Source organism: Malaclemys terrapin, chromosome 3 (genome assembly GCF_027887155.1).
Source record: "Malaclemys terrapin pileata isolate rMalTer1 chromosome 3, rMalTer1.hap1, whole genome shotgun sequence".
Classification (NCBI taxonomy): Eukaryota; Metazoa; Chordata; order Testudines; family Emydidae; genus Malaclemys; species Malaclemys terrapin.
Genome location: NC_071507.1, coordinates 16,470,906 through 16,531,377, shown reverse-complemented (window position 1 = coordinate 16,531,377; position 60,472 = coordinate 16,470,906). Strand labels below are relative to the sequence as shown.

At 43.5% G+C, this 60,472-nt stretch overlaps 2 protein-coding genes across 4 annotated transcripts in view; one reads left to right on the top strand and one right to left on the bottom strand.

Annotated features, from left to right (window-relative positions):
• RAB1A (RAB1A, member RAS oncogene family) overlaps positions 1-15,209 on the top strand; it is a 23,046-nt gene extending 7,837 nt beyond the window's left edge. The window contains exons 2-6 of the mRNA XM_054023469.1: positions 3,736-3,808; positions 7,447-7,542; positions 11,566-11,661; positions 13,429-13,560; positions 13,899-15,209. Of these exons, the coding sequence (XP_053879444.1) occupies positions 3,736-3,808; positions 7,447-7,542; positions 11,566-11,661; positions 13,429-13,560; positions 13,899-14,096 (595 nt within the window). The 3' untranslated portion in view covers positions 14,097-15,209. The remainder of the gene's footprint in view (positions 1-3,735; positions 3,809-7,446; positions 7,543-11,565; positions 11,662-13,428; positions 13,561-13,898) is intronic.
• Positions 15,210-20,919: 5,710 nt separating this feature from the next.
• Positions 20,920-50,160, bottom strand: CEP68 (centrosomal protein 68). Of its 3 annotated transcripts, none has more exons than XM_054023466.1 (7): positions 49,940-50,160; positions 38,168-38,606; positions 35,666-37,201; positions 33,047-33,169; positions 30,623-30,719; positions 28,446-28,615; positions 20,920-21,355 (listed from the first exon to the last, which is right to left on the bottom strand). In XM_054023466.1, exons 2-7 carry the CDS (start codon positions 38,552-38,554, stop codon positions 21,305-21,307), a joined length of 2,364 nt encoding a protein of 787 aa, XP_053879441.1. In that variant the 5' UTR covers positions 38,555-38,606; positions 49,940-50,160; the 3' UTR covers positions 20,920-21,304. The 3 variants fall into 3 exon arrangements, with proteins under 3 accessions (XP_053879441.1, XP_053879442.1, XP_053879443.1); XM_054023467.1 differs by having other exon boundaries at positions 35,666-37,198; positions 49,940-50,159; XM_054023468.1 differs by lacking the exon at positions 49,940-50,160 and having other exon boundaries at positions 35,666-37,198; positions 38,168-38,291; positions 38,491-38,578.
• Positions 50,161-60,472: the final 10,312 nt, after the last annotated feature.

The following is a 60,472-nucleotide window of genomic DNA, read 5'->3' as shown; positions in this document are numbered from 1 at the left end:
TGGGGATCTTAGTATTTGGATTTTGCCTACTGCTTTTTCCAGATGTTGTGGAGATGGAGGGAATGTTTAAACTTCCTCCAGATAGTTGGTGTCCAGCTGATGAGCAGTGCTAAGATAATTCATATAGGTAATACCAGTCAAGCTAATGGAAAGTTAAGACTGTCCTTGACTTGTCCACTTGAGAAGATTCCAGATGTCATTTCTATATTGTGAAACTCCTGTGGCTAAGTAAATGAGTGGTCAGCTTCAAGTCTGTCTTCCTGTCTCCGGCAGCTTAACTTACAACTTAGCATAGCTAGAGTAATGTCTCCTCAAGTTGATGGCTCTGAAGGTAGGAACTGTCTAACCTTACTAGGATGTGGGGAGCATAACTCAATACTTGCCTTTTTTGTCTAGAACAGGCTTACTCTATGCTGCAGGATCATTCTAGAGTAGTTGCAGTCTACAGTAGGTAATCTAATAGGCAGTTTCAGTTAAAGGGCTATTTGATTCACTTGTAAATACTGAAGGAATCCATCTCATGTTATTCTTAGCTTGTTGCTCAGCCCTGAGATTAGGGTCCCATTGTGTTAGAGGCTTTATGGACTTGTAAGCTTTTGGGGAAGAGAGATGATTACTATCTAACTAGACAAGACAGTCGGTGGGAGGTCAAGTGTCTGATCTTGGAATAGAACCCAGGTCTTCGGAGTCTGTCCATGCCCTTTCTACTAAACCATGCTGGAGTGGTGGAGGTAGTAAGAGAATACCTTTGTCTCCCATTGATCAGGCTGGAATACAAACTTCAAAGCATAATGACATTTTAAATCTAATAACTTTCTTGCTGCTTCTCCATTTCATCTGCTGAATGGATGTGGGGTGGCAATACAGCTCAAAGATGGGGGAATCTGGGGATACTGCAAGGAAAGAAATGCAGAGGGAAGGTAGACCAATGAGGAAAGTGGGCAGAAATAGTGGTGCATCTGTTTTAAGCATGATGTTTGGAAGGCTGTAATCTTTTTAAACGAATGTTTGGCTTCTACTGAAGTTGATGGCATTTCCCCCTCAGTGGTCAGGAATATCTTCTGGGCAAGTGGATTGTTCAAACGGTGATGTGAAGATTCTCACTAAGCTAAATGTCCATGCAACTTAAAATATTGCAGTATAGATACTATCTGGTTCTTTGCAACTTATTAACTATAGTTTAGGCCAGTTCTCAACCAGGGTACCTCTGGTAGTACACAGAGGTCTTCCATGGGGTACGTCAACTCAGGAAGATTTGCCTACTTTTATAACAGGCTACATAAAAAGCGCTAGTGAAGTCAGTACAAATTAAAATTTCATACCCACAATGACCTGTTAAAACTGCTATATATACCATACACTGAAATGAAAGTACAATATTTATATTTAAATTTTTTTTATAACTGTATGGTAAATGAAAGTAAGCAATTTTTCAGTAAGTGTGACACTTCCGTATTTTTATGTCTGACTCTGTAAAGCAAGTCGATTTTAAGTGAGTCATAACTTGGCAGTCCACAAGAGAAATCAGTCTCCTGAAAGTGGTACAGTAGTCTGGAAAGGTTGAGAGCCACTGGTTTAGGCTGCTATAATACAGTTTGCTTCATATTGCCATGATGTATCATTTATTAAGTTTAGTATCTTGATGTTGAACAGTTTTCTTATGTAGATGTTCCAGATTTTAACTTCGTTATGCTGTTTGCTGTAGTGATTAACTTTAGTACAAATTTCCTTACACCAGCATCAGATCTGTATAGCTGAGAAATTTTAATGTTTTAAGCAGTTGATAAAGATGTTAATGAGTATAATTGTCATAAGGTCTCACATAATTATATTTCCCTACACTGCTATAGTATCATTAAAAGTAGTCAAATGACTTACAAAAACCGTCTCAAATGGCACCTTCATGTGTCTGGAAAAAAGTATCTCCCTGCCAGACTATAAGAATGACCAATGTACAGTTCCAGATGTACCGGAGATGAGCAGGATGTCTTTCCGTGTCTTATTATGCTATCAAACATTTAATCACATAAATAGATATTTGAAAATCACTGACAAATGTGGCCCAAACTATAGTTCTATATTTCAGGGGTGGCTTAATGCCACTGCCCTATAATCTTCATGATTGATAACTCCCTATTTTAAACCTACAATGTGGACTGATGTTCAGGAGAGAACAAAACGCTACTCTTCAGTACAGTGCATGTCTCCTGAAGAAGCTTTGATCTTTTAGTATTACACGGTCCTATTTGTCTTGAATTATGACTGACTTGTCTTTGGTTCAATAGACTTAGGCTGCTAGTACTAATGAAATAGAATCTTCATTTCTCTAAGTTGAAGCTTATTTAAATTCTTTGCCAAAGGGAGGAATCCCAGAACTTGAGGCTTTAACTTTCTTAGTTGAATACCAGACAGCTGCCATTTACAATCAATCTTCAGTATAGTAATATTGGCATCATCAATACTGAAGTATTAAATCACTATCTTTTTAAAATGTACAAGTTGTAGTTAACTTCGTTTCTCAGTCTTGAATCCTTTAATATTGCTGATTTCAAAAGTACAAATGCCTTGGAGCAGTATTAATTCTGCATTCCATGTTTGTCATTCTGGTGGTTGGGATCTTTAGCTAATAAATGGTCAGTTCTGACCTAATACACTTAGCTAACAACGGGCAGAGTAAAGAGTTCATAGTTGATTACTCTGTGGAGCTGCCTAGAACTAATGTCACATTGGACACCTTTTGGAGCATGAAAATCTCTGTTCTGGTTTGCCAGTCGCAAACGTACTGTCTCTAAACTAGAAGGCAACATGAGTGGAATGGAATAGATGATTTTCTGTCATCTTTAGCTCTTACTCAGTCAAGACTATCAAATACTCTTGTCTTCATTAAGATACTGATAATACGATCACTTACATTTCAATGATGGCTATAGCAAATTTTTGTGTTGCACGCTACGCTGTTAGCCTTCCTTCTGATGCTTAAAGACAAACTTCAGCCAGTTTTAAAAAAATCCATTAAGATATTTGATGGACAACGTTCAATTTTTGAGGAACAAGGGTGTAATTTAGAAGGCACAAATCCTGTTTTGGTACTGAGAAGGTAAATTGTACTGATTCCAAAAAAGGAGGTGGAATCAAACTTTAGTCTTTTTTTTTCTAAATTAAAAAAAAAAAAAAACTGTTCTGCTGTGACCAGGTATTGTGGTGTACATGCTTGAGTTGGCTCTCAGATCTTAGCAGCAACTGTTAATAATAATCTTTATTTTTTGCTAGTTGACTCAGCCTTAGTACAGTTAGTACTTGGATAATAAATCCTTACTTCTGAGAATTTATGCTATTTAGAAACATATGAGTATACTGACAATTGTGACAGTAATGTATTTGACTTGAGTGCACAAAGGAGAACAAGGTCTAGTTAAAACAAATAGTGTTTCTGGTACATGACAAAAAGTTACATGAGTACTGCATGTGTGAAGAACATACTTCAGACACTGAATCTTCCATTCCAGCATGTCAGTTTTTACTTCTATTTAAATAAAGTATACTGTAAAGACTGAATAGTAATCTTGTGAGGGAGGAAAAAGTACTCTTGTTTCCTGACAGTAACGGTAGCAAATTACAATTTCAAAGAAATAGCATTATACCAAAGTGTATGGTCTGAGTAACTCAAGTTCTTCAAATATCAGATTTAAATTTCAGTGGTATATAAATACTAACATAATATCTTTCTCTTTGCAGTGACTATTTATTCAAGCTACTTCTGATTGGAGACTCTGGTGTTGGGAAGTCTTGCCTTCTACTTAGGTTTGCAGTAAGTTCAGTTATGCTTTCAAAGCTATTTTGTCAATTATATAAGAAGTTGTATTCACGCAATTGTAAGTGAGGAGATGTTTCCATTTGAGGAGACTGATACTTGACTTTCCAGGAGTTGGTATGCCAAGGGAAGATCGGTGGGTCGAAGAGGGTACTTCGCTTATTCTCTTCTTCCCATATTTTACTGATACAGCTAATTGGATTATTCTGTCACAATGATTTATGAATGGGTAAGAACTGAATAAATCAAAATTGCCACTACAAGCAGTTATTTCCTTGATTAACTTAATCTGTTCTACTTTAGAAAACAAGGTATTTAGTCTGCCAGACACAGTTCTTGTGTTAAGGTTGCATTCACAAAGGAAATAATAGTGAACAACTATTAGAAATCAAGGAAAATGCCAGTAAAAGCAATAGTATCACAGCAATCTAAGGTCACGCTTTCTTATTTGTATGGCAATACAAATACATTTGAACACTTAACCTTCAGATTACTTTTCATGTTCAACGTACAGCCGCCTACAAACACATCCAGTTAATCTAAACTGTATGCTTTGGGAAGACTAAGTGTTTTAAAATGTTCTTTCAGCTCTTACTAATACCTACGAGAATAGCATAGCTGAAGTTGCGTATCTTAGATCGACTTACCTCCCGTCCTCACGGCGCAGGATCAACAGCCGCGGCTCCCCTGTCAACTCCACTTCCGCCTCTTGCCCTGGTGGAGTTCCGGAGTTGACGGGGAGAGTGTTTGGGGATCAATTTTTATCTCCTCTCGTCTAGACGCGATAAATCGATCGCTATCCGGTGGGTAGTGTGGACATACCCTTAGTCTGTCACTGTCTAATTCAAATGTGCAAAAGCCTATCCGTAAGGGTTCCATGTCACTGACAAATTAGTAGTTCTCCAGCAGTTCTCCATAGCTCAAGTCCACTTATGGGCATAAAGCTAGAGTTCATGGTAAGGAGGCCTATTCAAGCAAAATACATAATAAAATACTGAACCACAACAGAAAATGAAGGTATGCTGCAACAAATTCCTGTTGGAGTAATCTGTCTAGCTTCTCACTGTAAGTTTCCACTTGATATTTATCCTTGATTTTTTTTTAACTTCTTAATGTATATTTTTAATTTCAAAATGGAAGAACGTACCATATGTACTCGTTCATAAGTCCCTGGGGGGGAGGGGAGGGGCGAAAGGGAAGCACCAGAGACAGGGGTCAGCTTATGAATGGGTATAGAGGGAGAGGTGGGACACAGCCCCTCCCCCCCTAAGAGGGAGCAAGGAGAGGCAGCAGAGACAGAAGGGAAGAGGCAGGGCCAGAGTCTCTCCGCTTCTGGCCACGCTGCTCTTCCCCAGCCTCCGAAGCAGCTGCAGCTCTGGGGCTGGCAGGCTGCAGTGCTGTTTGGCCTCGCCCCCCAGAGCAGCCTGTGGCCATGCCACCCAGCCTGCCAGAGCAGCTCCAGCCAGGCCAGAGACATCCTCACCAGATAAGGTGGGAAGGGATGGGATTGGGAGAGTGTGGGGTCACAGGCTAGGGGTGGGGTCATGTGGGGGGTGGTCACAGGGGTTACTCCCCTGGCCCCCAGATTCTCTCGTGCCCCCCCAAATTTCCCCACCAGTTGCTGTCCCAACCCATCAGGGTAAGCAGCTGGCATGCCGGGACACTCTGTTTACTTAGGTTTACCTCAGGGCCTGCGGACGTTTGAGGGAAACAAACTTCTCGGCCCGCCAGCGGCTTATCCTGATGGCCTGGGAGCCAAAGTTTGCTGATCCCTGAATTCTAGGGTCGGCTTATGAATGGGTCATAACAAATTTCCATTTTTACTTATCCATCTGGGGGGGTCGGCTTATAAACAAAACGGCTTATGATTGAGTATATACAGTAATCAAATGGAATCTTTTAAGGCAAAGAGGCCTCTGCAGCAATGTGGTTTGATCCACGGGTTGTGTCAAAGACTGTTTATTGCCTTTACTGATAAGAAATTTAATCCCTCTTAATTGGAGCCAGACATGGCAGTATTAAGAAGTAACTTATTTTAAAGTAACAATCTTTTAAGAGAATCAAGTTTCACATTTCCTGTTTTTCATATGCATGAGTCACTTAACATTGATTTACATAGGCTTCCTTTTCAACTTGTTGGCTAAATGGTCATTCAAAGTCTTTAAACTTGCTGATTACTTTTTGCTTTATTTATGCCACCTAAATGGCCCAGCACCAAGTCTCAAGATGAATTAAATGCAGTATCAAACTTTAAAAAGGGCACCGAGTGGTGGGACTACTTAGTGTGCCTTGCTTGAAGGAAGGGGTTGTGAGCACATTTCTGAATTGATATGCTTTCTCCCTTCATGCATCCCCCAGCTCAAGAGATTCCTAGCTCTCTGGCTCCTTTCCTTCATGATAGCTATTGGTTACTTGGATTTGTATTCTATAGTTGGAGTATTGGTAATCAAGAAACGTGAATTTGTTGCATCCCAACTGTTAAAAATCCTTACTGGGTTTATTGCTGTGACAGCTAAATTTATTACTCTTAACACCTCTTGCAGATTTTCATTTAGAGACCATCTTGCTTGTGCTGAAGGCACAATTCCTCTTCCCTATTTCATCACTTAGGGTCAAACATTTTCACAATATCTTTGCTTTAAGAGTTCATCTTCTCTTTTCCCAAGACACAGTCCTCCATTAATTTAATTCTTTCCACGCCAAAGATCTCTAGTGCAATAGAAGATTTGGATGTCTGGTGTAGAATGTGCAGTAGAAGCTGTCTATAAGTAAACATACCTTGAAAGAAAAACCCTTAACTTCCCATTTCACTTCCTAGTTTGAAAGATGCTAATGTTCTTGTTAGAGTTGTGCCATTTTGCACAAAGCTTCAGCTAAATGTGTTTAGAAAACTTAAATAAAATGAGTCTTATTTCTGAGTAACCTGAAGAGGTGACTCCTAAACAAGAGATGTTAAAAACAAACATCACTATTCAGACAGGGATCCTAATAGAATGGTGTTAAATTGTTTTTAGGATTCCCCATTTCTTAATTAATGAGACCAGGAAAAACTTTCAAAAGTGACTTTGGTACCCAAGTCCCATTGACTTTTAATGAAATCTAGGCTCCCAAATCTGTCAGTGGGACTTAGTTCCATTTTTGGAACTAACTTGAGTACCTGTAGGGGAAAACTTTCAAAACCTCCTATTTATATGCTGGTAGTGTGGAAGGGGCCTTGTTCATGGGCCCCATTGTGCTAGGCACTGTACAAAGACCCCATCCCAATTAACATAATGTAGTACACTGCTACCTGGATATAACGCCACCTGATATAACACTAATTCGGCTATAATGCAGTAAAGCAGTACTGCGGGGAGGAAGGGGGGGGACGGGACTGCACACTCCAGTGGATCAAAGCAAGTTCAGTATAACGCGGCTTCACCTAGAACGTGGCAAGTCTTTTTTTTTTTTTTTTTTTTTTTTTGGGCTCCCGAGGACAGCATTATATCGAGGTAGAGGTGTAGTAGAATGTAGGCATTTTATGAAGCAATATTCAGGGCTTGTTTCTTCACCATGGGTATCTGATATTCCTTCAGGAGAGATTTAAGACTTCATTGGTTTATAATCATTAAATTCATTCTTTTCTCTGGTTCTAGGATGACACGTACACAGAAAGTTACATCAGCACAATTGGTGTGGATTTTAAAATCAGGACTATAGAGTTAGATGGAAAAACCATCAAACTTCAAATAGTAAGTGTCTTAACTCTAATATTCAGAGGCTATTAATAGTAATCATGTAAATTCTGACTAATGTGTAACTTTATTGATCTGGCACAGTGCACTTTTCTGCATGTTTAGTAAAATATTGGGCAGATTTGTCAAATGTTTCAATAAGCAAGTATGAACTATTTTTTGAAAACCAAGTTGTATAGTTATTTGCATGTTGTAAGCAAGCATATGCTTGAGGTACTGCTTTTGACTCTCAATCTTAAGATTTCTCATGCGAATATCTTGCTTAATTCTTGATAGGATTGTCCATTTGCACTTATTACAATGTTTGTAGACAATTTTATAGGATACACAGATGTCTTCGTCTAAGTAGAAAGGTTAAACAGCATCTCAGAGTTGTGAATTGCTTAGATTATGAGCAAAAATTAAGCACAGGGAAAACACTTGGGCTAAATCTAATATCAAGATGGTTAAAGAATAACCAGGACACGTGTCATTTAACAAATGCAGGTTCAGGTACAGATCTCTTAAGACACAAATAGCCTGAAAATCTACCTTGCGTTGCAAGGAATTGCTTTATAGTAACTATCTTTGCTTTCTGTGCAAATGGCAGTAACTTCAAACTATTGAATATAAATTGCCCAATACGTACACATTCTTTGCTGGTACTCTTAAATGCAGCAACCTCAACTTGGTTAGTGTTTGGGTAACTGATCCTTGGCCTTTAGTGTACAACTAGGCCTCATACTGCAAGATGTGAACTGGAAGGTTCAACCTGAACACTTGAGGAAGGTAAACACTCTTAACCTGCATTGCTAAAATTCTTCATACTAAATTCTTTCTGCTAGCAAGAATGTTCGGATTAACCTTACACCTTGAGTTTGCTGAAACGCAGACTTGGGGATGTAGTATTAACACTTAGCCTTTACAGGCTTTATCTTTAGATCTCAAAGCACTGGAAAACTGACACAGGTTACCCACATTGGTATAGTGGAGTTAATGTTTAATTTGCTAAAGTCAAGTAATAAGTAGGTAGACTTCAGTACCTTCTGTTGTCTACCAAAATACAACAATCATAAGTTTGTATATAGCAGCAGCAGACTAAACACACTTGTGTAAAAAGCATTCTTTACTTGGCACGAAGAGCAAAAATGGCCCCTTTGAAGTGTGTGTGTTAGGGCTTTGAAAAAAACAGCTTGCTTAGGAAGAGTAGAAACTGTGCAGAGTAGATTGAGGGAACCGCTATCCACCCTTCCTTGGTGGGAAAGGCAAGGAGAATGGCTCAGATATTACTGATTCTTCAGGAGAAGAGGGGAAGGAAAGCAAAGTGGCCCGTGAGCTGTTTCTCTGTAGAAAGACAGATGCAGAAGGAGGAGTTGAGAGCTCAAGGACCTGCACTTGCTGGGTGTCCTCAGATAAGAGCTGCATAAAGAAGGGGTGGGAACAGAATTTTTGGCAAGAGGTGAAGGGTGTGTGTGTTAGTTACTGGTATCTTTCACCTGGCCTCATCGGCTTAGTCTGTGTGTGAGGAGGTATTAAACACTCTTAAAACCCTGCCTTATATCAAGCAATGTGTGTAAATTACACTTCTTGATTCTGCCAAACTGCAGCTTCTCCACTCTGACTTAGACTTTGCCATAGTTACAGTAATCTAGCTAAGGTGAAACCGTATTACACTCTGCTTAGAACTGAAGGTTCTGGATGTTCCTCAAGGACAGTTGAGTGCAGATGCAGCAGCCTGTCTCAATTGCATTTTGCCCCTATTGGCATATAGAACATGCTTTGTACTAGCCACTTATTTGAGTAGAATGTGAAGAAATTTATCTTTAAATCCCTGAATGGTCTTCAGCTGCCTACCAGGAAACATGACTTTTTCTCCTGTGTTTTTTGCAACACTTACAAGCTGCTTTGGTTTTTGGTTCCTGGAATAGACCCAGTTTTCAACAGAAAGCTCTTACCTACAAGATTTGTTCTCTTGTCCAGTTTAGGACAGGTCTAGGATGACCTGTCTAGCAAGGTATTTAATGGCTACCATAACATGGAGTGCCTGGGTAGGCTAATGAATGGTGGTAACTAATTTATTTTGGATGACTTAAGTATTCTGTGTAATGTAAAGTGCCCAGATTCTATGGGGACAGGAGCCAAAAATACTTAAACTAAAACAGCTGGGTTTGGAATAAGCCTAAAGCAAGCAATAGTCCATGCATTTCAAGCTCTGGACTACCTACAGCATACCTTCCTTGCACTACAGTCTCTGCTCTTAGAGTGCCAATAGACAGGGACAGTGACTTTCCAATCTGAATTAATGTAAGTGCATTGAGCTATACTACTCTGCAATAAAGGAGATACTACTACCATGACATGGGCACTCCTAATATTGTTGTTCTTAAACTTTGAACTGAAGTATTGCATTAGTTCTGAAAAAAATTATGGGGAAAAAGCTTAAATCTAGAAGCAGCTCTTCCAGTGAGAGCAGGAGCCTTTTGGAAACTCATTCTAGCCACTTTAGGTCAGAAGTTGTTTAGAACACTTCAGGCATAGTTGAAAATAGAACTACTATTGTAGGTGGTGGTTTCATAATTTAATTTTCCCATGCTAAATGCACAAAGTTATTTGTAGATGGCTGCCTAAAGTTAGTGACTAATACACTTAGACAAATGGATTTGCTTCTATGAAAACCCTTGTGAGAAAACCAAAAGGTACAATTGTTAAGGCCTCATCTATACTAGTAAAACTGTTGCGGAAAAGGGACCGCTCTTATCCCTGCACTGAGGGGTGTGAGGGCTTACACTTCCCTTTCTTGGGGGCTGGTGCATCCTTCTGTGCAGTTTAGGTCAGGTCTTGCCTTATTGAGGTGCAGGATTGTCTTGGTCCTGTCCCCTCCTTCTCCTGGCCTGATTCTCTCTTCTTCTCTCTGCTCCTGGGACTGGGGGGGAGGGTTGTGGTGCTGGGGCTGCCCTAGGTGGGTGAGCCTCCTGAATCAAGGCTATTACCAGGGAGGTTATGGCTGTCTGGGGGGGCTACTCTTCACCAGCCTAGGTGACACTTAAGCATTGTAGCAGAACAATAAATCTAGCCCAAGGGGTGTCTGTGATAGTTGATATAGTTGAATCATACATTTTGACAACTGCTTCTGAAATGATGCTAAACATAGCTTTTTGGGGTGGGGGGGATTACACCTGCAGTTCAGCTGAAACCGTTGACAATGGTTGTCTTCACTAAATCCTTGTCTACATTAGCAAAGTAGCTTAACATGACTTCAGCTGCCTTCAGCAGTATGCCCGTGACCTATGATAGAAATTGGCTTTAAATTAGTTTCCACCTGCTTTCCAGCCTTGCCTATGCCTCAAAGGCAATCCGTTTTAACACTTGTGTATCTTGCATCTGGGAAACACAAGGCTTGACCAGCCATTTTTGAGTGGGCTGGGATAGGTGTAGTTCTAGCTGGATGTAAGAGTTACTGCTGCAACTGATCTGTGGCCTAAACGCTGGATGCCAGTTGAAGGTGATTGCCTCAGTAGTCTTCCCAGCATTGTGTTGACTTTGGGTGGTGAGTTTCTTTGGCTATCCTACTTTCATTCAGTTTCTTAGGAGGAAAGAGGATGCCTGGTTAGTATTGTCAAACTGTAGGAAGATGAAAGTTTTCGATCTACTTGCAATAGTACTTCTTATGGACTTGCAAGGATCATTTTAGAGTCTTGTTCCTCTGCAGTAATCTTTCTCGTATTGGGGAGGCTGCTTTATCGCATTGAAGTTCTAAAACGTGACCAGACTAGTGTTCAGTGAATAGTTATTGTAAAGCAGTGGTAAGATGACCGACTTGTCTTATTTGAGGGTGTTAAGGGATGTTTATACTCCAACTGATTTGTGTATAATTGGGGAGCTTCATTAGATTGGTTTGTGTGGTGTGTGTGTGGTTTTGTTGTTGTTGTTGTTGTGGTTTTTTTTTTTTTACACAATCCAGTTAAGACTAACTTTAGTCTCTCTGGTACAGTTACACCTTTTGTTTAGACCTCTAACAATCTTAATTCTCACACTTTGCAGTGGGACACAGCAGGCCAAGAGAGATTTCGAACGATCACCTCCAGTTACTACAGAGGAGCCCATGGCATCATAGTTGTGTATGATGTTACAGACCAGGTAAGGTCTAAATTAGACACTCGTGTAGTGCTGAGAAACAACATAGGCCAATAGACAAAGTCAGTTCTTTCAGATGTAGATTTATTTGGGTCTTCAATTATGCTCAGACGCCTTATAGGTTATGAATTGGTACTTCTGAATGCTAAAAATAATCTGGTCACACTTGCTGAATATCTTTAACGGATCAGTTTTCTCCAGACTTGCACCAATATTACACAAACTTAAGTTAGACACAGCTTCAAACTTCTGATTTCTCTGGGCTTCAAGTTGGGGGAGTGGTGTCATGTGGAGATAGAGAAAAATCAACAAAACTTCACAGGCAGCCGAGACCTGGATGCATCAAAATGTACTGGTATTGGCAGCAGGAACAAACAGCACGAAAGGTTAAAACTACTTGTACTTTAAGTTAACTGAAGGAAAACTCCTTCTTTCCAAGGGCAAATGTTCCTGCTTTATTCTATGTGTACTTCAGCTTTGTGGCCTAGAGTCAGAATTGCTGTAGTAGGATTTACTCTAATAATTCCAGGGGGAGAGCTGTCATACTGTTTTATGTTCCTTCTGAAATAAAAGCTAGTTGAGAATCTTTAGTGACATGGGATTTATTGCCATCTCCTAAATTAATAGGAAACATCTTAACGTCAGTAAATTTACTGCCATCACACATGCATGCATTATCTTGGCAAACTATTATAATAGGCTTTCCTGTAGGCTGCTTGTCTTGTGGATTTAATGAGGGCATCTAACACTATAAAAACAAACTTCTGTAATATGCTTGTTGCCCTCCTATTCACTTAATTCTTTTGTATTCAGGTTACTGCTCACTGATGGCTTTTGCAGAATGGGTGGTTCCAGTGGCATGGCTTGTAGGGATTTTTGCTGTGAAGGCAGCTGAAGATGGATTAGGGCCCCTGGATCCCAGTTAACTGAACAGTATAGGATTGGTTGACCACTCCTCAGTACCAAGTACAAAACAGCATTCTGTGAAGCTTGCCCTAAAGGAACAACTCAAAACTCATTTCTCAACGTGTTTGACTTTTTAGTAGTCCAATGTCTGCCTTTGTTTTATGAAAGTGAAAAAAATCCTTTCCTTTAGCTTACACTTGTATCCAGTGGTATTTAGCATATGGCCAGTTTCACTTATGTCCTGTTTTGACAGCTCAAACATGTTTCTGGCTACTTGGAGTCCAGTCTCCTCTGCAGAGCCAGTGGAGGCTCTGGGGCAGGAAGGTCTCATTGGTCCAATAATGGCCTGGAGGAAACATTTGTAATCCCCGGGTCTTTTTAGGGCTGGGGGAAGCACTAGGGCCAGAGGAACCAGCATACACTAGTGCAGGATTGGAAGAACATAAGATACTCGTGAGGAAATTTTGCACCAAAAAATTAAATTCTGCAAATTTTATTTTTCAATTAATAAATGTGGAGGCTCCAGCATGGTGTTGGAACACAGGCCACTGGCTGCACAGAGATGGGAGATCACCCTGCAACCTCCCCCCACCCCAGGAACACTGATTCAGCAGTGAGGCTGCACCCAACCCTGACAGTGCAAAAGCCGGACCTGCCCCAGAAACCCCCTCATTTTTGCTTAACATCAAGGAGATAAATACATGCAAAGCATCTGAAATACAAACTATCACTGGATATGCATATGATGCATTTTATAATAGTGCACTTGCGAAGGCTGTCTCGATTTCTGAATAACAATGAATGGTACTGTAGTGGCACTGGTTTCTTGGAGAGGAATACTTAAAGTAATCTCTTATCTTCTAGGAGTCGTTCAATAATGTAAAACAGTGGCTGCAAGAAATAGACCGTTATGCCAGTGAAAATGTTAACAAGTTGTTGGTAGGGAACAAATGTGACCTGACCACAAAGAAAGTAGTAGACTATACAACAGCAAAGGTATGTCAACTGGCTTATTAATGATCCAATCACATAAATGTGTTACCCAAACTGAACCCACTTGAATGCATCCTATTTAAGTAAATAACTCACTTCTATTAGTCCTCAAATGTGCTGGTGCTAGAAAATGCAAATCCTGGTGTCCCTTCAAGTGTTATGAAGTGCACATGATCAAATTTAGGGGTTGTGCTGGGGAGGGAGGGATGGTGGTTTGAGCCAGTAGCAGTTTTTCCTTTAATGTTCAGAAATCCATTTTTAATTTAAAGTAACTCAGGTGAATCCTGAACTTTCTAGTAGCAAGTATTAAGACTTATTCTTTGCTATTTCTCCATTCACAGGAATTTGCAGATTCCCTTGGAATTCCATTTTTGGAAACCAGTGCAAAGAATGCAACAAATGTAGAACAGTCTTTCATGACCATGGCTGCAGAGATTAAAAAACGAATGGGTCCTGGAGCTACAGCTGGTGGTGCAGAAAAGTCCAATGTTAAAATTCAGAGCACTCCAGTCAAGCAGTCTAGTGGAGGTTGCTGCTAAAATTTGCCTCCCCCTTTTGTCTCACAACAATGAATTTTGCAATCTGAACCCAAGTGAAAAAAATTGCCTGAATTGTACTGTATGTAGCTGCACTACAACAGATTCTTACCGTCTCCACAAAGGTCAGATTGTAAATGGTCAATACTGACTTTTTTTATTCCCTTGACTCAAGACAGCTGACTTCATTTTCAGAACTGTTTTAAACCTGTGTGCTGGTTTATAAATGTGTGTAATCCTTGTTGCTTTTCCTGATACCAGACTGTTTCCCGTGGTTGGTTAGAATATATTTTTTGTTTTGATGTTTATATTGGCATGTTTTGATGTTGGGTTTAGTCTTCTGAAGATGAAGTTCAGCCATTTTGTATCAAACAGCACAACAGTGTCTGTCACTTTCCATGCATAAAGTTTAGTAAGATGTTATATGTAAGATCTGATTTGCTAGTTCTTTCTTGTAGAGTTATAAATGGAAAGATTACACTATCTGATTAATAGTTTCTTCATACTCTGCATATAATTTGTGGCTGCAGAATATTGTAATTTGTTGCACAATATGTAACTAACAACCGAAGAAATGTTTAATAAATATTGTACTTATTGGAAGTAATATCAAACTGTATGGTGATAAATATTGTCTTAATTCTTATGGCTAAGGGGGAAATTAGGCTTGCATTGTGCCCAAAATGTATCATGTGCAGTAATGGCACTTTAGACCCTCTAGTAGACCAAACACCCTTCCCAAAAAATGTAACTAGGAAGTATGGCCTAAAAGACTAAGTTGTCATAGTCCTTCAGGCATATATACTGTACTTGAAAGACACTTTAAGAGACTAATGTTCATGGAAGCATAATGCATTCTGAATGTACAATATTTTTTCCCCATCTTAGTCTATGAACTTTAATTTATTTCTGAAGGACTTCCTTTAGAAATTCTAGTTTACTTTGCTCTGTATTAGAGGTGGAAAACATTTTTCCTAACATGTGAATGACTTAACTAACAACTCAAGGTGATGTAACTCTGCCAGTATGTCATGTCTTTCTATATACTGTTACTTCCATATTCTTTTAATCAAATACTGTTTTGACTTTATTAAATAAACTTAGTGCAACAACTTAGTTACTATTCAATTCTGCACAAGGCATCAGTGGGATGAAACTGTGAAGTGATACTAAAACAGTTGAAAGGTCAGTAAGAAGCCACCAAAAAATTGTACCTTTTTTAAAATAAAGGAACAGATTAAAAAAGACTTCAAAATTAAGTAGCAGCAAAGTAGCTGAGTCAATTAAAACCAAATGCACATGTGATCTGATCTTTGTACAGAAGAACTAATCAAATCATTAGTGCCTGACACAGGAAGCTAGCCTGTAGCACTTCCTATAAAGGTAAAATTGTTCAGCTTTATCTAGAACTGCAATTTTCAGTTTGCTTTGTAAATATCTCATGTTTAAAATGACCATCTAGACATTCATTCCCTCCTGGGTAAAAATACTCATGTGTGGTTGCAAAATATAACTTGGGTATGTTGTGAGATGCAAACTATAAAACAAATTGGTGCAAATCTGCTTTTTGAATATAGGAAACAAATTCTGGAGCAACAGCTCTTTAAAAAAAAAAAAACTTATTACAAACTTTTTTGTGTTCATTTAACAGGCAATCATAATACCTGGTACTAAAATAAGTGTTAATAGTATTGTCATATGATTGAAAGGAGTCAAACTTTCCATCTGAGAAACTGTCAAAGTGGTAAAAAGAACAGGAGTACTTGTGGCACCTTAGACTAACAAATTTATTAGAGCATAAGCTTTCGTGGGTTACTGCTCATGCTCTAATAAATTTTAGTCTCTAAGGTGCCACAAGTACTCCTGTTTTTGCGGATACAGACTAACACGGCTCCTACTCTGAAACCTGTCAGTGGTATACTTTGTATAATAGATGCTTGTTGGATCAATTCAGACTAATGTAAGGTGACCTGCTTTTATAAGCAGGAGTGGTGGTATTTGGGTATTGAGAACTGCTAATGAGATCAGGAAATGGGCAGTATCCTCTGAAAGAGGATGTTCACTGAAGGAGGGGGAAAAAACACTTTCAAATGAGACTGCCACACAAGTGAATTCATTTATTTCTAAATGTCAAGCTGCCTGCTACATGCAATCCAAAACCCTACTGTTCATATATAGTAATAAAAGTCTTGCAAAACCAACTTGGGCTACACCATTAAGTTGTCTTTGGTGTTTTGCTAAATCATGCTGCAGTGAACTTCATGTGGTGGTGCAACTGTGCATGCTAAAGTTTAAGGAAAGATCTGACTAGGGATCTATCTAGGGCAGGGAGAATAGTGAGGAGTGAAGAACAGAACAGTAGACTCAGTTCAAACTCTAGGAGTCTACCATTGCTCAGCAGCAGAGGTAGGAAGCAAGCTTCCTCGAAACCAAAGCTACAACTACGAGTACATTACAGGCCTGCCCTACTGATTTGTTTTTTAAAATGAGTGGTTAAATGGATTCTAACACCATGTAAACTTCAATCTCGTACTGCTTGCACTGCTCCCCTCTTGAAATGCTGGAAGGGATAGAATTCTAATCCCACTACTACCAGATCCAGCTGAATTAGTTTCCTAGCTAGACAAATAGCCTTACAGGTAGCACATACAAGACATTTGAAAGTCTTTATTAATATGGGATATAGTGTGGTGGGAGAAGCTGCCTAATGAGAAACCGACATTCCTAGCTGTTGGACCGTTGAACTTGATTATTTTTATAGGCTTTTGGCAGGCAGTATCTGTTAATGTGATGTATCTGTCTTCTGACCATCTGACTTCTAAATTGAGAAGGTTTTGGAGGCAGGTAATCTCACTGCAATGATCCACAAGGAACAGGGAAACTCTTGTACCACGGGGGATTGACAAAATGAGGGACACTGGCTAAGGCCCTCCTCACAAAAGCAGTGTGAATGGGAGGTGTCAGTGGGATGGAGGGAGATGGAAGATGCCAAATGAGTTTGACTGCCCTCCACATTGTGGTAGGAAATGATTAGGCCCAAAGTCTTATCAAACAGTGCAACAACTGTTCCACTAACTTTCTGGGAAATGATTTGAGATAGGAACATAAGAGCTGAGGTTGTAGAGATCAAATTCCTTCTTGTTTTCCCCAACCCTTAAAATGTCATAGGCAGCCCTTCTCTTCTGCTCCTGTATGGCAGACATCTGAAACGTTCTTCCTTAAACCTTGGAGAGTTGAGCTGTCCCATACAATGGGACTCTGTTCAAGCCTGTAGCTACTGTCACTACAAATCTGACAGTGAAATAATTGACTGGCCTTGTCAGTAACCAACTGTCTTTCAATAGGCAGGCAGTAGATTTTTAGGCAGCTGATAACTTTGTTAAGCAGGAAGTAATTCAAAAAGTCTTTCCAAATCCTACATTGGAGGCCCATGGTGAGACTTCTGGGTGGTACCTACATTTGTAGGTAGAGGATTTGCCCCCTTGTGCTTGTTTTTTTTCCTACTAGAAGCCGGTCTGCCTCTTGCTGCCCCACTGTCTGCACCTTAATTGTAGAAATCTAGGGCTGTAAGTGACTTACAAGTTTAAATGGTCAGCAGTTGCAAGTATCTTATTCTTACTTCATTTCCATTCTGAGCTTTAGTGCTACTTAAGTATAGCTTGTTTCTCTATCCTTCTGTACTAGTGGTGACCCTACACCTCAACAGCTGCACTCCTTCCTCAGCATAAATTGAGGAAAAGCACCTCTAGTGATTAGGACAGCCTAAGGAGGTGGCTACCACACAACTAGAATAGTAGTTGAGACAATAAGCAATAGTGCTGTTTCAGCACTCAGCTGCTCAAACAGCTGTGTTGGTCAACACAATCTTGTTGGCCACTGCACTGCCTCAATTTCATCTTTCTAATTATGAAATGCTTACGCTCTAGATGTTTGCTTGATGAGGAAAATGTTCATGGCTTAATTTCAGATTAAACTGAACAAAACTGGACTTTTCTTCTTCCTTCAAAGCCAGGGCAGTTACCAGCTAACTTTACTAAAAAATAAGTTCCTTTTCCTGAGTGCTCCAATCAGGAGCTCTGCCCCAGTTCTCAGTTTGGAAGAGCTGACTGTAACCTCTAGAGCATAAATTAATAATATACTAACCCACTTCAATATTCACTAAATGCTGTATTTGTCTGGCCCAGGGTAAGCACAGATTGTACAAACATCCTCTGCCTTAACATTTTCACTATCATGTAACAAACACAGGGCTACTGTTTAGGAAACAGGAAATTCTTAGATGTTTTCAAGTATACAGTATTGTTTTCCTCTACCACTACTGTATGAGCCACACAAAACTGAACTTCCATTCTGCATAGTATCTTTACAAGAATGGAGGATGGGGAACTGAAGCAGATTAGCTCTGAAGATGGCTATATAACAGCAGTCAATTTGTTTTAAAGGCAGTTGAATAACATTGTCAGTGGTTAATTGGTTGCAGGCTGCTTAGAACCACTGACTAAAAAAGTTCTGTTTTGGAACAGTATCAACACTTGAAATCCTTCTGGACACCTTACTGCACCTATAAAAGGTTTGTGCAAAAGGAAAGGTTGCTTTTTTAAACATGTTCCCATGCACTAAATTCAGGTTGTCTAGCTTTTCTCAGAGAGATTATCAATAGACCAAATAGGGTCAAAACATCTATAGTATGAAAAAACATGCATTTGAGAAGGGATTTTAGTGTGCTTGAAAAATCTTACCCAAGCACCTGAACAGTTAGTAGAAAAGACCCTTGTGCTCCTTCTGTTAAGGGCTGAGCACTTCTCCAGTTGTCTGGCTTTCAGAGATGTTCTCCCACACCAAGAAGAAAACTAAAGTGATATTTCCAAGACTACAAGAAAAAGAAAAGCCACCTTCTGGGTGGGGGAAGAAGGGAATACCTTTCAGGACTAATTTACTTGTTAGTTTTACACCCTTTTTCATAACACTTTGTTCTTGTGCTGGTCACCTTTGATGTCTCAAAACAGCTCATCAATGTACTTGATCAAGTTAAGGGGATTTGTGTGCTCTTCACCAAAGGTCAAGGATACTTTGTGATGAAGCTCTTTGGGTACCTTTGCTAATTTTGCAGATCTTTAAGGTACTGAAGATTTGTTAAATACAAGACTACACCATGTGTTTTTTGGGGGGCTTCAGTGCTATAAAAGCCTTTTCTGTCTGAGCTGGAGTTACAGACCTTCAGCTTGTGGGACTAACTTTACCATGCCCTTTACCATTCATAGCACAGAAAGTTTTCCAACGGATTATGAAACCTTCACAAAGTCATTGCATTCTTGTGGGGTGCTTCTGGGCCTACCCCATCATACTGCACCAGCTGTTTATCAGGGGCTGCAAGGGGCAGCCATGCTCATAGAGATCAGCATGTAGGCAGCTATAGGGAGAGAGTTATATTTTGAACAGGCCCTGAGGATGCTTTAACTTATGCTGGAGAACCCTAGCCCAGAATCCAGGTAAAGCAAAAGCAGCTTAAATCCACCATCCACCCTCCTTGCTGCTTGGGCTGTGCTTAGGGGGCATAGCACAAACTCTACCCTTTGATGTTTAGTGATCTCTACCTTACATTGGTTTTCTTTCATGTTTTTAAAGTATTCTCCTCTTATAGGGAAACTGAAAAGATCTGTAGTCACATCATTCAATGTAGTCCCCACAAGCCATCCTCTTTACTTCTTCATGCCACGGGCAAGAGTAGCATAAGGATTACTCAATCTTGATGTCTGCACCTGCTTCTTGTCAATTCCATGTTAGCTCAGTAAAGTTGATAAACGGGACTATTTCATGGTACAGTGCACCTAAGGCAGCCTCAGAGAAACATTGTTTTTGAATATACATAGAATCATAGGCTATCAGGGCTGGAAGGGACCTCAGGAGGTCATCTAGTCCAACCCCCTGCTCAAAGCAGGACCAACCCCAACTAAATCATCCCAGCCAGGGCTTCATCAAGCCTGACCTTAAAAACCTCTAAGGAAGGAGCTTCCACCACCACCACCCTAGGTAACCCATTCCAGTGCTTCAGCACCCTCCATCATCCCTCTGGCCTAGCACTCCCAGGCAATCCAGGTCCTTGCTCAGGGTCTCATGATCCCAAGGGCCCTGTCCCCCATGCCATCTGACTCCCTTGCCAGGTTCTCCCTTGCTCTGGACCTCTATTTCCACCCAGTCCAGCTCTACTGCAGGGGTCTTTTGCCCATTGGGGCCTCTCACCATTTGCAGGTAGCTTAGTTCTCAACAGCCAGTTACAGTGGAAGGAGGGGAAAAGCATCTCCATACGATAGTGATGCACTAGAAAAATGTCAATAAGTGTCCTGTAGGGCATACGTTCTCCCCCTGCACTCCCCCTTACTAGATGAGTCAACTTTTTATTTACTTCAATTAACTATCATCAACCATTGCTGCTTTCAAAGAAAAGGAGAGAAAAGCATCATAAATTGCTAAAGGGAAATCAGTGCAATGGTTGGTTAATTAACAGCTATGACACTAGCCCTCTCTGTCATGGTGTTTTATAAACATCAATTTGCATTAAGAAGATTAGCAGATCTGGAAGAACTACTCAAAGCTTTTGGCATATTGAACTAAGTATCACTTAGCAAAGGGCTTTTGACCTTTTTGCATCAGACATAACGCACTTAAACTACATTTGAATGTGCACATAATCTGCTTCAGTGGTTGATGACAGAAATAGGAACTAGAGTGTTTTAGTATGATCCTGAGAGACAGGAGAGCTGAAGAGAGTCCTACTATCAGTAAATCCCAGAGCCAAATTTTAAAGTAAAAAAAAAAAATGCAACAATAAAATAAACCACACAGCTTTACTTGAAATGAAGCATCACAAGTTATGGGGGTTCTGTGTTTGGAATACTCATTTTAAAAGGGTGGTGGTTCCTGACAATTACACACTGTTAAATGGAACAAGCAACTTCTAAAGGGAAAAGCAACTGAAAATATCCGTGAGCGCTTGTTTGAAAAGCGCCTGTATACCTGCTACAACAACAACAACTTAAACTGCAGGACTAGTTTAAATAAAAACACAGTAACTAACAGCTCTTACTTCACAAACTGATGAAAAGCATCCCAGTATTGCCAAGTTGCACTGTACTTAGTAATCAATTTCACTTTGACATTTCTATAAAAGTTGAAAATGTTATTGCTTAGAGTGCCTTGCTGCATCTCATCCTTCATGCCTCCAAAGACTGGCTGACAAGTTCCATCTCTGCTAGAGGTATTACCTGAAATATAAAGAGAGAGCTAATTACCACTGGCTGGCTGCAGTCCAGGTAAAGAAAAGCCATGTTTGTATTGCGTAATAATCTCTGGGTACATCTTTGAAGAATAAAGCGTTATACTTTTATCGCTTGTTCCTTGCTAAGTTCTTGTTCCCTAAAAGCTTTCAAGGAAGCAAGTTCCTGTTTGCAACTAAAGTTGAAAAGGAAACAGCACAAGTAGGTTAGGTTCGATATCTTCTTATAGATTAAAAGCGGAGTTGTCAGTAGCTAAAGAAATGCATCTCTTAGCATGACTGTCACCATACTGTGCTGCAAAGAAAACAGCTTGAAGCATGTCACTGAAGGCAAATGATTCAGAGCCATGTATGTGAAATTCAGGCATCAACTGACTACGACAGTAGTATTACGTGCATCAGAGCAGCACCGAGGGTATGTCCAAAATGCATTGTAAACCCAGATCCGGGACCTGGGCTTGTGGTTCCCAAGCCAGCACTTGAGCATCCGCACTGCATTGTAAACCTTGGTTTTACTATTGCTGGACCCAGACCTTACAGTTGTGCTAACGAGTTCATACTGTCCACACCAACCTTCTGACTCACATCTGCAGCTTGAGCTGTCCCAAACACTGAAGTGAAAGGGCTTGGACCCAAATCTCAGTGGGACTCAGGCCGTGACATACCCTCCCTTAGTAGGGTCCTAGGACTCGGCTCTTGAGTTCTTCCTGACCCGAATCAGACTGATTTGTGTGTAGATGGAAGGGGGCTTGGGCTCAAACCTGAGTTGGAGACCAGGCTTAGTGTGCAGTGTAGACATACCCCAAGTAGTCCCAACTGAAATTGGGGCTCCACTGTGCTAGGCACTGCACAAACACATGGCATGAAACAGTCTCTGCCCCGAAGAGTAGGCAAGATCAAGAACCCTCTTTTACAGATGGGGAACTGTGGCACAGGGCAAGTGCGACTTGCCCAAGATCCTACAAGAAGTCTCAGGCTAGTGCCTTAACCACAAGATCATGCTGACTCGATCCTCTACAGTTTAAGGCTGAGATGTCGATGTACTGAAGAAGCTGGGATTGTTTTAGACAGGTACCACCTACACCCACACAAAGAAGCTACCACGTTTGGAGCCTCATATTTGGAGCCCAATTTATTCTGAGTGTCATTTGGAACAACAACGTTCTGCCAATAAGGGCAGCCTCAACATCCATTCATCTCTCAGTCTCATTTCTGTGCCTTTTGCAAGAAGACCTCCTGACCCCCCTGCTCAGAAATCTGAGATGCTGCTCCCTATTAATTTATATATTTTACTCGGGGGGGGGGAATCCTCCCCCTCCAAAAAAAAAAAAAAAAAAACGATAAGGTGAGAACAGCAGAGAAGAAGAAAAAGAGAACAGTACTGACAGATTACTGGACTGGGTATGTTTTGGCAATCAATCATTTGCATTATAAGCATATGCACATACAGTATATTTCAGCAATGCCACTTCTGTGTCTCAGAGTTGCTCAATAGGTCTAGAAAACTTATTTCCTTCAGTTCACTGTATAGATTCAATCCTCCTGCTCAAAAAACTGATCATAATTTTAGGTCAGTGGCATACACACAGGTCAAATGTTTCGATAGACGTAAAAGCACCAAGAAGAGAGCTAATGAAGGTAAAGAAAAAGAGCAAGCAGGGCAGGAGGATGGAAAAACAAAGGAGAGAAAAGGGGGCAGCGAGGGGAAAGAAGAGCAACATCTCAGTATCTGCCCACTAGGGAGTTATCAAAGATTTCTAGAAAAGTTAGACCAAATCTTTTCATGTTGGTCTGAGGTCCCTCTTCTCCAAAATGTTACTCACTCTTTAGCTGCTAGATCAGCCAAGTCCATGCGTCATGCTTCTATTCCCTAGAGGCAACCTGTTCTTCCACCTAAATCCACGTCTACCCTACAAACATCTGCTGGTATAGATGTGTCAGTCAGGGGTGTGAAGAAGGGGGATCCCTGACTGATAACTGTGCTGGCAAAAGACCCTAAGTGTAAATGCAGATATATCGGCAAAGTGCTCCTAGTGTAGACATGGCCTAAGCAATATCAGCTGTCTGGCTACAAGAACTATCTAAAGAACCACGTTTTCCAGGAGCTGGAGAGTTTCCAGAACATCAGGGTCTATCCCAAAACAGAATCCTGTTATCCACACTGGTGCATACAGCTCTGCCCCCTACAACTGGCTGGGCTAGGCTTCTGGCATCCACCAGAGCTCTCCTTCCAAGCCGCCTTCGCTCAGCTTGTCTTCTGCTACCTTGTGCACCCAGACGACAGGCTCCTCTCTGCCCAGCTAGAAGGCCTGTTCCATGTGGGAGGCACCAGGGCCAAGGCAGTCCAGACACCTGGGGAAGAGTGAGTATTGGGGAGGAGAGAGGGGCAACAGAGTGTCCTTACTCGTCACTTGATTCCCATGTAAGCCGGCTCTGGTCATCAACAATGAGTGTGAGGAGTAACCAGGCCTCCTCCTTCCTCCCCTCCAAACTCCACAGAACAAGGGCCCTGCAGCAGGCTACAGGGATTTCTTTAGGTGGATTAGAGCCCCCTTCCCTCCCCCAGCCATCTCCATCCATCAGAGGCCCACCCTCAGAGCGATATGGGCCAGGTACCCAAAATGAAATGGCCTTTCTCCATCTTTTGTCCCCCATTCCGCCCAGGTTTAGATCAGGCAGACGGAGCCGTCTATTGCCACCTGACACTCCAGGGCTCTGAGAGACTGGGAAGAGGGGGAGCAAGTGCTTTTGATTGGGTTTGAATTTCCTCTTGCTGGGTGAGCAAGATGGTTGTCTAGCCCCAACTATAGCAAACTAGATTGGAATGCCAGCTGTTGCCAAGAGCTTTAAGAAAGCCCTTCTCACCCAGCCCTCTGCCCCAGAACTGCCATCCTCCTCCCAGGGCAGGAGGGAGCAGGTTGCTGAAAAACATTGAACAGGGAAGCCTGCTCAGGATCAGAAAACCAAGTGGAGGAAAGTTTCTCACCGACACCGCACTTCTGCCAGCTCTTTGCTTCCAGCACAGTTCTGCTGTTCACCTCACAAAGTAAACACTGCCCCAAGGGAAAACCTGCATCTCAATTGTCAGTCATCTTAAACCATGTAAATTCTAGATTAGATAAGACACAAAGGTTTGTTCCCTACGCCGCAGCATGGTTAAACTGGACTAGCAACAAATGTGTGTTTGTCTTTCCAGCTCTAGAATGGAAACTGTGTTCATGAATACCTCTTAAAACCCGACTAAAAATTCAATTGTCCATGTACCCTGGGAGAAGAGGTGTGTTTGCTGTCATCACTTTTTACCTCAGAGTCCTAGCACTGACAGACACTGAAACGCTGGATTCCAAGCATTTACTGAAAGTCACCAGAGAAGGATTTAAGTTAAATCTCCTAAGGAGATAATAATATATAATTTTAGGACTCCTAGTGTGAGCACTGCAGGCAATAACCCCACCAGCACACAAAGGGTTTGTTATGCAACATGCAGCAAGCCGCACTTCTAATGCTTCAAGGCTGTTAAAAAGGACACTTGTCAAGTTTTAGGGAAGGGTACAATAATTACCTCCCCCCGCTTCCCCTTTCCCACACACCACAGAGGGGGCAAAATAGGGTTAAACTCTCTCGTAGCCATAGAACTTAGTTTGTGGAAATAGCACATGAACTAAAGCAGAAACAAGCATGGTGTGATGTAGTGGTGGGAGACACCACACTGTTTTGGGGAATACTTGGTTCCTCCCAGCTCCACCCATTGCAGGGTTACCCTCTTACAGCATTTAAGTGCCACTGAAGTCAAGAGAAATGCTCTCCTGAATCAAGGCCACAGAAACTTTTCTCCTAGTGTGGCCCTTTAAATTGGGCAGAGCCACACAAGTGTAGCCCTAACGTCGTCGTCTCTTTACCAGGGGCTGCTGCATCTCCCTTTCTCCCAGCTGGTAAATATTCTCCACTCCTGTTATGCTTCTCCCTTTTTATTCCTGAGGAGATGGCACATCCTCACACAGGAACAGTAGAAGGCCACAAAAATAGCAGGAATTCTGTTCAGACCCACTAGCCTTGTTAACAACCAGGACCAATAACGAGGAGACAATCCCACCAGGCTGCGAGGATGTGGTTAAACAAATGAACTGAATGGCTCTTGGGGTGGGGTGTTTAACACAGTTCTGGCCACACAACAGCAGGAGTCACAAGGCTACACCCCATACGCTGCTGTGAATGTTTATCCCATTCGGTTAGCATAAAGTGGTGATGGAGAAGAAAACACATAGGATGTAGGCAAAGGAAGAGTCCCCTAGAGAAGTTGTGTACCGCTGCCAAGCTAGAGAGCCTATTATCTATTGTTCAAATCCCTCTATGCTAGCCGCTAATGCTTCATTTTTAAACGTCAAGTCATTTGTGCTGGCTTTGGGTTACCGTCTCCTAGGTACAAGCATTGGGCAGCTCCCTCTGGTTCACAGCTTTGGCAGCCCGTGTTATTGTAACAATGAAGTGGCTTAATCCTCTCATTCACTCGGGACCAAATCCTGCAGCCTGACTCAGGCACAGCTCAGTGCGAGTCTTGACTGCAAGATTGGACCAGTTTAATCAATAGTTCTCTGAAATCTTGGGCACTCTTGTCATGCTCCATTACAGTAACACATAGAGGTGCAGCTGGTAAAAGTCAAGATCAGGACATATTGTGCTAGGCAACGTACAAACACCTAGTAAAGCCAGTCCTTATTCCAAAGAGCTAACTAAGGCACAGTGATTTGCCCAAGGTCACACAGCAAGTCATTGTCAGAGCTGGGAATGGAACCAAGCTTTCCTGAGTCCGGGCCAGCAACCTATAAACTGACCCATCCTGTTGACTCATGAAAAAAATGCATCTTCCAGAGGGAAAACCATGATACTTCCCAGGACAAGGAGCCACTGACCAGCATCTCTCGCACGCTGCTAAGACCTCAACCTCCCTGCGCCCGTGACAGGGTTAATTCTATAAAGATAACGATCTGTTGGACACTATATTGGAAGAGGCAAAGAATTTCATAACTACCAGGGAGATGACTGGGAGAAGATACCACGTTCGCTAGCTGTTCCAGAGCATATCTGCATGCTAAAGAGATACTCTGCAGACTCTGAAGCTCAATGCCTATAAGTCGTCACACGTGTTTTTAATGTTTGTGAGGTAAAAGTCTCATGAGTTTAAATTTCAGTGTTCTACCCGCAACTGTCACGGGTAGGGCTTGTTTAAACACCAAGTCCTACAGAACAAGGATAGCTCACAAGTCTTACAGAGAGAACATTATATATATGAATGAATCCAAATCCCTGTAAACTAAACAAAATACTTCTTGATTGTCCAGCGCTGATCTTTTGGCAATACTGCCCACAGCGAAAGACCTCAATGTTTCATAGCATAAGCTGCTTGCTGGTGGTGATGCTTTACTTTGCCACCCCAATAGGAAACAGTAGTTTGAAATCCCTTGAGAATCTAACACATTCTCCCCTCCACCGGTGAGGGCCTGTAGCAGCTGCTCTAACTCGGCACAGTCCAAAACCCATGGTTAAGTCAGGCTTTAAGCCTGTGGAAGTTGGGTAATTCGCAAGGACAAAGCATCTCTCAGGCCCCTCTGCGCCTTCCCCACAAGGAACACAGCTTTCTACGGGCTGTGCCCCCACCGTCTACCCCTGTCGTGCCTGAGCCTTCCCTCCCCAACCTCCAAGGGCTGCAGATGTTGGGAAGGGAGAGCTACTGATCCTGTGACTAGCGCTAACTTCTGCTGTCTTTCCCAGCAGATTTCTGGCCAGGCTTGGGAAGGAGCATGTAGTAGTGGCTTTCCCTCACTACCCAAAACTAAACACATGGTAGCCCCAGGGACGATGCCATGTGGCCCCCACTCATGAAGGCCACATGTAGAAACATAGAAATTGCCCTTCCTGCTCAGACCAGTAACCCATTCTGTCCTATATCATGCCTCTGGCAATGACCACTATCTGGTGCTTCAGAGAAAGGTGCAAGAAACCTTGTGGCAGACAATAACGGAGCAACCTGCCTACAGGTTCCTAGCTCCAATCTGTTAGTTTTTGAATTATGCCTTAAAATGTTGGGCATCTGATCTAATGTAACTGTGGATGTTCTCTTTACCCACACAAATGTCTAATGATTTTTCTGAAGCCTATGATTGGCCTCTATGATATTCTTGTGGCAATGAGTTCCGCAGGTTGGTTATGTGTTGTGTGGAACACTATTTGCTTTTATCACTTTGAAACCTGTCGTTTTTCAAGTTAAGAACAAGAGAACATTTAATTGTCTTATGAGGAAGGGCACACAAGAGCATCTGATTTATTTCTCTAAGCCAATCATTATTTTTGTGCCTCTCTAACACATCCACTTTTACTGGTCCCTTCTCTAAACAAAAACAATCCCAAATCTTCTCCATCTCTTCTCACATAGAAGTCTCTCCATGCTTGTAATCAATATTGTCATTTACCTCTGAACTATTTCTATGTCTGCTGCCAGTATGTTGTTTGAGAAACACAGTGTTCTGGTTTAGGGTGGACCACTAATTTATAGAATGGCATGACAATATTTTCTATCCCATACGTTACACATACTGCCACTGTTTACTTTTTTAACTGTCATTACACATTGAGCAGAGGTTTCATTGAGAGGATGCCAAAGTCTTTTTCCTAAGTGGTTTCATTAGCTTAGCCTCCAGCATACAGATAGCTGACATTACTCCTTCCAGCATGCATCACCTTTCATTCGTCGGCAGTGAACTTCATCTGCGGCATTCTGCTGCCCACTCACCTACTTGTTAAATCTTGATCTTGTGTCAATGGAAAGTTTTGCCACCTTTCCCCTCTCATTTGCTGCATTCCCTTCAGCAAAAGAATGCAGGACCCTTCGTGATTTCGCACTTCGGAGTCCCCTTTGGGGCTGGGTCTAAGGTTTTGGAATTTCCAAAATAATGTGGTCTTTAATCACACAGATAAGTCTGATTTCCAGAATGGGCTAATTCAAATGTTTATCTTGAGTATCACCATGTCAAAAGAACCAATGCAAGAAGGGATATTCTTTCACATTTTAGTCCTTTGCTTACCCACTTGGCTTCTTTTGCCTCAGCAACCGTTGGTTGCGGGTCACTGTCCTTTATCAGGCTGTCACCCCCAATGGTATCCGTAGCTGCCAAAACCGATTCATACAAACGTTCTGCATGGCTTTCAAGTTCTTCGGATTGTTTTGCAATCAATCCAAGGGTGTCCTTTAAAACTAACAAGTAAGAGTATCATTTTTATTACCATGGAACTTCTACATAGTGAAGCCAACACAGAAAGCAGACGGGAGTGTTCCATCTACATTTTATCAGATTTATTTGTAATGCAAATCTAAGCCTGCATTTCTAGAAATGCTGCCTCTAGGGCAGTGGTTCGCCGCCTTTTCAATACCACAATGCAATGTTATAATAGAAAAAAGTTTGGGGACCCCCAAGTTGACACCTCCCCCAGGTCTAGAGATACACATACGGTAACTGTGCATGCAGTCAGATCATTTTAAAAACTTAAATCTCTTTGAACAAAGTTCCAGCTAGATTTCATTCCCCCTGGCAGTGGAGGATTTTTCAAAGATCTATTCACATACATGTCTGTGGGCACAGCTGATGGCGCTCTACTCAGTGCACCCCCCCATATTAAAGTTTTAAAAGTGCAAAGTTTTACAAAAACAAACCAATAGAAAATAGAATCCCAAACCAAAGTTCCTGAAGGCTTACACACCCTGACTTCTATTCCACAGGAAAGTGGATGATGCAGCGGCTACTAGATCCTCCTTATAGCAACCAAGTAGCCCCCTTCTCTCCCCCCAGCCTTTGTCTGGAGCCAAGATAGCTCCAACACAAGTTGACTTTAAAAACCAACTAGTCTCTCTCTCTCTCTGCATATCTAATCAACGTGCGATCAAAGAAAAGGGTCCTGATCTGGCCCCTGACAGCTCCGGCAGCTTAAAGAGTGTGACCTCAGGTGTGTCTCCCCACCAGGGAAATCCACCTGACACAGGGGTGTTCTCCTGCCACCACAGCCACTAGGCTGCCCTCGTGCACAGCCCCTAGGGGCATGCTCCAGCTATTCTATGCTGCTGGAGTGGCCCACAGGTGTCTATTCAAACAAGTCCTTACTTAACACAGACTCAGGTGCTGTAGCTCTAAGGTGCACCAGGGGCCACGTTTAGAATTCGAAGGGTGCAATGGAGGCTTAAAGCCATCTCTGTCTCCTCCTATTCGTGTTAAATGGTCCCTTCCCAGCACAAGATTTACACCCCAATCCACGGGGAGTTTGCCACATCAGGGTTATCAAATCCTTAATACAAAAACCGAAGCATTGAAATGGAAACGGAGGCAAAACCAAAACTACGATGTCTCCTGCTGCTGCTATCTTGCATTAGGGGAAGGGCAAAGAGCACTCCATGCCTGGAGCAGCTCGGCTGCACTACCTGCCAATGCTATTAGAGGAGAGGAAGGCGCAGAAGCAGTCTAGAGAAGGGAAAAGAGAGCGGCCAACCCTGTGACCTTATCATTACAGAAGAAATCAAGCTCTGCTACTGTCTGTTACCAGCAAACTTCAAGACAGGAAGGGGCGTTGCTGTGCGGTAACTTCTCCAACTGAATAACGGCTGGAGGCGAAGTTGGCAAGTAGCGTGTTCGAGAGACAACTATACAGAGGTACAGGAGAGAAGCATAAATACGTGGCTCTCCCATTAAATATCCAAGACATATCTTTTGACAAATGCCTTCTGATTTGAGGTGGAGCAGAGGTGGCATGGGGAGGTTTTGACACTAGTTCAAAAAACTGTCAGCTCTAAACTAGCCTGTAAGTGATGGCTTAAATGGAGACAAATAACTAGAATAGTCTTACATTAATTGGAGTCTGAACTGCAGTTGAGGGGCCAAACGCAGCTCTCAGATTGACTTGCCATGGATTTCACCAGCACTTACACCTTCACCTTAGACCTGCATCTTCAAGGGCAGACTTTAGTCCCCAGACTAAGTAAAAAGCTCTTATTACCCTCCCACTAGAGCTCGCTGATAAACAGCCCTGTTCCAAGTTATTATCAGCCACTTCTCTTCAAAGCTCCCACTAATTTTGACAAGATTGCCGAATCTCTCCCCCACACAAAGCGTAGCTCAGGACATGAATCTCAAGCTGGATGTTGACCTCTTGCAGGTTTTGTCGTCTCACGCAAAGAGACGTTCTCCACATCCCGTCCAAAAGAAAGTCCCCTTACCTGGTGAATTCGACACCATGCATTTCAGGAGGGTTTCACCCCTTTGTAACACACTCTCTGTCAGCGTCTGGTGATCAGCTACATCTTTCTTGAATTGCTGTGAAGAAAACAGGTTTTGTTTTACAAGTGTTTTGGGGACCGTATACCAGGACAGAAATGTACCACTAGCTGCTTGCATCATGCTGCCTGGAGGAAGAACTATGATCGAAAGGACCTCAATATTCCTGATCTCCTGGCCTGTGGGAAGCAGCCATTTTGGAGGTGTGATATGCTTGGTGTTTTGGGTAGAGATGGGCCCAAAGGTGTCCCCTGGATATGCATTTTCCCTTAGTTTTTGGGGGTGGTTGGATCTTGTGGTTTGACTCTGGATCAGACAGAGAAGCCTAAGACAGAAGGCTCTGACTTGGACCTACTCATCCCAGGAAATCTACTCACACAATTTCCATTGCAAAGGGTACATGCAGCCTTATAGATCAGCCCTGCGCATCACTCTTGCTGAGCTATAGGGTACCTTCCACGTTCCAAGCACTTTAGGCCCCACTGTAATCTTCACAGTCACCCTTGGGAGGTAGACGGGTAAGTATTATCCTCCCCACTTTAGAGAGGGAAGAACAGACGGAGCTCAGGTGATGTGCCCCAAGGCCACACAGCGATTCCTTGGCAGAGCAGAACTAGACTCGAGTTCTGCCACCACCCTGAGAGCTACGCGCTAAACCTGGGAGCGCAGAGTCCTGGGCACCTCCCCTGGGGAGGAGAAAATGAACAAGTCCCTCCACAGGTAACCAAAGGTAACTAAAAAGGATTATGACTAGTAACGGTCCGTTCATTCTACCGCTCTGATGTCTCATCACATGCCAACACAAGTGGAATATTGCGTGTAGCATGTGCTCACTGCCCTAAAAAGATACAAAGAAAAAAGTTATACTAACTTCTAACTCGTAGAATACCTCAGTCCCTCTCTGGTTGCTAGAGAGTGGAGGAAAAGCCTTGAGCAGCAGAGGTACAATGAGCCCGGGCGGGGCTGCAGGAAGGCCAAGGAAGGCAGAAGTCCAGGAAGGCAGTGAGGCAGCAGTGGAACCCAGAGAGATGCCTTGTTCCCTGACCAGCCTCAGGGATGGGTGGTATGGAAACACCCTGACACAAGGGGGAGGAGGACTACTGAATGTGGAACTGGGACAACCAGGAGAAAGCCCTGGGAGGCATCACTCTGCATGTTAGGAGGACGACAGCCTTGCAGAGCCCAGAAAGGGGCAAAGAGCCTGCAGCGGAATACGGAAAGTTATGTTTATTTGAGTTTAGTTTATTGGACGCTTTGTTTACCCTGGAAGGGGCAGGGAGGGACCTAAACGTGGCCTGGCTGGAGGGACATGTCCTGAGGAGAGGCAGAGCACTGCAGGGCTGGAAGGGCTCAGCTGTCATCAGGAGGTGCTAGAGGAGAAGAGCCCGAGATGTCATACCCAGCCATGGGGGAGCACACCAGTGGCGAGTCTAATCTGACACTTGGCTTATTCAGAAGGGGTAAAATGGCCTATGCACACTTAACACCCTCAAACGGACTCTAGATGAGCTGTGGGGCTGACCCCACGCCCGGGATGGATATTCTAGGGCTTTGAGTACAGCACATCTCTGAGAGGAGAACAGAATGGTAGTGCAGATACTGTCCCCAAATGGCCAGGGATCACCTCTTTGTGCAGTAAGATACAGCAAGTAACTAAAGAACATATTAAGGAGAAGTAATAGAGGATGTTAATAAAATACAACAATGGAAAATAAGGTTCCTTCCCCCAACCACATAGAGAAAGTCTAAATAAAAAAAGAGTTAGAGCTGCGTGACGCTCTCACACTGACCAAGATAACCTCCCGCCCTTGTTTCAGAACACACTCTACTGAAGTATGCGGAGTGCTCCCAGCACTGGCCTAACTCTTCTCCCACTGAAATCAATAGGAGCAGCCATCTATCTTAGGTACTTACATGGCCTCCATTAGTGTAGTACCTGAGCATCTCCAATCTTTCATATATTTATCCTCAGAACAGCCCTGTGAGGTGGGGCAGTGGTATTATCCTTATCTGACAGATGAGGAACTGAGGTACAAAAAGGCTGAGTGACTTGCCCAAGGTCACCTAGGAAGTCTGTGACAGAGCACAAACTGAACACAGGTCTCCCAGACTAACACCCAACAACTGACCCAAGGCCAACCCTGAGTCTTCCCCCCCACCCCACCCCCAAAACACCACATCCCTTAAAAAGAACAGGAGACTAACAAATGTTAGTCTCTAAGGTGCCACAAGTACTCCTGTTCTTTTTGCGGATACAGACTAACACGGCTGCTACTCTGAAACACACCCCTTAAAAGTTTTATGCGATATTTCCTACTAAAATACTTGTCTAGGGAGAAAAGAAAAAGATCAGCAAATATAGTTACCAGGTAACGATGTAGGGAGGTCTTCACACTTTCAACGTCTGGTTCGGGTGGAATCCAGTTGTCTGTAACTTCTGCTACTTTATATAGCCAATGAATTAGCTCTTCTAGCTGACAGCAAAATATCTACTTCGATGAATCACAATAAAAGGCATTACTTTTCTATTTTTCCGTAACAAAGATATGACGACATTAATACGTGGCCAAAGATGCTTCATAAAATGTTTATTCCATGCTGGCCTAGAATCACTGCTCTTGAAGATCCTTGTTTGAGCGCTGATCTCTTCCTTTTCTTCACTCCCCTCTCCCTTCCGCCCCACAAAAACCCCAAGAAAGCTATTAATTTATTTGGGTTTAACACTCTTGAAATGAAAATTAATGTCTAAAAGCCCACTGAACAAAATGAATATTGCAAGTTAGCTTGCAAGAGCATAGGATGCATCTTAGGGCACAAATGAGGAGGGAAGGCAGAGACAGATGAAAAATTACCAGCATACCCCAAAATGTATTCACCGTGGCTACAAGTCACTAGTGTTACTGACTTGACTTTCAAATGGCTGCTACGAAAGGCCTTTTAGTCAACGGAGTTTTGCACAGGCATGAGGGTTTGCTTGCTCATGTCTCTCTGCAGGAGTGGGGCCCCACTTTGTAGAGCACCAGAGTTACTGAATGGTTTTGCCATGAATCTTCCTAAAGGTCTCTTTTTAAATTAAGTGTGGGGGGGGGAAGGGGGGACAGAGAGCTGGGAGGGGGTATTTTCAAAGCCACAATAAGGCTGTATTTCTGCAGGGTGCTGAGGACCCTCTGTATGAGCTAAGCACCCTCCACTGCCTTGAAGAGAAGGATCTGGCCCTAATTCACCTAACCCTTGTCTACACTAGAAAGTGGTAGCACTTTAACCATACCAGTAATGTTAAAGCAGTACAACCACCCCCTCCTCCCCACCAAAAGGATACAGTTATATTGGTATAAAGGTGCTTTATACTGGTATAGCTAGCCTTGTACAGGAAGGGGAATAAACTATTCTGGTAAAAGGCGCCTTTGTACCAATATCTGCATCCACGCTATGGCTTGTACTCAGGGCCGGCTCCAGCATTTCTGCCGCCCCAAGCAAAAAAAAAAAAGCTGCGATCGCGATCGGCGGCGGCAGTTCAGCGGCAGGTCCTTTGCTCCTAGAGGGAGTGAGGGACCTGCCGCCCCCGAATTGCCGCAGGTGCCGCCCCGCTCCCTTGGCCGCCCCAAGCACCTGCTTGTTAAGCTGGTGCCTGGAGCCGGCCCTGCTTGTACTGGTATAACTATGTCAATAAAAAAAAATAAACCCACTCCCCTGCCTGAAACAAAGTACAACAAAACAAACACAGAGATGAAACTGCCTGTTCGAAATGCTGAGGCTGGGATCTGTGGGCCTAATTCTGATCTCACGTACAGCAGTGAGTTCGTCCTGTGCCCAAGTATAGCAATCTCTCCCTCCCTGTCTCTGTAACTGGCATTAGCCATTGCAACATGGTCACTTCTTCAGAATACGGACAACCATATGACCAAACAAACGCAGCGTGACGCTGGGGACAAAGCCGCTACTTAGGAAGGTCTAGACCCAGCTGAAAATAAAGGGAGCAAAAGTCCAACATGGGGGGCGGGAAAAAAAAAAAAATCAACCCCTGCCCCCCTCTTTTGAAATGTCATCAAAATGCAGAAAAATGCAACCAGCTCAACAGCAAGTCAAAAAAGTGTGTGGGGAGGAGGGAAATCACCAAAAATGTTTTTCCTTTCCCCTTCCCACCACCAAATTTCAAAGCTGGATAAAATTTTGATCAGTCCTCGTAGTTACACTGAAAATTCTGATTTACAGCATATTAAGAAAAAGAGATTTACTAAACTTTTCTGACAAATATCTACCTGGTTTCAGTATGCACTTAACCAGGAGCCAACTCACTGATAGGCTCACTAACTTTCCAGCAAATGGGGTTGAACGTCAAGCCACATTGTAGTTTGGGGAAGAAAATCCGACAATTTCACAATGTCACTCTTGCTGTGTCTACCCTGGACTGTTTCCCCTAAGATTTCCCACCAGGGCAGCTTCACTTCAGTGGCAACAAAGGTCAGAGCGCTTGTGTAGACAAGTCACCAGAACCACCAGTGTTTTCACCATCAATATCATCTAACCCTGCTCAGAGAAGGCCTAGGAAAAAAATGGTGATAAAGATGCCAGTGCCTTGTCTATACTAGAGCTCCTACTGGTGGAGCTGCACTAGTGGGAAATTTTGTAGGCAAAAGTCCAGGGCAGACACAGCTTTTGAGCTTTTCAGTATGTTCGAACCTGAAATTCAATGTGAAACTCAGCAGACACAAAACCATAGTGCTTCACGAAGCTGCAGGAAAAAACTCCCATTGCAGGCTGGGCTCTGCACTTTAGCCCGGGTGCCACAGACAGCAAGAGTTGTGTGGCGTTCTGGAACCTCAAGCTGGCAGAGATGCCCTCCCGCAATCAGAACCAGTCTGCTCCAGTGAAACCGAATGTATAAATGAGTAGCAGCTGCAGGAAATTTAAACGTCATGCAAAAGGAATTGGGAGGAAAACAAAAATACACAGACATCTTCCATTAATTTCTGGTTTCAACCCACCTTAATACATTGTGCAAGTGACTCTTTCTGTTGGTCCCTCCCTTTTGTTAGATGCTGCCCTTCAGTCTCCGGTGCACATAGGTATCTCCCATCTAGCATGTCCCCGATGGAGGGCATTCCCAATCTGCTTACAGATTCCCTGTGGTCCTGGCTACTCAGGTTAATATTTTCTGTAGAGGGCTTTTGAGAGTTGCATGCATGACACAGAACCCAATCCTCACTGCCGTGAATTCCATATTTGCTCTTTATGCTGCCTTGATCTTCAACAGAGTCAGATGAAAGCTGCCCTCTGCTGCCACTGTAGCATGGAAGGTCTTGTTGCACCTGGTCATGCCCAGGTCTCCCTTTAGTCAGTGAAAGATCAGACAAATATCGAGCCAAACCTTCTAACTCCTTGACTCTGGGAGGCAGGGAAAGAAATTCTTCATCATTCTCCCATGCTTTTTTCAGTGGCAGTATTTGCGTAGAGGGTATAAAATGACTGGCACCCTTTTTCTTTACCTGACACTTTGAAAAGTCTTCATCTCCTCTACTACCCCAGCCTCTCCCATCTATGTGAGTCCGATCACACGAACCAAGTCCAGCACCCTTAGAAGTAAGCAAACTGTTTGCAAACCCTCTAATGGGATCTGCTTTGGTGGCAGTAGCAACACATTCTGCAAAGGACACTTTTGTGATAGGTGAAGGTCCATAATAAGGAACTACTCCTAAATATCCTGGCTTCTTAGATAAGGGAGTTGAAAATCTCTCTGCCGAGATCCCACACTCCTTACTCTGGCTTACGTTGATCCCTGAAGCATGTTGATTTTGACCGGGTGCACTGATACACTTCAAAGTGCTCTCAGGTGAAAGAGAAAAGCTGTCAAGATCTATACCAGAGTCATGGAAGAAGGGATCAGGCATCACAGACTTGGTGTTCTTTGCAAGCTTGTATTTTGGCTTCAAAGGGTAAGTGTAATCAAGCAAGTCCTCATACTCTTTATTAGGGTTCCAGTGTGGAGACTGCCGGTCCGGAGACGGGGGTAAAGAATCAGGTATTGCACATGCCCAGTAATCAGCCTGAAAGGACGACCTCTTTTTTTCTTGTTCCACAGCTATGCAGTCATCAAAGAGAGGATTTAATGGCCTGTGTGTGCTGAGCATGGGATCTTCTACTGGAGTAGAGTGACTGTGCAGATACCGAGAGGGGAAGACTTCAGATGAAGAAAAAACCCTTCGAGCTGGTAAGCTTCTTGATCTTATCTCCTGCTGTTCAAAGTCATCGTCTTCTGAAGGTGGCGTGGAAAGGCTCGATCTGGAAAACGTTGGGATTACTGTATCAAAACTGGGGAGTGTTCTGTTAGGCAAAGACTTCAAAGTGGTTGAAGAAAGGGAAAGTGAGGCCTGGCTCCCACAGTCAGCATTTAGGGCAGGAAGGGACTCAGAACTGGAGATGTAAACTTTGGCGTCCATTGCTGAGCTCTGAAGTGTTGGCTGACGCTCAGGAGTATTCGGAAGGTGCTCCTTACAGCCCGGACATTCCACCATTTTCATCTGCTTGAAACATTAGAGGGGAGGGGGAAAAAACATACAGAATGAAGCAACCGTAGTTCACACATTAAAGGCCAGTGTAGTTTGTGTATGGCTTTGACAACGTTATAAATGCATGTCACCAATGGGGAGAATCCCTGCAAACAGAAACGAGAAAACAAAGGTCTAACTCGTAAGGAATTCTTTGAGCAATTCAAGTAGCAGAAGTGCAGATAAAAGCCCCATTGTGTTGTCAGCAGGGCAGGAATATGGCGCTTCAGGGCCTAATCCAGGCCTGATGTAAGCAAGTGCTCAGATGTCGACTCCATTGCCTTCAGGGGAGTCGTACCCATTCACACCTGGTCTGAAATGGGCTGGTAATGTCGCCATATTTGCGGTGAGGCAGGCCAGGTACTTGGAGGCTGTATGACACGAGACATCATTAGAAAGTCAGCCAGAGACATCATTAGAAAGCATGGGTTGTGGGGAAAAGGGATGTGAAGTGTCATCACACGACATTTATTTATTTTGAGTGTTTAAATACAACACACGCCATCCAGTGCTCTGAGCCTCCCTCCCATAAACTAACCATCACAACAAAAACAAAGGCCCGCACAGAAGTGTAGCCAGTCCTCATCCGCTTTAAGGAGGAGGAGACAGGACGGGCTTTGCAGCATGCCCACAATGTTACCAAGTCGCTTACCAGGCACAGAAGGATTTACCAAAAAATGAATTAATCTGAAATGCTTTGTTAAAATCTTTCCAATAGCCAGGCTGAGGGCTGAAGGAGGGGGATGTCTGCACTGAACCTCATACCCAACAAGTCTACCTCAAAGGCTAACATTTACAAACGTGGGGGCCCAAAGTCAGGCTCCTAAATAAGCGATATGGGGGCTTAGCACAAGTGAAAAATCAAGCCTAGCATAACAGATCTCATCTGGGGGTCTTTTGCTGAAAATGTAATAAATAAAATAATAAGTGAAATCTTCTCACCTGCTGCCCTCCGGGGTGGAAAAGAGTTCTGCTAAAGCGACGGGGTAAATAGAACCATTCATGGTAGCAATCAGTTAATGGCTGCCTCTCCACATATGTTGCTTTTGCTCTTGCTCTGGAAAACCTGGAAGAAGGTGTTAAAGATACTTTACAACAGCGGGGCTTTCTCTGGGAGACACCAGTTACTCTGTGGCCTGTTCCATCCGTTGCCGCATCCTCAGTTCCTTTTGGGGATGACTTCACTTCCTCTGCTTCTAAAAGCTGACGCACACTGCTAACTAGCTCAGGGCAGTCGGTCTCTAGTTCTGTGTAGTTCCACCTACCATAGGACTTGGCCTTCACATTCAGTGAGGCTTCAGAACCTGATTTTCCCACATCCAAGGCCATTCATGCAGAACTCCTTCCCTTCACAGACCATGTGCTCGTAGTCTTGAACTCCCTGAAAGAAACAACAAAGTGACGTTCTTTTCCCCATTTCCACAACTAAAACAACATGGACTTGCTTTACCCTGCGTCTAAGTAAGAAAAAACACTTTAGCCCGTCCTGAGCAAAAATCGTAAGATCACATCATCTTTGTGCATCTTCAATCACACAAAATAATGGCAAGTTTGCTTTCATTCTTTGCCAGCACTTTTCTGACTTCATATTACAAGTTATTATGCTAAAATCATAGTTTTGATCTTTGGAGAGTCACTTTTACTCGAGTGGTACATTCGGAACAAATGCAGGTTTTGTACCTGCTCTGACAGCTCTATGGTTGCTAACTAAGGACCACGATCCTGAGAGCACTTTTGCACATGAAAAAAGTTACTGGGCCCAAATGAACAGCCACTCGTTTCAATAACAGCTGAGCGGCTAGAGAATCAAGCCCTAAAGAACTTCTGGGACAGGTAATTTCCTTACAGGGATACATGGGGGTTTCTCTGCAAGTCAACTTCTCTGAAACTGATTGTGCAACTTCTACCTCGATGAGTGATTGATTACTCATGACTAATTGCTCATTGATAGGAGGGTCAGGGAGTGGGTGTGCCAGTCATCACAGCTTTGCTGGTATAGAAACAAAGATCAGTTGCAGTGACAGGGTGGCATAGATTACTTCCACCCTGGGCAAGGAGTGAATTGCGATTGAAGACCGATCTAACTTAACATTTTAGGTCAATCTAGGTACACCACTCACGGGTGTGGAAAATCCACCACCCCTGAACAATTTAGTTAAGCCAACCCAACCCCCAGCGCAGATGCCACTAGGCTGATGGAAGCATTCTTCAGTTGACCCAGTTACCACCTTTGAGAAATCTATTCATTACAGTGATGGAAAAAACCCTTTCGTCGCTCCGGGAAGCATCTACGCTATAGTGCTACAGTGGCACAGCTGCAGCGCTGTACCTGTGCCATTGTAGCGCCTGTAGTGTAGACATAGCCTGAGTCACAATTCACTCCCTGATTTGCTCCTGAGGCATTGCAGCTACATGCTTGTGGAAACTCCATGATTGAGCCCTAAGTAGGGTGACCAGATGTCCCGATTTTATAGGGACAGTCCCGATTTTTGGGTCTTTTTCTTATATAGGATCCTATTACCCCCCACCCCCATCCTGTTTTTTCACACTTGCTGTCTGGTCACCCTGGCCCTAAGGGAATAAGTTCCTGCAGTCCCCGAGTCAGATTCCACTCACTCTGGAGGAGATGCTCCTCCTTTACATCAGTGTGACTCAGCTCAGGATCTGCCCTGCTCTACCCAAGTTGCCTTTTAGACATCTAGAGAGTCTTGCCACAAAATCCTATGCACACACCATTCAATTCAATCATTCTTAGACAGTAAAGGCTGTACCAATACAACCTGACAGTACAATTCGCAATGCCAGTTATTTTTACACCAGGGATCGGCAACCTTTGGCATGAGGCCTGCCAGGGTAAGCACCCTGGTGGGCCGGGCCGGTTTGTTTACCTGCCGCATCTGCAGGTTCCGCTGATCGGGGCTCCCAGGGGCTGCGGTTCGCCGTCCCAGGCCAAATGGGGGCTGCGGGAAGTGGTGCAGGCCAAGTGATGTGCTGGCCGTCGCTCCCTGGCGGGCCGTGTGCCAAAGGTTGCCGATCTCTGGTTTACACTATTCCACTCAAAGGTTCGGCCCCAAAAAGCAGCTACATGATTTGGGTAAGTTTCAGAAAGTTATAGACATTTTCTTGTGATAGCCTAAGAAGTCTTGTAAACAAATTACAGATCCCTGTTAGCAAGAATGTTTATATAGAGCTTTAAACCTAACTTCTGATCTCTCAGAAAAACACTGTTCAATGACAACAAGGAATGTTTTTTACCTATGCACTTTGACCCATAGTCAGTATAGTATATACCCCAACTGCGCAAACACTAATCCAGTAACGACCAGCGTGGTAAAATAATGTCAGCCCTTACTGTCATTCAGTTTCATTTACTATGTCAAAGAACACACCTGATGACAAACATTTTAGCTCAAGATCCTCTGTACTTTAAAATCCAATAAAAAGATCCCATTATCTAGCTTCAGAGTAACAGCCGTGTTATCTAGCTTGTCCACAAGTATGGTACTAAATAGATCCTCAGGTATCCACGGCAGCAATTCTCTATAATCCCCCAGATAGAAAGTCATAACAAAGGCTTGCAGATAACACGGCTAATTTAAATTAACGAGTATGTGGAAGGCTTTCAACAGCTACTAATTAGTTTAGCTGGATCTGAGCTGATCCAGGAAGATCACCACTGTGGGGAACAAACACTCGTAGAATTTTTCAACCAATAACTGAAGGATTTTTTTTTTTTTTATTTAAAGAACACATGGAAATCATTGTTTTTATATACATGAGATCGGACAATCAACAATGTTGTGCTCAGGTTATTGCACTTGGCTTCGGAGATAAGCCCCTTATAATTAGAACGGGTCAAATAATATTCACCAAATTAAAATCTGGCTAATCTTGGCTTCACCAACCATTCACAAACCAGTGCTGTTATTTGCCAATTTTTAGGTAGCAAAAAATATTTATAGAATATTACAAATGGCTTTTTTTTTTTTGGAGTTTTTGAAATACCGAATGTTGGTATGTGAGCTAACAAATTGATGTTGCCAATATTCTGGTGAATAGCGCATACCTTACTGTGACAAATACATGTACTCACCAGTCAAAGCTTCACGAATACTAAAACACTTCAGCTACGTCAAACTGATCTGATGCCCCAGCATTAGCTAAATATTAGCGGAATGGCTTTTTTGATAGTCAATAAGCTCAAGCTAAAATAGTAATGCATGGAAGGAGGCCAACCGAGGCAAATCAATAGCAAATTCAAAAGGTGGGACAAAATTAACAGCCTTTTAAAACTTTTTAATTAACAACCTCCTAGCTCAGGGGTTCTCAAACTGTGGGTCGGGACCCCAAAGTGGGTCGCAACCCTGTTTTAATAGGGTCGCCAAGGCTGGCGTTAGATTTGCTGGGGCCCGGGGCTAAAGCCGAAGTCAGAGCCCCACCACCCACATCTGAAGCCGAAACCCGAAGGCTTCAGCTCCGGGCGGCGGGGCTCAGACTTTGGGTTTGGCCTCCCTGCCCGGGGCAACAGAGCTCAGGCTTCAGTTCCCCTGCCTGGGGTCGTGTAGTAATATTTGTTGTCAGAAGGGAGTCACGATACAATGAAGTTTGAGAAACCCTGTCCTAGCTGGTTCTGCCTGCAGCAACCACAATTATGACCTGTCCCTGTGGGACAAATCGGGCATTACCGAATCAACATTCAGCCATGGAACATTCATCAGGTGAGAGAAATTCTTTGCAACATTTCATAAATTTACCAAACATCCTTAAAGAAGCAAACTGGTATCGGACCGCTTTGCTCTGTAAGTTCCATAAGGAGTTGCAGGGATGGAGGGAGACATTTCTGCTGATATCTCGCAGGCTGGGGGGGAACCTGGTTCCCCATTCTGCAAGAGGTTTTTGAAAGTTTAAATTTGTTCCTCTCCTGACATGGGATGAATGCTCAATCTTGACATTTTTCACAAACTGATAATAAGAAATAATATTTTTTTTTAAAGTAAGATCTGGTAAATCAAAACATTTTATTTTAAATTTTGACCTTTTTAAGTTTTAGTATAAACTAAAAAATTTCAAACTTTCTCCCCAAAATTGGGAGGATTTGTTGAAACTGACTCTTTCCCCAGGAACAATTTTTCATTGGAAAACTCCTTACCAGCTGTGGTCACCTCCCCTCTGCTGGAAATCCCAGTTTTAACTATTTGTCTTCTAACTATTCACCCCCTGCTCAGTGTGTGTGTGTGTGTGTGTGTATATTTATTTAAGGGTCAGATTCTGGGTCTAGGTCTGCCCCTGTTCTAATGGCAAGTGTGTAGTGGGCAAAAGTGCAGAGTCCTTCCCCAAACACACACTCCACAGTGCTGCATACAGAATCCTGGCACCCGTGCTCCCTAAATACAAGACATTCTAGGGCCTTGGCCATACTATGGTTGCAATGATGTCACAGCAGCAATTCTCAGCCTTTTCCAGACAAAGATCCCATGTTAGTGAATACATGTAAGTGAGATCATGGGCAAAGCAATTCTACATCCCACACATTCTCTTCATCCTACCCAATTGTGATGTTTTTGCTTAAGGTCAGACCTGATTGATTTATTTTTCCTTTAATTCATAACCTTAACTCTGACCAAAATAAATACTATTGTTGCATCAGGAGGATCACCCCCATCCAAGAGGAGAGCTCTCCTGCCACTCTTCTTCCCAGCTACTGACTAACAAAAGAAAAAGAGGTGAAGCCACAAGCGGAATGGCTAGGATGTCCCTATTCCATGCCAATTGCTGGTTGGCACCATTGTAAGTTACAGCAACCTTAGGGCTGCTTTAATTCAGTGCAAGGGGGATGCAGCAGGATTGGGCATCCCCAAATGTGGGCTTTAAGCCATCTCTGCACACACACCTCTCCCTGAATTGTGCAGTTCATCCATAGCAGAGTAGATGGTCTTACGTGACAGATAAATTCGCATTTGAGGATGAATTATATTAGATACTTTTCCTAATAAATTACATATACAAAACTATTCTCCGGAAACAGCAGTTGGAACTACTTTAGAAAAAAAAATCTACTGTCAATTAACCTATAAACCATCGCAACTACGAAAACCCATTTAACGGTAACAATATTTAGACACCAAAATTGAATAAGCAAAAATAATACAAAAACCACCCCAAAAATCTATGGGTCAGAGTCAAGGTTGTTGTGTTGCAAGGAAATCTGCCTCTTCCTCCCCCCCGCCCCCATACTTGATAAGAAGAATGTATTTGTTTAGCTTGTAGGCAACGCAAGATTTACGATCTAGTCACTTTCTTGCTTTTAACTGCAGAGGTTTTATAAATGATGTACAGTTCTGCTACCTAGCAGTCACAAAGGATATGTCTAAGTTGCAAAAAAAACCCAAACAAAACCCCAAACTCATGACAGCAAGTCTCGGAGCTCAAGTCAGCTTACTCGGGCTTGTGCTGTGAGGCTAAAATAGCAGTATAGACGTTCCCACTCAGGCTCTGAGACGCACCCTCATCGCCAGGTTTCACAGCCTGAGCGGGAACGTCTACACTTTTATTTTTCGCCCTCTAGTATGAGCCTGAGTCAGTTGACCCAGTGGCTGTTGGGTGTGATGTTTGTTTGTTTTGCAATGTAGACGTACTCTCAGTGACCTTACGTCTTTAAATCATGTTTTGGGTTTTGAACTAACTAGAATATTAAATGTTTATACAACTGAACACTAGTAAGCTAAATACTGGTAGTTTAAACCTTAGCTGTAGGTGATTAAACGACAATCTTCAAAGAGATGCACTTGTCTGGCTGGAATGCCTGAGAAATGACTTTGCCTCTATGCCAGCTCTAGCTAAAGTCCGTCAGTTCCAACTGGAACCATCTATTGTACAAAACCAGCCCATGATCATAAACCTTTAAAAAAATATTCCAGGCAAATCTAGGGGGAACCACATATTAAATTCCAATACTGATTCCAGAGCTTACAGGTCAGCACTTCGTCTGTTACATTACAAAGCCCTCTGTTCCTATATTTTATTAACTCCTTCAGCGATAAGATCCTTCAGGATTGAACTATGGATCCCCAAATATAACAAAGATACTAAACTGGCATCTACTAGACAATTCCATTCTCTCCTTTTTGATTTCACACTTCCAGTACTATAGCCCCCTCCCTTGACTGTCGCTTATATAAAGGTGTATACAGAAGGTCAGATTCAGACCTGGTGTAAACAATGCAACTCCACTAGTTGCACCTGCTAATATCTGTCTAGCCTCCTTACATTTTTTTTATCGTGCTTTCTTGAATTCCTTCTGATTTGTCAACATCTTTCTGATACTAGGGTGCCTCAACACTGAATGTGCATTATTCTAGGGGTGTGGTGTGTCCCTGGTCCATAACATGATCCCTCTGCATAGGCAGTCCCATGTCAAAGCTAAACGGAAAAGGGGGCTGTTAATGGTATGAGAAGTAAGGGGAAGGTATCCATTTAGCTGTAATCTATGCAAGGAACAGCTTGAATCTCCAGTGCTTGAAATTTAAGCCAGCTCCTTCCTTGTGTCTTAACATGTCTGAAACACACACACACACACTTTATCCTTTCATTCTAGTGCACGAACAAGTTACTATTACTGTCTATTCCACAAGCACTGAGACTTCTAGAAGCCGTAGTTTAGGATACAGAATAACTGACTATTTTTGCTGTTGGATAGTTCTTGCATTTCTTTAACCACAGGCTTTGAACTCTTCAATTTAAAACATTATCACCGCTAACTTCAATATAAGCTTCTTTTTTTGGAGGGGGGAGGAGGGGCTGTCACTGTGCTAATCCTAAGAGATGATGATCCCCTCCACAACTCCCACTGAACTCAATGGGCCTGATCCAGATCCCATCAGGATGAAGAAAAAAAAATCAATGATTTTTAAACATTTAAAAATTCTGATTTAAATTTAAAAATTCACTTCTTTTTAAAAGATAAACCTGTTTAGAATTAACTTTAAAATTATGATGACCCCCTATAAAGGCCCAAACTGACTGTAATCTTTTAAAAAATCAATAAATAAAAATATAGTGCATCAGTGAGCCCTCTCCACATTAGCAAGTTAAAGGGTGCTGCTTTTTAATTATATACTGTATTGCAGGGAAAACATCTTTCACTTCTGAGGTTGACTCATACTTATAAACACGTCACAATCAAGTATTGCACCGGGCAAATATCTATATTATTTTCAGTCTTTACAATGGAGTGAATGCTGGTATTTGCACTTCTAATGTAAGTACTTCTCCGTTTCTGCTGTTCAGAGAAGATTTGGTCTTAATTAATGTATATAGTTTCAGTTTAGCTAGGAGGCGAAGAGGGAAGTGAAGAGAATATTCTTTGGACCACTTCATTCAAAGCTGAGAAAACAATTGGAAGCTGAAAAAACAGGAAAGCGTGTTTCCTGATGAGATCAGTTTCTGAAAACTTGGAAGGTCACGGGGCCAGATTTTCAAGGCACCTCAAGATGAAGGTAGGTGCCTAGTGAGACTTTCAGAAGTCTAAATACCACTAAAAGCCTGATCCATGGTGACCAGTCTGTCAGTTCACTAACTACATTTAATACTTCCTTTGTTTAATAAATCAGTTAGTTTTACATTAAAACGTGTTTGATAAACTTTTCTTTTGTATCCAATACATTTTAATTAACGGATAAACAACTTTCAAAGGCTGTTTTGACACATTTTTAATTGAATTCCAATTTCCATTCAAATGACAGAAATCACAAGTAAAAATAATCTAAGTAGAAAATGGTGAGTGATGTATTTCTTAACATAAAAAACAGAAAAATGAAGAATCTGATTAAATGTATGTTTAGCTGTATAATTGTGTAAATAAGTGTGTATAGATATAACGTATTCTCCTGGTAACAAAAAGTTACAACCGAATATAGTCTTTACATTTTGATAATCGGCATGTTCTAATGCTTATATCAGCCAGAGAGAATGTTTCTTTAGGGAAACAACTAAAGTACAAATGCAAAACAAGATTAAAATCAAGTATCAGGGGGTAGCCATGTTAGTCTGTATTCACAAAAACAACAAGGAGTCCGGTGGCACCTTAAAGACTAACAGATTTATTTGGGCCTAAGCTTTCGAGGGTAAAAAAGGTCACTTCTTCAGATGCGTGGAGTGAAAGTTACAGATGCAGGCAACTTTCTGTAACTTTCACTCCATGCATCTGAAGAAGTGACTTTTTTACCCTCCAAAGCTTATGCCCAAATAAATCTGTTAGTCTTTAAGGTGCCACCGGACTCCTTGTTGTTTTTAAGATTTAAATCACTGATTTAAATCAAGGTTTCCTGCTTGCTGATTTAACTCATGATTAAAATCAACAATTTAAGTCATTTTCATTTAAACCTCCCATTAGCCTTGTTTACATACAATTTTTGTTCTCCAAAATTTCCCACTGTTGCATCCACCAGTGGTACCTACAGCGGGAACACTAGTATCAACTGGCACTTCAGCCACTGTTGTCTAGATCTTCTATTAGCACTGGACAATTCCATAAAAAGTCAGTGGGCTCAGGAGCCTTGTCTACACTAGTGTTCTTAATATTGCATGGGGTGCCATGGGGGGGGCAGGGCTTTAGTCCTCACTCCCCGAGTTTCATAGGGGAGGTCTACTCACCCAGCCCCAGACGGAGCTCTTAACTGCAACAGCTTGAGTGTTCAGAAGCTGGGAGCAGCCCAGCCTTTGCAGCAGTGAGTTTGTTGATGCAGGGTGATTAAGATAACAAAAGGCTTATCGTTAAAGTAAATTAAGGATCGTTAGATGATCCTGAAAGCACTGCCAGGCACTTCAGTTAAAAGATAGGAAACAAAGGGTAGGAATAAAAGGTGAGAATGAGAGAGTTAAATAGAGGTGTCCATCAGGGGTCTGTACTGGGACCAGTCCTATTCAACATATTCATAAATGATCTGGAAAAAGGGGTACGCAGTGAGGTGATAAAATTTGCAGATGATACAAAATTATTCAGGATAGTTAAGTCCAAAACAGACTGCGAGGAGTTACACAAGGATCTCACAAAACTGGGTGACTGGGCAACACAATGGCAGAAGAAATTCAGTGTCGATAAATGCAAAGTAACGCACTTGGCAAAATGTAATCCCAACTATACATACAAAATGATAGGGTCTAAATTAGCTGAACCCGAAGAGATCTTGGAGTCATTTGTGGATAGTTCTCTGAAAACATCTGCTCAATATGCAGTGGCAAGTAAAAAAGCTAACAGAATACTGGGAATCATTAGGAAAGGGATAGATAATAAGAGAAAAATATCATATTACCACTATATAAATCCACGGTATGTCAACATACTGACTAGTGCATGCAGATTTGGTCACCCCATCTCAAAAAGGATATTGGATTTGGAAAAGGTACAGAGAAGGGCAACAGAAATGCATGAGGAGACATTAAAAAGACTGGGACTTTTCAGCTTGGAAAAGAGATGACTAAGGGGGGATATGATAAAGGTCTATAAAATCATGAATGGTGTGGAAAAATTGAATAAGGAAATGTTATTTACTCCTTCACATAACACAAGAACTAGGGGTCGCCAAATGAAATTAACAGGCAGCAGATTTAAAACAAAAAGAAGTATTTCTTCCCAGTCAACAGGTCGAACTCTGCCAGGGGATGTTGTGAAGGCCAAAACTATAACAGGGTTCCAATAAGAACTAGATAAGTTCATGGAGGATAGGACCAGCAAAGGCTATTAGCCCGGGTGGGCAGGGATCCAATGTCATGTTCTGCATGTCCCTCGCCTCTGTTTGCCAGAAGCTGGAAGTGGGCAACAGGGTAACTTGATAATTACCTGTTCTGTTCATTCCCTCAGAAGCATCTGGCATTGGCCACTGTTGGAAGACAGGATACTGGGCTAGATGGACCATTGGTCTTACCCAGTATGGCCATTCTGATGTTCTTATATAGAATCCAGATGTATCTGCTTCCCGCTGTAACCCACTAGACCCCGCTCTCCTCCCAGAGCTAGGATAGAACCCAGAAGTCCTGACAGGGTCTCTCTCTCCACAGAGTTAGTAATAAAGTAAGAATATACATTAAAATTTTAAACTTCACCAGTGTCCCTTAAGTGACTTGCCACAAGATGTCAGAACATGTTGTTATTAGAGCTGAGTGGGTCTAATATTTATTTAATTTTCTTTCTTCTATAAAGGAATTAGATATAAGCCTCCTGTCAACTAACTGTGCTAAATTATCCGCCAAAAACTAGAGTTTTCAAGTGCCTAAGTAGCCCCAGGAATTATGATTAAAGTTCCCCCCCAAAAAAAGAAATCTGAAAGGGCACCCCTGACATTGCTCCCAGTGGTAGAGCTGAAGTGAAGGTAGCAACTGTGGCATATATTTAGGAAAAGGCTAGCACAGGGGTAGGCAACCTATTGCACGCGTGCTGAAGGCGGCACGCGAGCTGATTTTCAGTGGCACTCACACTGCCTGGGTCCTGGCCACTGGTCTGGGGGGTTCTGCATTTTAATTTAATTTTAAATGAAGCGTCTTAAACATTTTAAAAACTTTATTTATTTTACATACAACATTAGTTTAGTTATATATTATAGACTTATAGAAAGAGACCTTCTAAAAACATTAAGATGTATTGCTGGCACGTGAAACCTTAAATTAGAGTGAATAAATGAAGACTCGGCACATCACTTCTGAAAGGTTGCCGACCCCTGGGCTAGCAGAAACAATGGAAATTTGCCCACCACTTGGGAGCAGGGGCAGGTCCAATGGAAGTTGTGGCACTTCAGTATCTCTCAGGAAGTGGCCCCCAACACTCAAAATTTGCCACTGAATGGTGTTAAAAAACCCTATTTGACAAGCAGTTTCTTTTTTGGCTTACATCTGGATAGAATTAGAGGAAAAACAGCTTTATCTAAACAAACTGTGTCCTAGCTCCAACTAAATGCAACTGGCTCACTGTAAACTTTAAACACCGTTACTAGGCACTGGCATTTCCTGACACCCAACACAGACTCTAAACAGCTTTGAAATTAACATTAAAAATGAGACCGTGAGCTCCACCAGGCCAGGATTTAACTTCTTGATCACTGAGTTGAATCCACTGTAGAGCACCATTTATAGCAACAAGGCTGCCTTAATCAGAATAACCAACCAAAATGAGAAGCCAACGCACATTTGCACTTAATATTCTCTAAGTGCCTAGCATGCTGTGGGTGACAGATGAGGTCAATAATAACAGTACTGCTAAACAACAGGCAGCAGCAGATTTAATACGACCACAGAAAGATTATGATTTCCCTCCCCCCTGTAAACATCTGGTCAATCCCAAAATGCTTTGGCCATTTGGCCAGGGAGGAGAATGGATCACTGCTCAGCCAGCAAAGGCAACATTTCTGGTGCTTTACTTTTATCACACACAAAAAGAGCACCAAGGCTGGATCCCATTTTTTTGCAAGCTCCTAGGGCTTGCCCCTGAAACCACTGATCTCTGTTTCCCCCCCCGAGCACCAATCCTAGCCTCAGTAGAGCCTGAAGCTCAACCCACACACAGAGAGGCTGGCACTGATTCTGCGCTCCCTTGCAGCAGGCCAGTTTCAGGCTGGTGTGACTCCACCGGAGTCACTCCGGATTGGCGCCTGTTGGAAAGTAGAGCAGGATCCAGCCCACACCCAGGGCTCTCTCGGAGAGCTCCCCTTACACACTGGCTCCTACCTGCCAGGCGGAGGGAGAGCGGCCACGCGCTCCCCCGCGCTCCATCAGCCACACCGCGATCGCCGCCGCGGCTCCGCTTCCCCCGCCCCGACAAAGAAACCTCCCTTCGCGGCTGCCAATCCGACCCCCACCGGCGGAGACGGCTACGCGCCGGCCAATGGGAGCCTCCCTGCCCCGCCTTTCCCCGCGCAGCCCCTGGCCATGGGAGCTCGGCTGGGAGCGGGCAGAGTGACTGACGGCACCAGGGCCGAGGGGAGGGAGCTCCCCCCTTGGAGTCGTCGTCTTTCAGCGACGCGGCCGGGTGCGCGGGGTTGCTGGGAGGGGATGTCTTTGCTCTCAGCCGCAGCACAAAGAAGTTGTAACTAGAGACGAGCCTGAAACACAAACCCCAGCTCCGAAGAGCTGGGTCTGATCAGGGCAGCTCTGTAACGGGCTGGCCTAGCCCTAGGGTGACCAGATGTCCCGGTTTTATAGGGACAGTCCCGATTTTAGGGTCTTTTTCTTATAAAATTTGTTAGTCTCTAAGGTGCCACAAGTACTCCTGTTCTTCTTTCTTATATAGGCTCCTATTATCCCCCACCCTTGTCGCGATTTTTCACACTTGCTGTCTGGTCACCCTACCTAGCCCCGTCCCAGAGCTGAACGCGCCTGGCCTCTAGGAAGGGGCAGATCAGGGGCCTTTCTTCAGGGTTACCGCTGCCGCCGCTTTCCAGGGTGAATCAGAGTGGGAGCCGTCTTAGTCTGTATCAGCAAAAAGAACGGGGAGTCCTTGTGGCACCTTGGAGACTAACGAATGTATTTGAGCATAAGTTTTCCTGGGCTAGAACCCACAGTTTATGCTCAAAAAGATTTGTTATTCTTTAAGGTGCCACAGGTACCCCTCGTTCGTATTACTGTTGAAATTGGCATGCGTGATGTGGCTCATCTAACCCTCTCCCGCCCACGGCCATCCATTCCCAAACTACAGTGTGCCCGGAAATCTCCCAGCTTTAGAGGTTTTACAATTCCCAAGGGCTGTTCTTGAGCTGTGCCAGCAAAACTGGCACGTGCACGTGCAAGCAGATGACTAATTGCACATGGAAAACACACATTTGCATACCACAGATGAGCAGTTACTTGTACACTTAAATGCCTTGCTGATTAACTTTTTTAATTGATTTGTTTGTGAAATGTCTAGGGCAGGGGCGGGCAAACCTTTTGGCCTGAGGGCCACATCGGGTTTCCAAAATTGTATGGAGGGCTGGTTAGGGGAGGCTGTGCCTCCCCAAACAGCCAGGCATGGCCCAGCCAACGCCCCCTATCCGACCCCCTCACCCTTGCTTCTTGCCCCCGATGACCCCTCCAGACTCCTGCCCCATCCCACCCTCCCGGCCCCCCCAGGACTCCTGCCGCATCCTCTCCCCCCCTTGTTCCTTGTCCCCTGACCACCCCCAGACCCTCCACCCCTGCCCCCCGCTGCCCCATCCAACCCCTCCTTCCTGACTGTCCCCCCCACGTTCCCCGCCCTCTGACTGCCCCGCCCCTATCCACACCCCCGCCCCCTGACCACCACCCCGAACTCCCCTGCCCTCTATCCAACATCCCTCCCCCGCTCCCTGCCCCCTTACAGCGTTGCCTGGAGCACCGGTGGCTGGCAACACTACAGCCACGCCACCCAGAGCACCAGGACAGGCAGCCGCACCGCCTGGCTGGAGCCAGCCACGCCACCATGCAGCACAGAGCACCGGGTCAGGCTGCGGCTCTGCAGCTGCACTGCCCCAGGAGCTCGCAGCCCTGCCGCCCAGAGCATTGCTGAGTGAGCTGAGGCTGCCGGGGAGGGGGCTAGCCTCCCGGGCCAGGAGCTCAGGGGCCGGGCAAGAGGGTCCCGCGGGTCGGATGTAGCCCGTGGGCCATAGTTTGCCCACCTCTGGTCTAGAGTGTGGGAGGAAAGATGTACACGGACCACGGAGCTGTGAACCCAGGTAAGTCCAGGCTTAACAAATCTCACTGATTTGACTTCATTGGGAGCTCACCGAATTATGCTTAGCATAAATAATATTTTCTATAGCCTCGTGGTTCAGTATTTCTGATACAGATGATTCACTGTGAGTGTGCATGGGAAAATGGTAATTGTGGGACTAAATCTGGGATACAGGTAATGGTAGTGCGTGACAGATTAGAAGATTCTGGGTGCCATTAAATATGGACAACTAGCCATGTGTTAATACCTGATGAAGAAATAAGATTTTCTTCCCAGGAAATTAAAATTCTAGCAGCTGTATTTTTGGCATGGATTTTTATATCTTGGCCAGTGGGCATACATTTCTCTGAGGACTGAAACCTAGCCTGCAAGGTCACTTAGCTGAGGAGTGAATTTTTTTTAGACCTCTCAGTTTGAGCAGCACATACCATGTGAAATAATCAACTGCCATGTCCAAAAATTAAAAGCTTGTTTTCCTGTAATAGACCTTCATGATTGGGTGATATTTAGCCTTCTCTATGACGGGACTGGGCCGTTCATCCAATCAGCAAGGTGACACGTTGTAATTGCCTACAGTTTGGCTACAGGGGGTCCCCAGTATTCATCTCCCCCTTATCCGTTGTTTCAGATATCTGTCGCTCATCATTAGGGGAACGTGTTCCAATTTACGTTGGTCCTATTCCGCATATCCATTGTTTGCACGGATCAGGACCAACGTGAATTGTAACACGTTCCCCTATTGTACAGTACTGTACTGTACTTGCATCTGTTGGACATGTTCAAGGCTTATTACCTACGGAGGACGTTCTCCATGTTGACTGAGGAGACAGCAGGTGAAGGAAAGCCCAATGTAAAGGAGTTTTGGAAGTCCTATGACATCTTGAATGACGTGGAAAACATTGACGCGTTGTGGGAAGAGGTCACTTCGCAATGTATGAACGGCATTTGGCACTGTGCATAGCCAGATGCTGTCCACAGATTCATGGGATTTGATGCCGTTCCTGCTCTCAAGCAAGAAATTGTCAAGTTGGCGAAGGATGTCGGCTTCGAGGAGGTGGAGGATGAGGATGAACAGGAGTTGTTGGAGTCTCACGCTGAGCTACTGACAAATGAGGAACTGATTGAGCTGGACCAACCACTGATATCTGAAGAAAGCAAGGACGATGATGACAATGACGTAGGGCAGGAAGCCAGGAGTCTGATGACAAAGAATCTCTCCCATTTCTTCAGATTGCTGGATGAGATGACGGAAATCATACAGAGCGGCGATCCTTTCCGTGAACGGTCTGCCAAAGTCTCCAGGGCTCTCAATGATTCAGTGGCTTGTTACAGGGAGATCTGTCGTTCAAAGATTCATGCAGGAGAGCAGACGTCAATAAAATCCTTTTTTTAAGACTTCTGCAACCAAAAAGCCAGCCATGGAAAAGCCAGCCCAAGAAAATCCAGCCACCACCCTTACCTAAGTTTAGCATAATTGATACTGTTTTATACTGTATTACTGTACTGTATTTACTGTATTAAAATGTTCTGTGTGTTGGAACGGTGTTAGTAGTGTTCTACATGATTTTATTCAATGTTTTATGTGTAAAATGTGTACTGTATGACCTGTCATTGTAAAAAGGCACACTGTTTTAGGTGAAAAGAGCATTGTCATAGGCGAGTGTGGTGAAATTGTGAACGCATCCAACCCCCCCCCCCCCCCCCATTCCATTATTTCTTATGGGGAAAAATTCCCCAGTATATGTCGTTTCAGTATCCATCGCCCTTTTCAAGAATGCAAACCCAATGTATACAGGGACTCCCTGTATTTTATCTGACAAATTTTGTTGGACTAACCCCACCTCTGACATACCCCTGACCCCACAGCCCAGCCTCTACACAAAACTTTAGAAGCTAGAGGAATGAACCGGCAAGGAAAAATAAACCTTTTACAGTCAGCAAAGTCGTCTTCTCAAGGCATTGTGTTTATTACAAGAAAGTAGAATAAGTTAAACAGAATAATTCTCCAGTCTGAGGCCTGGTCTACCCTAAAAAATTAGGTTGACTCAGTAATGTCACTTAGGCATGTGAAAAATCCATACTGCGCTGAATGACGTGGTTACGCCAATCTAATCCCCAGTGTAAACAGCGCTAAGTCTCTCGGGGAGGTGGATTACCTATATTGACAGGGGAACCCCTCCTATCAGCCTAGGTAGTGTCTACACTGAAGCGCTACAGCTGTGCCACTGGAGCATTTAAAGTGTAGACAAGCCCTGAGGATCATGCCAGCCTTACGACATGTGGGCGTGGCACTCCCTACCTTTCCAAGGGAATTCTCCCAAGCTGCCACTCTTACCATCCTTTCCCTGAGTAAGGCAAGAGACCCTTGAGAGTCCTTGGGTTCGTACTAAAAAGTTTGCAGCACCACAGCTCTCTAGGGTTAGGCTCAGGATAGCCCTTTAGCCCCATGGCTGCTGGTTTTCTGGGTGGAGGCATGTTTAACAAATAACAATAACCAGAATTCAGTCAAACACAGCAGGGAGCAATTTATTGGACCAAACGTTTGACAGGCATATATCGTAAAGATGTGACAATTCCTCTTCCTTTGTAATCAGCAGACAATAAACTGTCTTTCTCTCCTTTGGATAGTCACGGGAACAGATCCAGAGAATCAGCAGTTACATAGCCATGTATTCCTTGCCTTAGTTTGTTCTAGCATTGAGGTATTTCCTTTCTGCTTTTTCATATTTATTTTTCCTAGTTGCCATATTCTTCCATCTGTCTTCAACCTCCTCCTTAACCCATCCATATGCTCAACCTGCCTAGTTTCTGATGAGATTCTTTTCTAGGCTCTTATCCACACCTAATACTGTGGTATGTGAGTGCCTTCTAGATTACAACACATACAAGATGAATTACACTGAAAAATTAAAGTTACCTCTCCCCCTGTCCACTGTGGAGAGTAAATTGCATAATAGCAAATATGTTCCAATATTCCAACCAAATGAAATAGAGGGCTTTGCCAACAGCTTTAGCTTCATCTAGCAGCCCCTTTGGGGTATCTTCTTAGCGGGAGCATTGCTTTGTGGATAACACGGTGTGTTTATACATTTCTGGTACCATAGCATGTCTGTCTTCCTGTGAAATAACTATTTCCAAGAGCGAGAGTCGGTTAGTATGATTCCAATGTCCTTCAATGACATGTCTTTTTAATGTCTGGCCATCCATCACTATTGTTACTCATTTAAGACTTTCTTTAGTTCATCCTTTTTGGTTGTCTCTAATTTCTGTTGTTTTGTGATTGCTTGCTGGAAGACATTGGTGTGCAAGGTGTGTCCATTTCTTCACCAGTGTTATCAGTACCTGCTACATCTCTTCCGGTATAATATCAATGGGGATATTATATGCCAGATTCTCAGCTGGTGTAAACTGGTGTTGTTCCATTGACCTCAATGGAGCCAGGTCAGTTTACACCCATTGAAGATCTGACACTACATCTCTGTAACTAGACTCTTACTCTCCGTAGTGTGAGCAGTTCTTCAGGCCTGCTTCAAGTGGGTCAGCGGTTACACTGCAGCCAAACACATGCTCTTGGAAGCATTTACAGTCAAACAAAATTGCACATTGTTCCTCTTCTATTTTTTTATAATATTCCTATGTTGCTATGAGTTATTTTGATGCATGATATAGTGGTTAGTCTTACTGGAGCTGTACAGCACCATGTCTAATCTCCGATGCATGCTTTTAGAATCAGCTTTTTATTAGGATCAAAGTAGGCAAATCCTGGAGCTGTTTCCATTGTGAACAAATCCGTGAAATTCTGGAAATCAATAGCTTGTTGCTTATCTTCCAGGAAATCCATTGTCTTGCTTTGGCAACTGTGTTGATTTTCAGACAAGTTCAAAGGTTGGTGCAAACGTGGTCATGTAATTAATCATACCAAAACTTATCTAAAACTGTTGAAAGCTATTTGTGGGATTGCCAGTCCTCGTTTTCTGAGCTGAGTTGTTGTGTTCCTTTGTCATGTGACCTCTATCAGGAAGGTTTGCATCCTGATCCTCCTTTGCAGGGCCGGCTCCACGCACCAACCCAGCAAGCAGGTGCTTGGGGCGGGCAAGGGGAAGGGGCGGCATGTCGGGGTCTTCGGCAGCAATTCAGCGGCGCGTCCCTCGGTCCCTCTCGGAGGGAAGGACCTGCCCTGAATTGTTGCCGAAGATGAAAGCGGCGCGGTGGAGCTGCCACCGATCGCGATCACGGCTTCTTTTTTTTTTTTTTCCCACCACTTGGGACGGCAAAAACCCTGGAGCCGGCCCTACTCCTTTGATCAGCCAAATGGTAGGATGTCATCAAGGATTGCTCTAACTCCATTAACTCTTTCAATATCTCATCAGCCTTGCATCGGAATTCATCTTGTGCTGAGAGGAACCCAATGGTAGGCAAAATAAGCCGGGTATATTGACTATTGACTTCAGCTGGTATATTGACTATTGACTTCATTGGACCTACACTGATTTACATCAGCTAGAACAGACCCTCTTTATTTGCCAAAAGTGCTGCTGAAAAATTTAAATTGTTATGACTCTTCAGAGAGTTCAACTGCCCAATATGGTGCCCTAACACAGAGTTTCTCAACCTTCCCAGACTACTGTACCCCTTCCAGGAGTCTTGTGTACCCCCAAGTTTCACCTCACTTAAAAACTACTTGCTTACAGAATCAGACCTACAAATACCAAAGTGTCACAGCACACCATTACTGAAAAATGGCTTCTTTTCTCATTTTTACCATAGAATTATAAAATCAATCAATTGGAATATAAATATTGTATTTACATTTCAGTGTATAGTATATGGAGCCATATAAACAAGTCGTCATCTCTCTGAAATTTTAGTCTGTACTGACTTTGCTAGTGCTTTCTTAGGTAGCCTATTGTAAAACTAGGCAAATATCTAGATGAGTTGATGTACCCCCTTGAAGACCTCTGTACCCCTGCTTGAGAACCACTGCCCTAACATGTAGGATTCTGATATAGTGAGCACAGGTGCACCTTCAAGCCCTGCCTGAATGTAAGGTCTCCAAGGATTGGCAAAGGGTAATTGTGACAGAATGTACCGTGTCCTCACCCTACATACTGGTGTATTGTAAAGTACACCTTGTGAGAGAGCATTTAAAAACTCATCACTTGCTGCTCAATAATATCATGACAAAAAGCACATACGTGAAGTTATAAACATAAGCTGAGAGCACGACTAAAAGTATGTTTTCCAGAGAAGTCTGGGGAGTGGCCAAACCAGTTCCTCACAGACAAAGGACAAGCTGATGCCTCAGCCAGGTGTAAACAAGGCTGCTGGGCCATTTTTTGGCAGGAAAGGGAGCAGGGGCAAAACAACCTACATCTTAGCAAAGAAACAGCATGGAATTCCCTTCCCAGCTGGAAATGCTTCTCAAAGGGGGCACAGGACTATAAAAAGAAGGCACCCCAAGGCACCCCTCCTCCTCCCTGTCTCTCGCCATTGATTCACTGCATGAGAAGGGACAAAGGAAGCAGCCATTAAACAGAAGAAGGGATCCAGGCCTAAGAAGTTTGGCCAGTAAGACCATTGTGAGCATATGGTGAGAGAAACTTCGCTTTGAATCTAACATAGTTTGTTAAGTTAGGCATTAGTTGCGTTTTATATTTATTTTTCTTGTGACCATTTCTGACTTTTATTCCTCATTACTTCTACAGTAAAAGTTGTGTTATCCAGACCAGTACCAATCAGAAAGCTCTACAAACCGGCATTTCTAATCTTCATAGAAAGTCCGGTTGGTGTGAGGCCGGCAGGCTCCCTACCTAGCTCCACGTGGCTCCCTGGAAGTGGCGACATGTCCCTGTTGCTCGTAGGCGGAGGAACAGGCATGAGGGGTTTGGAGTGCGGGAGTGGGGTTGGGGTGCAGAAGGGGGTGCAGGGCGCGGGGTCTGGGAGGGAGTTTGGGTGCAGGAGGGGGCTCAGGGCTGGGGGTTGGGGTGTGGGAGTGGTTTTGGGGTGCCGCATCCGGGCGGCACTCACGTCGGGCAGCTCCCCGGAAGAGGCGACTTGTCCCTGTCCCAGCACACCCTCTATTTTCTGGATCAGCTCTGGTGACAGGCCTGTCTGTTCTGCTGAGTAGGGAGTCACAAAGCATGTAGACCTGCCTTTTCCTGATGATGGTGTGATTTCCTGGCCTTCCTCCCGTTCTTTCTGGCTGCAAGTCCTTTTGGCTTTTATTCTCTCTTGCAATCTTCTGAGAGTCATCCTGTATCATTCTGGGGTTCTGAACTCTGGGTATCTCCATTAGCTCCTCTCCTCTTCGTATAGGACTAGCTGCTCTTCTCTTCTTCCTTGCCCTCCCACACTGAGTTACTGCCTGCTGTGACACTTCTTCATTTTCCAACTCAGCAAACTTGTTCCTGAGCTCTATTTCTCCTCCACTAGCCAGTCTTTTCCTCTACCTGGTTCTTGTAGTCACATACTTTCCTCGCCCAGCAGTCTCCCCTCAAGAGTTCTTCTGTCCAGCTTGCATCAGCAAGTCTTGACTTTTCCCTCCAGCCTCCTCTTGCCTTCCCTCCATCATCTGCTTGAACTCCCTTCGAAACTCAACCATAGTTTCCACCTGCATCTCCAAGCCTCGGATCTTCTCTTCCATCATCCCTATCAGGCAGCACTTCATACAAACGAAGCTCTTCTCAGTTACCCACTCCAGGATCACATAAATCCCGCAGCTTTCACATCTTCATTGTCTCTTCCACTGCTTGGATCACTATCTCTGTTGCCTCTGTATCTGTCAGAGCCTTCCCGCCTAAAGTCCTGTCCAGGAAAAACAAAAACAAACCCTGAATCTCATGGACTCCCTTCCCCAAACTCCCATTTACAGCTGTTTGCTGGCACCTGTGCTGCTCACTGACTCTTTGGCTGCCTTGATCGGACAGGGCTCTGTTCCTCTCACAGCACATAACACAGGGTTGTCGCACTCATTTGGTGAGCGGGGCCAAACTGCATTTTTTATTAACTTCTGTGGGCTGGCGCGATGAATGTAGGAGCTGCCACTAGGGACAGTCACACAAATGTCAGGGGCTGCTGGTTACTACAGCTGAGCTGGGGAGGCAGCGTGCAGATGCTGTTTAGATTAATGCTCGTGTCTGGGTTCAGCTTTGAGGCTGAACAGGAGTAAGGTTTGGATTATGGATTTAATGGTAGACCGCTCTTAGTGCCTTTTCTCCCAATTACCCCATCTGGGCTTCATTCCCCCCATCTCACTGCAGGCCCCAAAGGGTAATTCTCCACAAAGAGCCCCTGCTCCTGGGAAACCGTAGTTACTGGAGCCAGAAGATAACAACCCTTGCTATATGATGGGTATAATCTTGTGCAAGCCTGAGCCATGTCAAACAGCAGGAGATGAAGAGCAGTCTCCTACCAGCACTCTCCTGTGTATCATACCTTTCTTATTCCTCCCATCCCCAGCTCCCTGAGCATCATGGGGGCTGCTCCTCCTCTTCCCACTACTGCCTATGCAGTGTGTCTTCTTCCCAAGCCCCGCTCTGCCCCAGCCCCGTGTTCCGTCTGGAAGAAGCCGGCAGTGAGGGGAAGAGGCTGCTTCTGGCTGCAGTTTGGAAACCAAACCAGCCCTTTAATCTCCCTGCCCTCCTTTCCTGGATGGGAAGCAGAGAACCCCAAAGGTGTCTCATTTCTCCCTTCCTCTCCCCTGCTAACTTCTTTCCTCCTCACACCTGCTCTTAGGCACAGTTCCAGTCAGCAGGTGGGCTTAGGCACTGAGGGGTCAGAGAAAAGAGAACTTCAGGCTTCCAACACCTATAATGGCTTAGTTTTATAAATGGATATGATGGGTGACCATCATGACCCCAAGATCTACCACCATCCATCAGTAATGGGAGGCCTAGAAGAAATATCTGAGAGAGAGAGAGAGAGAGAGAGCTTCTCCATCACCATATCATCACCAAAGCTAGCAGCCTGATACTTAATTTACCATTGGAATTATCATTGATAGGCCTCAGAGTCAACAGCCCCATGTGGCCAAAAGGGAGCAGTTCACACATCCCTCAGAGCCATTGTTTTAGTTCATCCATCAGCCGTTTCAAAAACACAGCCCTACATCAGTTCACATTCATAAGTCTATCTTTGCAACCACAGGATCTAGAAATGTAACTTACAAATGAAATCTTAAATTCTGCAAAAAGAACAGGAGTACTTGTGGCACCTTAGAGACTAACAAATTTATTAGAGCATAAGCTTTCGTGGACTACTGCCCACTTCTTCGGATGCATAATCTGCATAATCCCAGTATGTTGCATGGTCTGGATGTAAATATCCAGCAGGTGGGCATTGGCCCACTGACAGGATTGCCAGTTCTTGTGATTATCATGAGTCTCATGTCAATTTGGTGTCTTTCTTAAACCTCCATCTCCTACAGTCAAGTGATTGGCAGGAATCTCAGCCTTTTTTGTTGATTTTTAGCCTTTAAAAAAAAAAGTTTCTAGCCTTCCTGGTGGTCACGTTTTCAAACTTTTTATCCAAAGTGCAACCTAAAAGCACAGAAACTAGAAGACCAATACAAAGAA

Coding starts and splice junctions, on each gene's coding strand:
- CEP68 (XM_054023466.1), bottom strand. CDS start 38,554: ATGGCCTTGGATGTGGGAAAATCAGGTTCTGAAGCCTCACTGAATGTG. Junction 30,720..33,046: donor CCTCCCTACATCGTTACCTG/GTAACTATATTT, acceptor TTTTCTTCACAG/CAATTCAAGAAAGATGTAGC. Junction 21,356..28,445: donor AGGCAAAAGAAGCCAAGTGG/GTAAGCAAAGGA, acceptor TTTATATTTCAG/GTAATACCTCTAGCAGAGAT.